This window comes from Benincasa hispida, chromosome 1, assembly GCF_009727055.1.
Source record: "Benincasa hispida cultivar B227 chromosome 1, ASM972705v1, whole genome shotgun sequence".
Classification (NCBI taxonomy): domain Eukaryota; kingdom Viridiplantae; phylum Streptophyta; class Magnoliopsida; order Cucurbitales; family Cucurbitaceae; genus Benincasa; species Benincasa hispida.
Window position 1 is genome coordinate 87003975 of NC_052349.1, and position 61490 is coordinate 87065464.

A 61490-nucleotide genomic window follows, 5' to 3' on the forward strand; every position below is an offset into this window, starting at 1 on the left:
TCATCAAATACATAATACTTCCAACAACATTACAATAGGGAATATTAGCCATCTCTTACCTTTCTTGTTCAGTAACAAGACACTGAGACGAAGAAAGCCTAAAATGAAATGCTTACAACCAAACATATTATACTTCTCAAGCAGTTTATGCACATAACTCTACTGCGAAATGGTTAACAAACCTTTCTCCCTATCTCTTTTCACATCCATGCCTAGGATCCTTTTCAGTTTACCTAAATCTTTCATCTCAAATTCACTACTCAATTGTTTCTTGAGATCACATATTTCATAATAATCCTTAGACACCAGAATCATATCATCTACATACAGAAGTAGATAAGTATATGTACCTTTCTGAGATAGTTTCCAGTACACGCAGGCATCATATGAGGTCCTACGAAACCTCTGCTTAAGAATAAAGGTGTCAAACCTGATATACCATTGTCTCGGCAATTGCTTCAGTCCATAGATGGACCTGTGAAGACGACAACCCATGTCTTCCTTTCCTTTTACCTCATAACCCTTAGGTTGAGCCATGTAGATCACTTCCTCCAATTCTCCATGAAGGAAAGCTGTGGTGACGTCCATCTGTTCAACAAACATATCAAAGTGAACAACAATAGATAAAATTAACCGAATGGACGAATGCCTCACCATTGGAGAGAAAATCTCATGAAAGTCAACTCCCTTCTTTTGAGTGTAGCCCTTGGTTACTAGTCTAGCCTTATACCTAGGCTTGTTGTCACCACCTGTACCTAGCTTGTTTTTATAAATCCACTTTGATTGAATGTCTTTATGATTAGGAGGCTTTGGAACCAGTGACCATGTCTGATTCTTCTGCAACGAGAACAACTCTGCCTCCATAGCATCCTTCCATTGTTTCTTCAAATTAGATACAATAGTCTCCTCAAAAGTAAGAGGCTCTGCTTCAATACTGTCAACTGCACAAGTAAGAGCATAAGCAACTAAATCAGCATAATCATACCTCGTAGGAGCCTGCCTCACCCGTTGAGGCCTGTCACGAGTAAGCTGATAGTTCTGTAAGTCACTGCTACTTGAACTTTCTTCACCAAAAGCTCCCTCATCAATCAAAGTCCTTTATAGTTGAGGTTGTCTACCATCAGAACTGGATGACTAATCATTGGAATCACCTGAACTAACTGATGGTCATGCTTTAGAATCAATTCTAACCTCTGCCTCAACCTGATCAACTGTCTGCTGTTTCTGCTACTCTTTGACATGAAATGGCATCTCTGTTTCATTAAAGGTCACAACTCTACTGATAATGCATTTATTTCTGCCCTCTTCCAAGCACCAAACTTTATATCCTTTAACACTCTGAGGATAGCCAATAAACATACATTTCAGTGCCCTCTTATTCAGCTTTCCTTCCTTAACATAAGCATAAGCTGAATATCCAAACACTCTGAGATGATCCAAGCTTGGAGCTTTTCCTGTCCATATCTCCTGAGGAGTCTTTAGGTCTAAAGCGGAAGATGGACTCCTATTAATAAGATAACAGGCTGTTTGGGCAGCTTCCCCTTAAAATTTCAAGGGTAATGAAGCATTTGTCAAGAGATATCTTGTACGCTCCATAATTGTTTTGTTGAACCTCTCAGCTAAACCATTCTGTTGTGGAGTGCACGTAACAGTGAAATGGCTCGTAATTCCCTCAGATTTGCAAAATTTATCAAATTTGTGATTCACAAATTCCAAACCATTGTCTGTCCTCAGATACTTTACCTTTCTGCCTGTCTGGTTCTCAACCTGCTTTTTCCATTCAAGAAATTTCCCAAAAGCTTCATCTTTCTGTTTTAGTGGATACATCCACACCTTTCTTGAAAAGTCATCAATGATTGACATAAAGTATCTTGAACCTCACATAGAAGGTACCTTTGTAGAACCCCACAAATCTTAATGAATATAATCCAAAATTCCTTTGGTAGAATGCTTTCCTTTTCCCAAACTTCACTCTCGTAGACTTTCCCATTATGCAATGTTTACAAAATGGGAGTTCAATGTCTTTAACTTCTCCAAGCAAACCTTGTTCTGAAAGAGTTTGAAGACCTCTTTCACTCACATGAGCTAGTCTGTTATACCATAACATAGACTTATATGTTCTGTTATACCATAACATAGACTTATATGTTCTGTTATACCATAACATAGACTTATATGTTTCTTCTCCAGATGCAACAGCAGCATTACTTGAAACTGCAGTACCCTCCAACACATAAAGACCATTCCTCAAGGTCCCCTTCAGTTTAACCAAAGAACCCTTGATAACCTTCAGAACTCTATTCTCAGATTTATAGGAATAACCTACTCTATCTAATTCGCCCAGAAAAACTAGATTTCGTTTGAGTTCTGGAACATACCTTATATTTGTAAGAATTATGATCATATCATCATGTGTTGCAATGAGAACTGACCCGATTCCTTTTACATCACAAGCACCATTATCACCAAGCAAAACTGTTCTCCTATCATTTTCCTGAAAGTCAATCAATAAATCTCGATTAAGAGTCATGTGAAACGTGCACCCTAAATCCATGATCCAAGCATTCTGAATGTCCCTGCTGGACACCATCAAAACCTCTACTGAATCATACCCATCAGTAACATTTGCCGCACTAGAATCCCCTGCATGCTTACTACTTGATGCTTTCTTGCTCTTATTCAAAGAGCAATTTTTTCTAAAGTGTCCATTCTCAGATTTTTTTTTCTTTATGACATAGGAAACACTTTTTGGCTTTTCCCTTTGATTTCGACTTGGATCTCGACTCTTTTCCTTTTCCGTTATTTTTCTCACTTCTGCCTCTTGCCATGAGTAACTCTCCATTTCCTTTTTAATCTCGAGGTTTCTCGTTCTCAAGGCATCCAACACTATATCCATGGACAGTGAATCCCGTCCATATTTAATAGCTGCCTTAACTTCTCGATACGATTCTGACAAAGAATTCAGAAGAATAATTGCTTGATTTTCATCCGGCATCTTCACATCGATGTTATTGGGATCAACTATAAGCTTCTAGAATTCATCTGGGTTCTCTTCCAAGCCTTTACTTGAGTCCATCTTATATCCAAAGAATTTCTCTTTTAGATATAATTTATTTGGCAAGGTAGTCAAATAAATACTTTCCAATTTCTTCCATAACTCCGCTGTAGTAGTAGCCTCATCTACTAGCCTAAACACTCCATCTGACAGATATAGAATTATCGTTGAATAGGCCATCTCATCCATAACCTTTTTTCAGCTTCTGTAATTATTGGTGAAAGGTTATTTTCGTCTAAGATTTTGGCTACTTTTTGTTGTGCCAGAATAGCCCTAATCTTTTTCCCCCATAACCCGAAATCACCTTTCTCATAAAATTTAACAACTTCGAACCGTGTAGACATCGAAGCCATCTGTCAAATTAATTCCAACAAAATATCCTGAACAAACAATATGCCAGCACACACTACCACACACCCTTCTTGGATCAACTAGAGCTTTGATACCACTTGTGAGAGTTTTTGAACCTAACTTAGATGACCAAATAGAACGCAAACAATCAGCATAAATAAATCAAAAACATTAAAGAATACCAAGATATATAGTGGTTCGACCAGTTTGGTCTACATCTACTTTGAGAACCAACTTGAATTATTTTATTAATGAGCAATAAAGGAATTTACAAATTACAGATAATCAACAAATTCACCAATCTATAATTCTAAGATCCATTGATACCGAGAGATCCGCACACACCGTCGCCTCTGAAAACTGAGAACAATGCGCTGCAAAACAGCCTAAAATAGTGTGCTACATGCCTCTGACCAGTGAACCACGCACAGACCCGCGCGTCTCTCTCACTGCTGCCGGAAGCAACCTCCACGGCGAAACCGAATCGCCGCCTGTGCAAGAATCTGCCGCTGCTCCTCCACGCAAGAACTGGTGTTGACGAAAAACCACGCCCATGCCGCGAACTTCCCAGACCGAACCGCTGCTTGTCGACCTCGCCGGATGGAGATAACCCATGGCCACACCGTGAAGTTCTTCAGCTTTTCCCTCTCTCCCAAGTGGCTGCTTCAGTCTTCTTCCAAGGGTCACAATTTTGGCTTCAACGGTTGTCCCTATTTTTCAGCAAAACAAAAAACACACGGTTTTGGCCTTAAATGGAAAAGAAAGGGATAATTACAAAATTGCCACTGCTTATAATTACAAGAATGCCATTAGGCTTTTAAATTCACCAAAAACCTAATAAAACTCACTTAAATACCTTGTTATTTTCTACAAACATGTATGAAAGTTAAATTTGTAATTTCTTCAATTGATTGGTTATTTTGATTTTGGTCTAGTAACAACTCAATTGCATTAAATTTGACAAATGTTTCGATTTTTGTATTTATTTGATTTTATTTGTATTTTTTAGAGTTACTGAGAGTCCATTTAGATTTACTTGAGAAAAAAAATGTTTTTCAAAAAACTCATTTTTATTTAAATACTTTTAATAAAACTCATTAAAATACACTTGAAAATCTATTAAAAGTAGTATCGTCAAACACTCCAATTTCTTCTAGAATAACTTATTTTTTAAATTAAACACTTGAATATGTATTCTAAATACACCCTAAGTTCTTGGCTTATAATAGCAACTTGTTTCTTCATTTGTAGCATCTCGTTCCAAATTGACCAATTCTCTTCTTTCTTTCTTTCTTTTCATCTTGAGTTTAGTTGAAAGCAAGTATCCAAGAATTTTGTCATATCTGAGTAGTTCGAGGTTGCAATTCTCCCTGAGTTAGTTATTATAACTTGCCAAGACGACCGTTGTAGTCACTTTGCAGCCTATGCAAAATGAATAATGTTGGAAGGTACCAATACACAGCGAAAGAAACCATCATCCATAAGTACTCTAATTCATTAATTTTTGCAGAAAAGAAAACATGCTTCAACAGAAATAAATGAGTTTCATGACATACTTTTGAAGAACTTCCTCTAAGCTCGAATTCAGTTGCAAATCTCCTCTGAATCTTGTCGTAGACCACCCCAAGATCTTCCCTATTATCCTCTTGATGCTCTAGATTAAGTAGTGAGACTCAAAATAAGCTTGAATTAAGGGAATTTGTAGAATACTCACAGCAGTAACCCAGCAGAAGAACAACTTCTTCTCTCATGAATTTTTCAGAAAAATTGATCAGTTGCCTTCACTTCAAAACACTCTAATCTCTTCAATATATTGCAGACTTTCATGCAAAGAGATTTGCTGCATAAGATGTAACTCATGCTTGGAGTTTAATGAAGCTTGAAGTGGGTTGTTGGTGAGCTACTTGGAAGAAGACAATGGAAAATGTTTGATTTCCATTTTGTGTTTTCTTTCTTCTTTTTCAATTTTATCAAAATTGATTTCTATTTAATAAAATTGAAAATATTATTAATTTTAAAAAATTAATTTCATAAATTAATTTTCTAAATAAAATTAATAAATAATTATTTAAATAATTCTAATTAATTTAATGTCAAATATTAATTAATTTTTTTACATAATTCCATCTTCAAATATTTAAATCATATTTAAATATTATTTATCCATATTCATTTAATTCGAAGAACACTTCAAATTAATTTATCATGCTATTCTAGAGCTAATCCATTTACGAGCTAGTAGGGGGACTTCGCGGACCTACTGATCATGGGCTCCAACGATCTGAGATTAATCGATATCTGAGATTAATCGATTAAACTCATTAGACCAATCTAACCCCCATTTGTTAACTAATAAGTGATTCTATTAAAACCCATAGTTGAACTCTCCTCACTGTAGATATATTATATCCACTCGATATAACCATGATTAGTAAGTTAAGCCTTCATAGGTTGCTCATAATAACGGTTGGGTCGAATCTCTGTTTTACCCCCGAAATTACCTCTTGTTCCATAAGTCCCACTGATTCCCTAATGAACAATTGATTTGTGATCCAATCAACAAATCGAATCCCTCTCGAGCCAATGAGAGGATGAGGCATTTTGTTCAAGCTCCAGAATCAACACTTGAAGGGAACAACCTATCTACTAACCCTAATCGGGTAGGAGTGGATTCCATCTTTTACCTTATGTCCCCATCTATTCATATGATCTTATCCCCAAAATGGCAAGTTTATTGAGTAAAGGCAGTTGGTCTACTCTCACTGTTTGCAGATCAATGGATAATTTCGAACAAACAGGAGTTCATAGTTAGCTCAAGATTAAGGTCAAGTTACCTAAGTCATCGTTAAATAGTCAATCTTAAACAATAAACAATGTTATAAAGTAAGAGTGACTGGTTTCGTGGTCCAATCTTGCACAAAACTCCTTTGCATAAGACACCCCCACTCCTCATGTCCCAACATGCACGAATTAGGATCACTTCGTATGTAGCACTTTACAACTCTTTGTAACAACTATATAGTAGACTGCATCCAATAATGTTACCAGAATAAGACACCCAACCTTATTCATATAGTATAGATCATTTTGACTATTTACTCGAATCTGATCAACTTGTATGTCTCCACATAAAGTGCAAGTACTCATATAATAGTCAAGAGACTTAGGTTTATTGGATCTCTAAAAAAACAATATATTCAATAACAACTTTATTGAATTTTCAGAATAAATTCTATTGTTTACTAACCACGAGTTTTAGGACATAAGACCCAACAAATAATTGTCTTCAAGACTGCGTTTATCAGAAGCGTATCTTGGCTAACTATTGATGTCTCCACAATATCTTGAGGTACTTAGTTATATCAATCATAAGCCTTGTTATATTATTTGGCTTACTTAGTTTGAACTTTATTATTATATACAGTTTGTGTACTATATTTAGTTGATGTGTAATTAATTTACTAGTGTATCAGTTTATATATCATTTCCCCAACAGACCTTGCACTTGGAAATATCTAATAGATCTCTAATGCTTCGTTTAGTAACATTTTTTTTTTTAGTTTTTAGAAATTAAGCTTGTAAACACCCGTTTTACTTTTAAACTTCTTGGTTTATTATTTACTTTTTACTAATATTTTTAAAAATAAAGCCAAGTTTGAAAACTAAAAGAATTTTTTTTTTCTTTTCTTTTGGAATTTGGCTAAGATTTCTACTCTTTTACTTAAAAAATATGCAAACCATTATAAAAAATTGAGAGGAAATGTGCTTAATTTTCAAAACACTAAAACCAAAAACTAATTAAACGGTTACCAAATATGATCTAAACTATTACCAATAGTTGTTTTTTTTAGAAATTAAGATAATAAGAATCTTCATATACCCAAAATGATAGATGCTTAGAATTACAGATATCGAAGATCTTTAGATAACCATGTTTGATTTGTAGGAATATTTTTACAAATATCTTAGAATAATTCGGTAATAGTGTTTGTTTTTTCCATGTGCTAGCACACATATTAAATTATAATATATGAAACAGTTTGAGACTGAATATTGCCCTCTAAAAATCGAGTAGTTAACTCTTTTAACTATCGTGAAAATTTAGCCAATTTTATTAAGAGAACCACACGTGATGATTTTGGAACTAATACTAAAATGAGAAAAACGAGTAAATCAATCAAATAGGGAGAAATTAAATCAAAGAGACATTCTAGAGTATTTACTTCGTTAATGGACTCATAAACTCAATTGATTAACCCTTAAACTGATTAGCACCAATTATCTAGATCCAGAAGTCTAATGTCTATGTCTCCTCTCTCGAGCTCAACACCTTTTCTCACACTCAATTACTAATTTAAATTTCTTTGTAATTAGCCAACTAAGCATGACACTAAAACTCTTCATCACAATCTCTATTGTTCTTCTATAACTCTTGTGCATAATCAAATAATAGATTTGAATGGAAGATCTAGTTGAAAGTTCTATCTCTTAAGCAAGGCAATAAATCTAAATCAATTAAACGATGATCAAGAGCTCAACAACAATAAGAACAAAAATACCAAAGATGTAATTGACACTAATCAAATTTAAGCAATTAATTCAACAATGATCCATAACTACAACAAAAGCCCTAGAATTAAGGTATTCAACCAACCATAGTTACCATAGACAAAATTTAAAGTAACACAATCAATATGCACATGCTTCAACAAGAAGATTTGTAATTTTTGGGGGAATAGATGATCTGCAAATCAAGAGAGAAACTATACACTAATGTGGTACTTATCAAACACTCTGATGCTTAAGTTAAAGAGATTCAAAATGTAGTTAGCTATAAGTTTTCTTTTCTTTGTTTAGAATAGACTTACCTCCAATGGACCTATAATGATGTATTTACTAGAGATCAACTTAATTAAGATTCTTGTTTCTTCTCGAATCTAGGTTAGAGAGTCGAATTAAATTCTGAGATTCTTTAGACTATGAGAATCTATATTGCATGCTCCAACTACCATCGGGATGGCCTCGAGGGCCTTTGGCCCAAACCTTCCCCTCCCAAAGCTATCTTTGGGCAAATGGTATGACATACTCCATTTAGCCTAAGACTGGCCTTAACCTCAACTTTGGTTGAGGTTGAGGCCAAGGCCAAATATTTAGGCCTCTTTCTTGTAGGTTTGGTTGGATTAGGGAGTGTAGTTCATGTCAGGAAAAACCTTTCAGTCCTATTACAAGAATAAGTAGAAAAATAATGGAGAAATTAAAAGAAATCAATAAAACAAAGAACACATAAATTAATGTGGAAAAACACCAAATAGGATAAAAAAAACTATGAACTATAACAATTATTACAATTACACAGAAACATCTTCCCTAGCCCAGTTACAAGATCTCTCTCAAAGTATTATACCACTTGCACAACTTAGCTAGTATACCAAGCTTAAAGTGTTTCAAATTTGGATGATTTGAAACCAAAGACATAGATTCCTTTTATAATATTTGAAGCTCATCACTTTCTTAAACTTTCAAATATGGGACAACTACACTTCTAATATTCTTGTCAAAACCCAACAATTCAAGCTCAAATTTCATCTATTTTTTAATTGGGTGGCCTTTAGATTGGTTCAATCTCAAATTTGCCACCTTTTAAGTCCAAAACTACCTATAACATGTATAAATTTTAAAGTAATAATAATTTATCACATTATTCTAGTCTTTCTAGAACACTATTCATCTCGAGACATTCTAATTTCTATACCAAAAGAAAAAAGAACACAAATATCAATGTCCATATTTTATTTAATAAAATAAGATACTACATATTACAATAATAAATTTTAAAGATAAGATAAATAATAATTTTCATTGGAAAGGGAAACAAATTTTGAGATAATATAATTCATCCGTGTAAGAAAGAAATCAAAGGCACGGAAACTGTGCAAGACAAATCCCCCCACCACCCCCCCAAAAAAAAGAGTTTTTTCTATTATTTATAATTATAATTTGTTTATTATTTATTTTTTGTTATATTAAAAGTCATGAATTTTGGGAAGAAAACAAATAAAATTTGGAAGAGAAATTGCTTTTGGGAAACTTGTTTCTCGTGCTTGCAAGCTAAAGCGACCCCACTCGCTCACCACATTTGAACGCAATCCCATTGCTCAATCTCTCAATCTCCAACTACTTTTTTTTTTTTTTTTTTTTTTTTTTTTTTTTTTTTTTCCCTTTCCTCATTATTCACTAACCAACTTTGACACTTTTTCATCACGATTATCTTCATTTTCAATTCCTAAAATTACATAATTTTAACCTTTTTAATTCTATCGACTCAAATTTAACTTAAAAATTAAGACATTAATTACCATTTTAAAAGTAGATGATTGAAAATATCATACCTTACCAAGTAACAGAGGAAGGATGAGGAATAATTGCCTCTTTTTCTTTTTAAATTGATTAATTTTCTCCTTTAATTTATATGAAAAAACAGTTTGAAAAGACATTTAGGACATCAATCTCGAAAAAAATTCAGAGCATCTCTTCCTTTTCGCCTTACTTTGAGGGCTTACGGGTCCGTGGGTATAAAATAGAATAAAAAATTTAACATTTAACATTTTTATTTTGTCATATAAATTTCTACAATGAATGGAATATAAATTACATGAGTTCAAATGTTAAATTTAGAGCAAACAATAAAAATTATCCCTAAAATATGGTGGTGACGGTAATTACACACTGTAACTCTTAATTGTAAAATTGGACCCTTAAACTTTTACATGTATTAAAATTGGACCTCAAACTTACAATAATTGAAGAATTCGACTTTCAAATAATAAAAATTGAACTCTTAAACTTATACAATTGTTACATTTTTTTTTTTTTTTTACAATTATGTTAGCTTGAGGATCCAATTTTAACACTTATATAATTTCAGGGCTCGATTTTTATAATGAAAAATTTAAAAGTATAATCGCAACTACCACCATACTTTAAAGGTAGAGAGATGGTTTTTCAATTTACCCTAAAATTTATATTTCTTCCTGTGAAAAACTTTGGCTCCATCTTTGGCATTATTGAAATGATTTCTTTTTTTTTTTCTTTTTCTTTTTTTTCAAAGTCAATAATACAAACTTTATATTGGTTATGTTATCCTCATCTTGGCTGTTAATTAATAACTTTGAATTTGTATAATATTAATATAAATAAAAATTAAAAATTTATAATAATTGTAATTATTTTAAAATATATAGCATCCATAAAAATAAATTTAAAGAAAAAAAGATAAATAAGATAAAATTTCTTTTAAAAAGTATTTATAGGGGTGGAAAAATTCGAATCACATTAGGGGTGTTCAAAAAACCCGTAACCCGACCAACCCGGACTACTCGACCCGACCCGAATATATATAAGTAACGGAAAAAATAGTCAAATTAAAAAAAAAAAGAACCGGTGACCCAACCTGACCCAACCCGAAAATTTTGGGTTGGGTTGACCCTAAAAAAAAGAACTAATAGGGTTCATTATTAGCCAACCCAAATTTTTTGGTTGGTCCACAAAAATCTTCTAACCCGACTCAACTCGAATTATGTACATCCCTAAATCACATACCTTATGATCACTAATATATGTGTAGTAGTGTAGATGGTAAGGTATATTAATAATCAAGGTTCATCTAATTATCATTTCTTTCTAATACTTTATTATTAAATAAACAGCTTTATTGTTTTTTATAATTATTTTGAAAAAAAATACGGATGTGATTTGGTGGTATGGTGGTGGGAATTTTTTGGAATTAAAGATTCTGTGAAAATGAGATTCCAATGTCGGTTGGTCAAATTAAAAGTGGTTGAAGTTTCGTGGGGTTTTGAGAATTGAAATTTCAATCAAACTTGAACGTTAGGTTGTCAAATACGGCTCGTTTTGGACCCTTTAAGTCAAACAGCCGCCGCCCTTTCTAAAAACAAAAATGCCTTCTTCATGTGATCTATTTTTCTTTTCTATATACATATAGGATTGGTTTTTTTAAATAAAGTATTAATTAGTGTCTACATTTTTAAACTCAACATTTTAACTTTTAAGGTTTAGAAAGAGTGTATTTAGACTACGTCTTTTAATTTTTCGTAGCTAACAAAAGTTGACGTGACACTTTTCTTTAGTACAATAATTATAGGATAAGAGATTGAAACTTCAACCTTTAGAACAGAAGTCATGCTAATATCACTAAGTCAAGTTCACTTTGGTTCGATGTGATAATTTTTTACACGTTATATATATATATTTTTTGTTATTTCTCTCTTCTTTTTATCCTTTTTGATTTTTCTGACACTCCACTTTGCCCTCCTCCTTTTCCCGAAATGTGGAGCTTTTTTTGTTTAGATATCCAGGGAGAAAGGTGAGTGGCAGTGTAGGGAAAAGGAGACCAAAGAACTTAAAAAAAAAAAAAGAAAAAAAGAAAAAAAAGAAAAATTATATATTTTTAACAAAAATAGTTTGCCATGTTCAACTTTCTATTTGCTAATTAACATAAAAATGACAACAAAGACCAAATAAACCATTATTTCAAACCTCATAAATTAAAATATTAAATTCGAAAACTTGGAAACTTGATAGATCTCTTTGGTTGGCAATTCTATTTTTCTTTTTTTTAATGTTTTCAAATTTACTGAGTTCAATAAATATATTTTAGAAGGTAATTTGATTTTTGTTTTTAAAAAATTATTTTCCAGATTTTGTATTCTGAATAGAATAAATTCTGGAAGAAAAACATTTTTCTATTTTCAATATATCCAGATTTTGAAATTTTGAAATTTAAAATGTAGAATTACGTTAAAGAAAATATATAAATAAATAGGAGTATAGTATTTCAGATTATAAAATCAATTAATTTTTAAAATTAAAATATGTATTATATAATGTATTATAAATTACATATATGATATTGCGGAACAATAATTAAAAAAAATTTAAACATATGACATGTTCATAAATGAATTAATAATAATTTATATTTAATGGACTTCGGGCAGATTTGACAAACTAAACTTAAAAAATTAGGCCCATAGACCATTACTTTTGCAAAAATGGAAATAAACTAGCCCAAGTCACATTTTACCTTTTACTGATATAGCAATAATACACTTGATATGCTCTATGCACACACTACCAATATACACTTGATACACTTTATATATTACTAATACACACTTTATACACTACTGATAGATACTTGATACACTTAATATACCATTCATATACAGTTAAAAATGATTAGTTATTTAAGTATTTTAAATTCAAGGGAATTTAAGTAAATAAAGGCTTGTGGGAATTTTGTAATTAAATGATGTATCACCTTAAGTTGAAAAGAGGAGGGGTTGTCGCATAGAGAGGAGAGATAGAAACTCACAAAGGAAGCTTACTAGCAATGACAACCGGCGATCAGTGAGCGACATCGCTAGCAATCGATGGACGAGCAGTGATATGACAAAGGCAGCAGCTCCACAGATCATGCCGCATATCGCAAGTCGTTGTCTCATAATCATCCACACGTAGATTTGATGGTTGATCTGTCTTTAGACGTCACTGCCTTCGCCCACAGTCATTGCATCCCATTCAGCCTCTCCTTGCTTTGTCGCATGACCGACCATCGCTGTCGCTATTCTGCCGCCGTTTAGAGTGTCGCTACAAGTTAGTTGCGGATTTTGGTCAATTTTGGTAGGTGTTCTAGTTGGGTGACATATTTGCAAAATCTCAAAGGTAAAAAACATGGTTATAAAATACTATTCTTAAATTGTTACCCATTACAATTTTCCTATATTCAACCTAACATTTAGTAGTTAACTACAACTAATTTTATGATTTATAAATATATTATCAAAAACATAAAAAAAAAATGTTAAAAAAAATTGTTACCAAACAAATCTATAGAAAATATGAAATACAATTATGTTTTTATTGAATTCATTGTTCCAAATTTTTCTTTTTGGATTCAATAAAAAAAAACATTAAATGTTATTAAACAAAAACTTCATGGATCAAAATTACATTTTCCATAAATTTAGTTGAATAAATACATTGCATAAAAAGTAGATTTTACTAGCACGCAAAGTTTATTGCAACAAAATTTCAATTTTGTTACATTTTGTGTATTGACAATATTTATTTAAGCTCAGCTAATGTCATTAAGATTGTCTCTACATTTGATCTTATTAGTTTAAGGTTGTCTTATGGAAATGTTGTCTTTGTAAAATACTTTCCTTATGTGGAATATTCTATCTACAGTATTTTTGTAGATATTTTTCTTTTCCGTGCGCAAGTTCTTTTTGGAAGTTAGTGGTGGTCTTATTTGCATCCATTGTGTGTATATAAAGACGCTTAGTCTTTGTTTGAGTGTTGGTCATTCTAACAAAAGATTTTAAGTGTCGTTTGTCTTATGAAACTCTTATTACAAGTATGTTCTCTGTCAATCTTCTTGAGCCATGAAGATTATGTTGCTGTGAGGTTGGAGATCTACTCTAAGCCGTTTATGTGTTTCATCAATAGTTTTCTTGAGAAGGGATTCTCAAGCTTAGGGAGAGCCTAAGCTAATCAAGTGAAGTGATCTTTACTTGAAGGGAAAAGATAAGCTGCAAGTGAGAGGGAGTTGACATAAAAGGATCTTAAGTTTTGTTGAGAGGGAGTCTCTGTCTTAGAGGGAGCCTGAGACGTTTGTCATTAATATTATTACTTAAGGGAAGTCTAAGTATCTGAGAGGGAGAGTTTTTCATCTAGGGAGAGCCTAGTTATATGGTTGAGTAGTTGAGCTTTATAGAGGTCATTGTATTAGAGTTTTCAAGTAATTGCTTAACATTTATATTGGTGAAGTTATCTTTCCATGGGCACACTACCCCACAGATGTAGGTGTTAATCACTGAACTAGGTTTAAAATCTATGGTATTATTTTCTTTTTCATATTTGTATTTGTTAATTGTTTATGAATTGTCGTGATATAGTTCGTAACACCCTTTATTGTGGAGTAGACACTTCTATATTATTTTCAATTGGTACCAGAGCAGGTCACTATTATCTTTGGTGTTGTGATCCTGGTAGAGATGTCCATGGGCGGGGCGGGGCGGGGATGCCATTTCCCATCCCCGTCCCGCTCCTCATTTCATTCCCTATCCGTGAAATTCTCCACGAGGATCGGGGCAGGGATTCCCGCGGGGAATTTTTTCATGTTACTTTTTTTGTCTTGTAAAATGTCAATTAGTCTAAATTACTAATGTGAGCAAATTTTAATTAAATAATTAAATTTATCACTAAATTGTTTATTATAGTTAGTTTTATATGACAATTTGAATTTAAAGAATAAATTACTCAAATTTTGGTCTAAAAAAGCTAATTAATTTTTTTAGTAGAAAGAAATAAATGTAAATCAAATTATTCACATGTATATTCAAATTTAAACATTCATTTAAACATATTCATTTATCTTTCCTAATAAATAATCAAATTTGAAATTTAAATGTAATATTTATATAATAATAATAATAACATAACATTAGATAACTATACTAAATAAATATGTAAAAGCAAATCAGGGCGGGGACGGGGAACGGGGCGGGGCTGGGGAATCCCATTCCCCACCTAATCAGGGAATCCCTGCCCCATTCGGGACAGGACCCCATGGGGCCCCATCCCCATGGGGAAATTGAACATCTCTAGATCCTGGTGTATCTGTATGGAAGAAATCAAAGAAGGTGGCTCTACCTCACGTCCATCAGTCTTGGATCGAACAAACTATGCGTATTAGAAGACAAGGATGACAACCTTTTTTAAGTTTGTTGAAAATAGTTATTGGAAGTCTATCCTTGTTGGTTGGACTCACTCTTGAAATCACTAATGCAACAGATGAGAAGAAACTCAAACCAGAAATAGAGTGGTCTGAGGTTGGGGATGAAGCCTTTCTAGGTAACTCTAGAGCATTAAATGCCATTTTCAATGGTGTTCACAAAAATATCTTCAGGCTAATAAACATCTGTGTCTCTACAAAGGAATCCTGGAATGTTCTTGTTGTTGCTCATGAAGGGATATCAAAAGTTAAAATGTCAAGACTTCAGCTATTAGCCACAAAGTTTGAAAATCTTAAGATGCAAGAAGATGAAACCATAGCTGAGTTCAATGTGAGTTTTCTTGATCTTGCAAACGAATCCTTTGCTCTTTGAGAGAAAATCTCATAGAAGAAACTTGTGAGAAAGATTCTCAAGTCTCTTCCTAAGAAGTGTGACACGAAAGTGATTGCGGTTGAAAAAGCTCAAGATATTTCTTCTATGAGAGTTAATGATCTTTTTGGTTCTCTTCTCACATTTGAAATGTCTCTAGATGACAAGTCTGATAAAAAAAAGTCATAACATTGCCTTGCAATTTGCTGTAGAAGATAAAGAACAAGGTAAGAATCAGATGAAAATCTTATTGACACAATTTCTCTCCTATCCAAAAGATTCTCTCGTGTGTTAAAAAAATTGGATAGAAGACCAAGCTCTTTCCCTCATTGGAATACCAAGTCATGAGGTGATTCAGGGTTCGGTTCTCAGAAGGTTCAGAGGACAAAGAAGGATGTTGATAAAAGAGGATTCTTTGCTAAAGAAAATCTGTTCGATGTGAAAGTGTGAAGGTTTTAGCCACTTCCAAGCTGAATGTACGACCTTCTTAAAGCGACAAAACGAAGGGTATATATTGATCCTGTCTGATGAGGATTGCGAATCTGATGGAGATGTCAGAGTTTTTGTTAGTTGCATTTCCTCTGATAACACAAAAGAAAAACTCCAAGAATATGATTTTTCAAATTTTGGTGATGAAAATGAAATCCCTGATTCATCTGTAGCATCAGCCTATCATGATCTTTATAAATAATGACATAAAAACAATAAGTCGTTGGAATTTCAAAAGACTAGAATTGAATCATTGATTGTTGATAATGCTAGACTCATGCCAGTTATTTTAGATCTAAAGAGGGAATTGACTAAAGTTAAGACTAATAAAGAGGTACATGTAAATTAGTCAAAATGCTAAATTCAGGTATTGAGAATATGCATGAAAGGTAGAGATGCGACAAACCTTGACATGGAATAAATATATGGGAAAATAGATAAAATGTGGAGATGAATTCATTGCAATACTTGAGAGTGACTACAAGGGCAACCCTAGTTAATACAAACTAATGTGATCATGCAACACTCATACAATAGTAAACCACCTCTCAGTGCGAATGCTACAGCTTCTAATCTAGAACACATGCAATGTATGTGTAGAGGTGTCTATAGGGCCAACACATAAGCCTCTAATTCTTGTCTATGTGATGATACACAAACAAGGTGACCACATATCATCATTCCTATTCCTAGGGTGCATGCGATGCAGTGTTGACAAACAAAGCTTATCTCTAAGTCCCTACCTCTTGTATTATGTGTTCTAATCTGACTCTCCAGAGCCTAGATTCTGACATGACCTTTCCAAGCCTAGATCCTGTCCTTAGACTACCCTCCCGAGTATCCCTAATGGATGAATGAAGCATACATAATACAAAACAATTGCATGAACTTGGTTGACGCAAGATTGTTACTATCCCTAGTGAACAACGCAAACCTTGCTTAATGCGTCCAACCACTTACCCTCCGGGGCAGTTGCTTGTTGCTGACTTCACTCATAAACAAGCAATGCGTTAGCCTATAGACAGGCGTTGCAGTAGCTTCACACCAAGAACTGTCTCTTATACACATCTAGATGTGTATAAGAGACAGCACTTACCCTCTTGGGCAGTTGATTGTTGCTGACTTCACTCATAAACAAGCAATGCGTTAGCCTATAGACAGGCGTTGCAGCAGCTTCACACTAAGCAAATAAGGTTTTCTCCCATACTCACACAACGCACACCTCTCGGTGGTTTGCTACATGCTTCATATCCCTAATCCACATGACTAAGTATGCAATACCCAAGCAATCCCACTAAGTGCTGCAATGAAAGTAAAGATGCTAAGCAAGAAGATGGAGATGGAGTCGAAGGAATAGAGAAATGCATTGAAAACAGATTGTATTAATTCCTTAATTCAAAATGTCATACAATACAATATAGGAAAAGAAAGGAAAAGAAATGACTGGCTGGAAGCAAAGCTTTGCTTCCAGCAGATGTGCGTCAAGGTTGCCGGTAGTGCCATGGATGGGCGAAGGAGCTGACTCTCTCGAGATCTAACTCCGGTCGAAGGCTCTAGTCGTCACTTAGAATGGATGAAGAAGGTGTAGAACTCTCAGTGTTTTCTCACGCAATTTGTCTGGATCGCAAGGATCCTCCCTAGGCGAATCTCAGGGAAAACCTTAGATAAAATGAATTTCAGCTCATCGACTTCTATTTATAGAGCTTAGATCGCCGACAACATTAATTGAACTACTCTAAGTCTGACGTTCGGCGCGTTCGTCCTTTCTGAACCTCTGCCACTAACGGCGTGGTAAGTGAAATGTCAACATCAGCTTTGGATTTTCTTGAGGTAGATGCGTTGATGCGTTCATTCCACCTACCTTGCGTTGATCCCATTAGTTTGCGTTGTCGCGCAGCCACAATCATTCAATGATCGCATTCGCTTAATATCGTAACTCTACATGATGACCGCAATCGCTTGACGAGCGCAACTCCCATGCGATGGATGCATACGACTGATTACCACAATATCCATGCATTGATCAATGCATTTACCTTTGCGATGGAGTGTTTCTCCGCGTGCGGTCGTCTATGCGGTGGTTCAGTTTCCGCGTTTGCAATCATTTCTTGCATTCGCTACAAAGATAGAACATTGAACGCATAATTAATGCAAAATAACGGGTTAACTGAGATTCGACATGTTGATCGACACAAACTCATATTCTCGTGAATTCCTATCATGATCAACACATATTCTGCCTAACAACCTTCATAATTCTAAGTAAAAGACCCAAGATGACATGTGGATAAGTAAAAGGCCTAAGATGTCATACATTTCTGCATGTCATTAGTTATTTCAATAAATGTTATTGATTGTGTTGTATTCTGTTTTGTCTTAATAATCCTAAATCCAATAAACCAACATCCTAGGTTATCTTATGAATCTTGAACAGTATGTAGAGACATACAAGGATCAATGTTCAAGATACAACCTAAAGGGTCTATAGTATAGGGATAAGGTTGGGTACCTTATCCTGGTGACACTATAAATGAGGCCCACTTTGTATTTGATACAAACTCAATGATCTAACGCATTCGTGTAGGTAACATGCGAGTGGAGGTATCCTATGCAATGAGTTTGCATAAGACAGGACCGTAAAATAATAACCACTAGATGTAACACCATTAACTAATTAGGTTTCTATTTCAATAGGATAACCTAGGCAACTTAGTCTTAATCCTTAGTGTATTATGAACTCCTGTTCACGAGATATTGTCCTTTTATTTGTATGGGTGAAAGTGGTCAGTTTGCCGACTCAATAAACCTACCATCTTGGGGACAAGACCGTGGAGAGTTGGGAACATAATAAGGCAAGATGGTTTTCACTTCTTCCCGACTTTAGGATAAGTAGATGAGTATTCCCTTAAGTGATGTCTCTGGGTCTTAAACAAAGGGTCCTACCCTCTCACTAGCCCGATGAGAGTTTCTGTTTAATGGTTGGACCATAAAGAGATTATTCATTAGAAGAGCACTGGTACTTAAGGATACAAAGATAACCCAATGGTAAAATGGCAATTTGATCCAATTGGTATTATGAACATTCGTGAAGGACTAACTTATTATTATTGGTCTATATCCATAGAGACAAAAATATATCTTAGTGAGAAGAGTGCAGCTGTGGGTCCTTAGTGGAGTGTACTCACAGTTAACGAAATTGATTAATTTGGTTAAAGAGTTTAGCCAACTAATCTCATGTCGTTGGAGCTTCTAATCTGTAGGTCTACTAGGTCTCCTTGTTACCTCACTAAAGGATATTAATGAGTAATGATTTGAATTGTTCAAATCAATTGAGAAAATTGTATATTGATGTGATTAATATATAATTAACTATAGATGTGATCTATAATTCAAATTATGTTAGAGAAAAGTATTTGAATGAGATTCAAATATTTAATTCATGTGAATTAGATTCATGAAGAAATAACTAATTATAATGTTAGAGAGGTGGAAGCATATAAAAATGTGATGTTTATATGTTAATTAATTAATTAATTATATATTAAATTAAATTTAATATGTGGTTATTTAATTAATGTGTTAATTAATTAAATAAGAAGTTATTTAATTAATTAGCATCAAGGGTGAAAAAGGAAATACTTGGAGAAGGGGTAAATCCTTCTCCATATAAATTTATCCTATTAGCTCATTTAGGGTAAGCATTCTTTTGTACCAAAAAAAAAAAAAAAAACATACCTAGCCTCCAAGAAAATTCCTCTCTACACTCTCTCTATAATCTATCTATCTCTTCCTTTCCCAAGTGTTGGAGACCACTCATCCAACTCTTAGAATCCTAGAGAATAACGAGGTTATTCTTGTGGTGTTGTCGGTGATCGTTGAGAAGACATTCGTGTGAAGAACCAGAGGAATTTCAAGAACTCTAGGAATCTAAGTAAGAATCATTCATCCTTTTTTTTTTTTTTTTTGCTTCCCCTTTATAATGCATGCTTAGTATGATGTTGATCATATTCCATTCTGTTTTAGTATGCTTGTTGACTTTTGTTTCTTTTTAAATGGAAAAACTTAATGCAAGGCGTCGTCACGCTTCCACTCGGGATTCGATCCCATCAATTGATATCAGAGCCAATGTTTGCATTTCTGTTTTTCATATTTTGGAAACAAAAATTAGTGTAGCAATGTGAGTTTTAATCTGCATTTTGAATGTGAGATTTGCAATAGTGAATGTTTACATTTTTTGGCACTTAGCTTTACGATTTAATCCGATTAAAATGTAAGTCTGTTATATTTTGGGCATTTAAGTTCTACTATCGAGTCTGTACGTCCATGTCGATTGAGCAAGAGTTGTTGGAGAGATTAGTGAAAAACGGAGGTTTTCGGTCCAAGTTCGAAGCAAAACGCAGCAAAAGGGAGGTTTTTAGACTGCGGCGTCACGACGCAGGGAGGCCAAGCGAGATGGACAATATTAGTAGCGTTGCAATGCTACCTCCCAGCGTTGCAACGCTCTGAACCTCACAGACACACGCAAGAAGTCCGACGGTCATGAGTTCGAGCCTCCTCTCTAGTGTTTGCTGCAAATTTTCTTATTTTCTGTAATTTTAATAATTTTTATTAATTAAATTAAATTAGTTATATTAGTTTAATTAATTTTTAAGGTGCCAAAATTTGGTCCAAAATTTGTTGTTTAATTTATTATACATTTGATGTATGTATAAATTAATAGATGAATTCATAATGTATGTCATATAGATTTAGAAACTCACCTTAGGATAAACATTTTCATGAATCATATTTAATATAAGTGTTATATTATTTATAATTGCATGATTTTATTAGCATTACTATGCATCATAATGCAAGTGTTATATTATTTTGATGTATGATTAATTAAGCATGTTCATGCATTATACAAGGTTATAAATGTTATAATGTATGGTGGAATGATAAATATGTATGTTTAATTTTTATGGACGACGAATACAAATGAATATAGGAGGCACTTTTTGTGGTGGTGACTATTTGGATCGAGATTGTTCGTGACAGATTGGGAGAAAGGAAATATGTGAAGAGGGATACTTCAAGGGTAAGTTTTCTTTCACCTTAATTCTCTCATTTCCTTTTTTGTTAGCATGCTGTAAAATTTATGATTATGCATAATATTTCTATTTTGTTTTTGTAAAATTCATGTTCTGTAAAAATTGGGATTTGGGATCTATCCCCGTTTTCGCTCAAGGACCTTTACCAGTTCTTACAGTTTAAGCTACAAAAGATAACCTTGGATGTTAGTTTATTGGTTTGTGGGTTAATGCTACTAAATGATAAATAAAATATCTCATATTTTCTTAAATAAATAAAATTGTTTGTATGTTACTATTACAAACTACAGAACCCACGAAATTTAGGACATCAACTTCAACAGTGGAAAGGTTGCGAAACCACCTATTCATTATATGAGTTTAACAGAAACACTGATCATCATTTCTGATGGTGATGTTGAGGATCCATTGTTCTATAAACAAGCAATGGAAGATGTAGATAAAGATGAATGAATTAAAGTTATGGAACTGAAATGTAGTCTATGTACTTCAATTTAGTTTGGGATCTTGTAGATCAACCTGATATGGTCAAACCTATAGGTTACAAGTGGAACTACAAGAGGAAAAAAGGGGTTAATGGTAATGTACAAATTTTTAAGGCTAGATTGGTGGCAAAGGGTTATACCCAAGTTGAGGAAGTTGACTATGAGAGACCTATTGCCACGTTAAAGTCTATCCGAATACTTCTGTTCGTTGCCGCATATTATGACTATGAAATTTGGAAAATGGACGTCAAGATTGCCTTTCTGAATGGAAATCTTGAGGAAACCATCTACATGCAACAACTAGAGAGAGTCATTTTCCAAGGTCAAGAGCAAAAAGTTTGGAAGCTTAATCGGTCCATTTTAGACTGAAAAAGGCTTCTCAATCTTGGAATATAAGATTTTATACTGCGATCAAATTTTATGGCTTTGATCAGAATGTTGATGAACCTTGTGTTTACAAAAAAAACCATCAACAGTTCAATAGCTTTCTTATTGTTGAACGTGGATGATATCCTATTCATTGGAAATAATGTAGGTCTAGTGATTGATGTTAAACAGAGATTAGCGACCCAATTCCAAATGAAAGATTTAGGAGAGGTACAATTTGTTCTAGGGATCCAAATCTTCAAGGATCGTAAGAATAAAATGTTGGCCTTATTTCAAGCATCGTACATTAACAAGATGCTTGTCAAATATTCGATGCAGAATTTTAAGAGAGGTTTATTACCTTTCAGGTATGGAATTATCTTGTCTAAGGAACAGTGTCCTAAGACACCTTAAGAGGTTGAGAAGATGAGACGAATCATCTATGCATCTGTTATTAACAGCCTGATGTATGCAATGTTATGTACTAAACCTGACATTTGTTATGCATTGGGGATAGTCAGTTGATATCAGTCTAAACAAGTATTAGATCACTGGATAGCAGTTAAAACCATTCTTAAGTATCTTTGAAGAACGAGGGACTATATGTTTGTGTATGGGTTTAAGGATTTGATCCTTACAAGATACACTAACTCTGATATTCAAACTGATAGAGATTTTAAAAAATCCACTTTAGGATCAGTATTCACTCTTAACGAAGAAGCAGTATTCTGAAGGAGCACAAAGCAAAGTTGCATAGTTGGCTCTACCATAAAGGCAAACTATGTAGCGGCTTGTGAAGCTGCCATGGAGTTGTGTGGCTTAGAAAGTTTCTGACATATCTGGAAGTTGTTCCAGATATATCAATGTCCATCACTCTTTATTGTGATAATAGTGGTATTGCAGCGAATTCCAAGGGGCCTAGAAGCCACAAACATGGAAAACATATAGAGTGTAAGTATCATCTCATATGAGAGATTGTGCATCGAGGGGACGTGATCGTCACAAAGATCGCTTTGGAGCATAATATTTTTTTTTATCCATTTACAAAAGCTCTCACGGCTAAAGTGTTTGAAGGTCATCTGGAGAGTCTAGGTCTACGAGACATGTCGCATTTAGTTTAGGGCAAGTGGGAGATTTTACTGGGTGCATATTGTATGCCCTAGTTTATTGTTTTTGTGTATTGTATTGGTTTTTACTTTGTATTGGTACACCCCACTAACTTTAGAACAAGTGGGAAATTGTTAGGGTTGATCTCTAAATCTTGTGGTCTTGTAATTCGTAAATTGTATTTGCACAAACAATTTACAAATTAGTGCTATTTATTTGACATTTAATTGTATTAACCCAAAACCAATGAACTAAGATCTAGGGTTATTTAATGAATCTTAAACATATATGTGGAGATATATAGATGGATCATGTTTAAGTAATAACCTGAACGGTCTATAGTAGATAGATAAGGCTGGGTACCTTATCCTGGTCAAACTATGGATACAACCTGCTTTGTAATTGTTACAACTGTTGTAAAGTGTTACGAATTTTTTGAACCTAATAATTTGTAAATTGAAGATTAGCATGCATTTAAGAGAAGAACAGAGGGAAGAGCTAAACCTTACCTTTGTAGATTCCCAAATTCTTCACGATTCCCTCTGCGTCTTCTCTGGAATGTCTCTTCAATGATCGAGAGACATCACCGTAAGTGAAATCTTGTTATTCTCTAGGATCCCAAGAATTGGATGTGTGGTCTCCAAAACTTGGAAGAGGAATAAGAAATAGTAGAGAAAAGAAGAGAGATTTTGAAAGAAGTAGTAAGATACTACGATTCAGAATTTCCAATTCAACTATGTAACATGGGCCATGAAAACCTATTTATAGAGAGAAATGGTGACCCCCTTCTCCTAGTCTTTCCTAATTCTACTCTAGTTCTAATTTAATTAAATAACTTTTATTTAATTAATTAGTCCAATAATTAGATAACTATATATATTTAATCCAATTTGATATATATAATTAATTAATTAATAAATAAATAAACATCACATGTTTATTTATCTCTACTTCTAAAATATTAATTAATTAATTAATTAACCATTAGTTAATCAATTAAATGACTATATTAAATCATATTTAATATAACTTAATCAACATATAATTATCACATATTTATATTTATACATCTCTTTAATATTTGAATCTTATTCAAATACTTTTCTCTCTTAATTATAGATCACGTCTATAATTAACTATATTATATTAATCTCATTAATATGCAATTGATTTGAACAATTCAAACCATTTGTCTTATATATCCTTTAGTGAGCTAACAAGGGGGCCTTATGAATCTACAGATTAGAAGTTCCAATAATATAAGATTAATTAATTATACTCTTTAATTAAACTAATCAATAATCATTATCTACCGACCATTCTATTAAAGACCGATAGTTATACTATTCGCATTGTAGATTTATTTATGTGTCCACAAATATAACCAATTAACAGTGAGTCAACCCTTCATAAATTGCTCATAACTATAGCTAAGTCAAAATATCGTTTTAACCCTGTAGTTACATCTAACTCCTTAAATACCACCGATCCCTCTAATGAACAAACAGTTTATAGTCCAACTATAATCTAACACTTCTCAGGCCAATGAGAGGTGCCTATGTTCAAGCCTCGGAATCAGTTATTAAGGGAGTAATTTATCTATTTTCCCTAAGGTCGAGAAATGAGTGAATTCCATCTTATGTAGTTGTGTTCCCAACTCCTTACTAAGTCCCAAAATGGTAGGTCTGTTGAGTTGGCTAACAAGGTCACTCTCACCCATATAAATCAAAGGATTGCCCTCATAGACAGGAGTTCACAACTCACTCAAAATTAAGGTTTAGTCACCTACGGTCTTTCTAGTGAAATGTAAGTCTCTTCTAGCAACGGTGTTATATAGAGAGACTATTCATTTCGCGGTCCGGTCTTATACAAACTTTATGTATAGAATATCCCCGTTCGCATATCTTCACATGAACTATCGAGATAAAATTATTTGTAACACTTTACAACAATTGTAACATCTATAACACATACTGTATTCCTAGTGTCACCAAGATAAGGCACCCAACCTTATTCATCTACTACAGACCATTTAGGTTATTACTTAAACATGATCCACCTGTATGTCTCTACATACATGTTTAAGTTCCATAAAATAACCTTGGATCTTAGTTTATTGGATTGAATCAATGCAGTCTAAACATTAATAAAATACCTTTTACTTTATTAGATATATAATTCTACAAGATACACTCGAGTTAGGACATTAACTTCAACAATAACACCATTGTTAGAAGAGACTTACATTTCAACAAGATGACTATATGTGACTTAATCTTAATCTTGAGTGAGTTGTGAACTTCTGCCTATGAGGACAGTTCTTTAATTTGCATGGGTGAGAGTGACCAGATTTGCTGACTCAATATGCCTACAATTTCGAGGATTTGTTTGATTGGGGAGCTGGGAACAAAGCTATACAAAGAGAAATTTACTCATTCCCAATTGTTAAGGTAAGTAGATAAATTATTCCCTTAAGGGCTAATTTCAGGTGTTAAACAATGTGGCGCCACACCCTTTCCTAGCCTGAAAAGGGTTCGATTATAGTTGGACTATGACTAATTGTTCATTAGAGGGATCAGTGGTACTTAAGAAGTTAAAAGTAACTACAGGGGTAAAATAGTGATTTTGATCTGGCTATACTTACGATCCATTTGTGAAGGGTCAACGCAATATTGATTGGTTGTATCCAATATGTTGGGATTGGTGTCCTAAATCTCTTGTATTCTCGTAGTTTGTAAACATTATATAAACAAATTGTTATTAATAAAATAATTATTATTTTATGAGCATACACTCAATCCAATAAACTAAGATCCTAGGTTATTTTATGTAATTTAAAGAAGTATGTAGAGAGATACAGATCGATCCTGTTTAAATAATAACCTAAACAATCTGTAGTAGATGGATAAAGTTGGGTACCTTATCCTAGTGTCACTATGGATACGACCCACTTTGTAGATGTTACAAGTATGGAAAAGTGCTACAAATGATCTAATCCTGATCATTTATGTAGAGACATGTGAGTGGAGGTATCCTATACAGAGAGTTTGTATAAGACCAGACCACGAAATGCTTAGTCTTATTATATAACATCGTTAATAGTAGAGACTTACATTTAACCAGGATAACTATAGTAGACATGACCTGAATCTTGAGTGAGTTGTGAACTTCTGCTCATGAAGACAGATCTTTGATTTGTATGGGAGAGAGTGGCCAACTTGCCAATTCAATAAGTCTACTATTTTAGGGATTCATCTGATTGGGGAGTTGGGAACACAACTATACAAGATGAAATTTATTTCTTCCTTAATGTCGGGGTAAGATAAATTTCTCCCTTAAGGGCTGATTATGGGACTTTAACAATGTAGCCACACCCTCTCTTGGCCCGATAGGGACTTGTTCATAGTTGGACTATCACTTATTGTTCATTAGAGAAGTCAGTGGTAATTAAGGAGTTAGATGTAACTGTAAGGGCAAAATAGTAATTTTGGCCCAACTGTACTTACGAGCAATTTGTGAAGGGTCACCGCACTGTTGATTGGTTATATCGAATGGACACATAAATATAGCTGTAGTATGAAGAGTGCAATTGTCAGTCTTTGGTGGAATGACCGACAATTAATGAAAGTCGGGCAATTTAATTGAAAGTTTAATTAATTATCCAAGTACCATTGGAGCTTCGATCTACAGGTCCATAAGGTCCCTACGGTAGCTCACAAGGATTTAATTGAGAATTGATTTTTTGGATTAATTTGAATTGTTCAAATTAATTGAGGAAATTAGTTATATATGATATAATTAATAAATTAATTATAAATGATATAATTAATATAATGTATTTGATACATTATGATATAAAGTATTTTGAGAGAAATTTGAATATGATCCAAATACTAATTATATGAATGAGATTCATATAATTAAATTTAATATAAATATGATTTATGTTAAATATCATAAATAGTCGAGAAGAATTAAATATTTGAATATAATAACTGACAACAATTATCTCATAATTGTTTTGTTATAAATAAATATAATAACTAATTTATCATATTATATTTATAACCTATAGTTTTAATATCATATCATATGTAATATTTAAACCATAGTTCTTTTCTCCTTTTATGGCATTTAATATAAATCATATTTATATTAATTCCTCCAATCAATTAATGTATCAAATACATCAAATCAATTATATCACACATACAATTGAATTAATTGAATTATATCATATATAATAAATTCTCTCTTGTTAGTTTGGATACTTAACTAACCCAAAAACTGATTCTCAACATGAATCCATTGAGCTACCAAGGGGACCTTATGGTCCTGTAGCTTGAAGCTCCAATAGTACGTGAATAACTGACTAAACTCTTTAATCACGATATCCACCATCTGTTAACTATCGGGCACTCTACTAAAGACCGATAGTTGCACTCTTCGCACTGCAGATATATTTCTGTGTCTATTGGATATAACCAATCAATAGTACTCACAAATCGCTCGTAAGTATAGTTGGGCCAATTTATTGTTTTATTCCTCTAATGAACAATACATTATAGTCCTATTATGAGTATCACTTTTCGGGCCAAGAGAAGGTGTGGCGCCACATTGTTCAAGCCCCGAAATCATCCCTTAAGGGAGTAATCTATCTACTTACCCCTGTTTTGGGGAAGGAGTGAATTCCATCTTGTGTAGCTGAGTTCCCTGCTCCCCAATCAGACGAATCCCCAAAATGGTAGGTTTGAGTCGGCGATTTGGCCATTCGCACGAATGCAAATCAAAAGATCGCCCTCATAGGCAAGAGTTCCCAACTCACTCAGGATTAAGGTCATGTTACCTATGGTCATCCTAGTGAAATGAAAGCCTCTGTCATGAATGGCGTTATATAATGAGACTAAACATTTCATGGTTTGGTCTTATATAAACTCCTTTGTATAGAGCATTACTATTTGCATATCCAATCCTGAATGGTCAGGATCAGATCATTTATAGCACTTTAAAACTCTTGTAACATCTACAAAGAGGGCCATACTCGTAGTGTCATCAGGATAAAGTTTCCCTCCTTTATCCATATACTATAGATCATGTAGGTTATCACTTAAAGCAAGATCCACTTGTATGTCTCCATATACATGCTTAAGTTACAACGATACCCCATCTTAGTTTATTGGTTGGTGGTTAATGCAACTAAAATATCTCATATTTCATAAACAGAAGTGAGTAAAATATCTCATATTATAAATCACCAAATGTTTGTTCATATAGATGTTTACAAACTACAAAACCTTACAAGATTTAGGGTAGCAACCCCAACAATTAATACTATAGTTTATATGAGAGAATAATAATCTATAGGTTATATTATATGCAATATAATAAACTATAGGCTATATGTTATATGGGATATAACATAAGTGTGGATTTAGTTATATTAAATTAGTTGAATATAATTTAATTTAATTTGAATTTTGAATTCAAACTTATAACTCCTTGGGAGTTATTAAGGCAGTTAAAGAGAGAAGTGGTTGATTTTTTTAATTGAACGTAATATTCATTTTTATACACATAAGTGTTCTATGCATTTTTCTCCTAATTATCTTCTTCCCTTTGCAAAACAAATTCTCTTAAGATCTCATATTCTGCCTACACCAAAATTAAAAAGGAGATGATGTAGTGATGTCCCCATTGTTGTTGCTTTGTTCGTGGAGTTGCCAAGTTCGAGAGAAGCAGTGGAGATCTTGTTAGTGTTTGTGCTGTGGAGAGAAAGTGAGAAGACGGTTCTTCAAGGGTATGTGATACCCCTTTTCTTTCTCTAATTTCACAGTAGAAACATACTTAGGGAATAATATTTATCTTGTTGTTTCCGTCACTCTGAATAGTTCTATAAAAACAAAATTAGAGACACAAACGTGTTCAAATGCTTTTGCTTTGGGAATTCCATCATTCAACTTAGATGTTCCAGGTTCTGTGCCTTCTGCCATTTCTTTCAGCTACTGCTTATATTAAGGTAAGCATGTCCTTATCTGACTCACACTGAGGTTCCTGTTACTATTAATGGTTATGTTAGGGAGTTTCTTCAAGCTCCGTGTAGCAAAAAGACAATCAATGTGTTGGCTAATGAGTCCAGGGAGCTTGGGTGTTGCTTCAAAGGATTTTTGCCAGGAAGTCAAAAGTTAATGAACTGTTGATCTTTCTTCACAGGTCTTCTGTTGATCCTAATTAGGTGCCTAGCTTTAGTGCAACAAGAAGCTGTTTGTGATTAATGATGCTTCTGTTGTTGATTTTTTTTAAGTATGTCAAAATGGGGAGTATGGTGGAGTTGGTTGGCTGTGTTTTTTTTTTTTTTTTTTTTTTTTTGGCTGAAAGACGTGCCTCTACTTTTTTTCTTAACAATTGTTGATGTTGTTGTTATTTTTATTTCTTCTATTTTGTGATTGTTGCTATTTGTCATTCTTAAAAAAATATGACCAAGAGGGAGGGGGGAGTGGGGAAGGGGGAGGGAGGAGCTTGTTACACTTTGTATGTTGACAATATTTTCTTAAGTCCAGCTTATGTCATTAAGATTTTCACTGCATTTGATTCTGGGTTAAGGTTGTCCTATGGAAATGCTCTCTCTTGAAAATACTTTCCTTATGTGGAATATTCTTCCTACAGTATCTTTGTAGATCTTTTCCTTCTCCGTGTGCAAGTCTTTTTGGAAGTTAGGGTTGGTCTTCTTTGCATCAGTTGTGTGTATATAAAGACACTTAGTCTTTATTTGAGGGTTGGTTTTCTAACGAAAGATTTGGAGTATCATTTGTCTTGTGAAACTCTTATCACAAATGTATTTTTTGCCAATCTTCTTGAGCCATGAAGTTATGTAGCTATGAGGTTGGAGATTTACTCAAAGCCATTTATGTGTTTCATCAGTAATCTTCTTGAGAATGGATTCTCAAGCTTAGGGGGAGCCTAAGCTAATCGAGTGAAGTGATCTTTACTTGAAGGGGAAAGATAAGTTGCAAGTGAGAGGGATTTCACGACTTAAGGGGATCTTAAGTCTTGTCAAGAGGGAGTCTCTGTCTTAGGGGGAAGCTTGAGACGTTCGTCACTAATATCATTACTTAGCGGGAGCCTAAGTATCCAAGAAAGGGAATCTCTCATCTAGGGAAGCCTAGGTGTACGGTTGAGTGGTTGAGCTCTATAAAAGTCACTGTATTAGAGTTGTCAATACAGATAAGTACTATGTTGTAACTGTTTAACATTTATATTAGTGACATTATCTTTCCACGGGCATACCGCTCCAGACGTAGGTGTTAATCACTGAACTAGGTTAACAATCTCTGGTGTTATTTTTTTTTCATATTTCTGTTTGTTAATTGTTCTGTAAATTGTTGTGACATAGTTCGTAACATCCTTTATCGTGCAGTAGGTACTTCCATATTATTTTCAAATTTGATCGTGTTAAATCCTAAATTCAAACTATATAGTTAAACTTATGGCTTTATAAGTTTGAGCTGGATAGTTAGTTCAAAAGTTGGCCAATATTGTTAAATATGAAAAGGGATGTAGCTCAATTATTATTATTATTACTTCGATTAATATAGCTCAATTAATGAAAATTATGTGTCTTAAACAAAAGATTCAATATTGGAATATCCACCAAGTAAACAAAAAAAAAAAAAAAAATTAAGAAGTCAAGATAAATGTACTTAGTGTTATTATTGGCCCTCCACCTATCCACCTATCAATTGTTTGCACTCAATTTTCTTTACCATCACCTCTATTTTAAAGTGAGAATTGAGATATGTTCGATTTGACTACAGGATAAAGAAAAACTCAAAATGGTAAGTTATAGCATTAATTGTTTTTCTCTTGGTTTGGTTTCATTCATTGTGGTAGTATTTGAGAAAGAAGTGAAAGGTTAAATGAGTATCATTGGAGTATTAAATGCTTTTATGACTATGACTAAACTTAAAACGGGGAGATGAAAAGGATTGGGCGAAAGACAAAATTATGTTAAAAAAAATATTATTATATGTTTAGATGAATTAATAGATTATTTTATATGAAAAATCGAAAGAGAGGTGAAAATGTTGGATTAGAGAGATAAATTTATGAGAAAAATAGGAGTGAGAGAGATTAAATAAAGGGTAAATTAGGTATTATAGAAAAAGTTAAATTTAATACCGTCCAAAAAAAAAGTTTTTTTCCCACATTCCTATTTTTATATATATTATAGATTATTAACGAAAAAACTATTTTAAAACCAACAGATATATTTGGAAAATATTAAATGTTGGTACTTTACTCTTATAAATATTCCATGATCACGTGAACACTTAAAACTAAAATGAAATGGACAGCAAAAAAATGGATGATGCATTTTTTTTTCTCTGTTCGTTTTTCCAATTACTAAAAGTAAAATTTCAAAAGTATCATACTCCTTCGGTTCATAATATGAATTTATGTTCATAACTTTTTAATGTTGATAGATGCTACCTTATTTTTAAAATCGTACTAACATAACAAGTAAATGAAGATAATATTGAAAATTTTATAGTATAACTAAAAGTTTGCCCATCCTAGAATTTGAATAAAAAAATAGTATAGTTGCGACCAAAATTAAAACCTAGGATCAATATTCACATAGAGACCAACAACACACACTAGCTTTGAGTCTATAGAAGAAAACAAGTTTGTTGGCCAAACCATGTACTACGAAGCAAAATACTAAAAAATTTAGGGTTTTACTGGATATAACATTCAACTTTAGTATATTGATTAACTTTTAAAAGATTTAATTTTTTTAGAGAGATCAAGTTAAAAAATATTGTGGATTTTCAAATTATTGACAAAAATGAGATACATGGGAAAGTATTTTTAAAAATAGGTGGGAATGAAAAATATTGACAAAAATAAGGTAGTTTTGGTATGAAGAGAAATCGTGTACGGGGTACATGATTAGCATTTAATCCAGTCAGTACCATGTCGGCTCAGTTGGTTGACCGGTCGAGGGTCCACAATTTTTTTCTTTTCTTTTTTTAAAAAATAGATTGACTAATTATTTTTTCTAATCAGAGATGTACAACGATATTAAGACTTTAGGATCGGGTCCACAAATTCCTTCATTATTAAACTTAATTATATATTTAATCTACAATGAAAACATAATTATTCTACACTCATATTAAAAAAAATGTCATTGATGAATGATAATTTTTGGACCAATCACAAGTTGTCACGTCATTTACTAAATTAATGGCAAAATTACAAATCATTAAATTTGGGCTCAATTAGAAATTGACATATATCTTGAATTGAAGTTAAAACAAATTTCGATGATGCCACGTATTTTTATCCTGACCGTTGAATCAGATAAGATTAATTTGGCCTAATTTGATATTATTATTTAAGTCAAAGTCCAACTAAGCCCAAAAAATAGGTTAAATTTGACTCAAATGTCAAATCAGGCCTAAATCCGATTAATTGGGTCCAAAGGCCAGACCCATGGACTAACTAAGCCCAAGTCCAACTAATTGGGCCCAAAGGCCAAGCCCATAGATCAACTGAACTCAAACCCACCTGTGAACTCTATAAATAGAGAATTTCTCCTCATTTGGAGAGGTCAGCAATTCTATACCCCATAGAATTTATAGGGAATTCTCTACAATCAGAAGATTCCTTGCCTGAAGCTGACTATGCCTGAAGACTGAAGTCCTTTGAAGACACAAGCATTCTGAAGACCATTCTGAAGACTGAAGTCTTTTGAAGATATAAGCACTCTGACCACGCTTGAAGACTGAAGTCTTTTGAAGATACAAACATTCTGACCACGCTTGAAGACTGAAGTCCTTGAAGATACAAGTATTCTAAAGACTGAAGTCTTTTGAAGATACAAGCAATTCTACATTCAGAGAGTCCAGAGAGAATTCATCAACAAGCAGAAGACTCCCAAGACTTCTGAAGCTGCACTTCTAGAAGACAAAAGACCCTTAAAGACACAAACACTCTTCCAAGACTTCTACTTCAAGAACTTTCGGTGTTTTTCTTCTTCAAGTCAAGCATATGCATCCAACCGAGAGAGAATCAGATGATCAAGTACTAGAGATCAAACTACATTGCATCAAATCAACCTCAACATCAACACCAACTCAAGTTCAACTCCATGAAACAAGTTTCTCTAGAAGCCTCATGCGAACACTAATCCTCCAAGAAGATCAACAAGCCCAAAGGCCGATCGTTCAAGAAGATCAACTAAGCTTAAATATTATATTTATTTTGAAAGCATCAAAATACTATGTATTAGAGATTGTACTCACTTTCCACAAAATTAATACAAATACAAAGTTCAAGTTCCACGAAATAAATTTCTCTTGAAATCTCGTGCGAACAGTCATAATACTAAAGAAGATTTATAATTAGTTCTTTAATTTGAAAAAAGAAGTTAAATTTAAAGACGATTCCTTGTCCCTTACCCCACATGCGAGTTGTCTTCGTGTGCCTCTAAATTAGCTTCACTCTGTTGTCGTTGTTGGCTATGACGAATACGTCTTCGATCAGTGTCAGCAACATCGAGTCGTCTTGTTTGTTGAATAATACTTTCTATGTTGACCAATGTTTGGTGACACATTGAACCTAATTCTGGTAAATTGTGTTGTACTGAATATTGTTGTACATCTCCGATAAAATTATTCTGTACAATGAAAAAAAAAAAATATTAAACATATTCATATCATATATTTGGAAAATTTCCAATTTTAAATCTCTTACCATGCAGTAATAGTAAGCATCGTCAGGTGTGATAAATCGCCTCGTGATTGAATCGTACCAGGAAAAGTAGTCATCTGATACAGCTAACCTATTTATTATTTCTCCCTATGCATAACAATCATGTCATCTATGCCAGTAGGATATATATTCCGCGTGAATTCAACACCAGTCTTGGTCATGCTTGCCTATCAAATCAATTTGGTGTAGTGCTGGGAGTGTATAGGACAACGAAGGTATCGTTTGTCACAAACCGAATAGTCTCAACACACAATCTGGATGATGTCACTTTACTATATGGAAGCATATAAGAGGGTTAACAGTCAACCAGATGTCTTCACCATCACGATAGTAATCAGGTAGTGATGACCAAATATCTTGTGTGTATAGCGTCCAATTAATCTGACAAAAAAAAAAAAAAAGATAATTATACATAAAAAAATCTTTTAAATATTCATTTATATATACATTTGTTACCTGATTGTGCATCAGTCTGTCAAATATTTTTTAGTATATTAGCAGCATATTTGTTGACTGTTCAGAAATAGCTAATACACCATCTAAAATTATAAAAAATACAATTAATTTATAAATATATAAATGAAATAATACCTGACACTAAGTGGACGATGACCTGGGGCCTGTAACTGAACTTGTGGTGCTATAATTGAAAATCTATCATAAACCCATGCTTGTAGTAGTATCGGCCCCGCTATTTCCACTGCTTGTGCATTGGTAGCCCAACAAAGTTGTATATAAAGCCATGTAAGATAAGCACCACCCCACGCTTTGATTTATATTTCGTATTGAAATTACTGGCAACATGGCAAAGACAATATCGATGGTACGCTCTAGGTTCATTCCAACCAATTTTCTCATTATTAATTGCAGCAAGAATGTCCTTATGTCTATCAGAAATCAAGCACATACCATCTCTTTAGGTAACATATTCATGCAATGCTCACAAAAACCATGACCAACTGGACGAATTTTAACCTTCAACAATAGCAAAAGCAAGGGGAAATATATGCCCGTTTGCATCAATCGATAAAGCGGTCAATAATTTCCCCTTATACATTCTGTAGAGATGAGTTCCATCGATCTGGATTAATGATCAATAATATTTGAACCTTTCTCTTGCAGGACCGAAGGACCAGAAAACTCGACAAAAAATAGTCGTACTTGGCACATCAGACGGAAGGAAATACCATCTGATCGTGATCCTGGATTGTAATGAACAAGAGCATTCAACCAATACGGAAGCTCTGAATATGATTTCTCCCAATCACCAAATACAACAATCAACGTTTTTCTCTTGGCTTGCCACACCCGTCTATAATTAACATTATAGTGTTTTTTAATTGCTTCTTGGAGTAGGGACACAGGTACCCCAGGATCAGCTCTAACCAAATTTTGGATTTCGATACTCATAAAATTTGAATCAAGCTGTGAATGATCCTGTGTCAATTCTGAAGACAAGCATGAGTTCCCCTTCAAGTTTGGTGATTTTAAACATCCCATGAGTTTTACGCCGACATGTCCGTAACCTCCAATCAAAACCATCCTTCCACTATTCGCATCTGATATACCAAATATCTTGATTTGATTCCACTACAATAATCTCATAGTGTTATGTCACACAGTATTTTTTTTACAGCAAGTTGTAAATACCAACTCAAGATCATGTTCCCCACTCCTATCATTTCCAAATAATTTATCAATTTCAACATCAATATCACCATCTTCATCATTTTCAAGTTCAAGAATGACTAAAGTTTAGAACGCATCAACATATTTATTATGATTTTTTCAATTATTATACTTGACAAAAAAATATGTTAATATGTCAACCCAACAAATAGTCCAACAAAATCAGCCCAACAAAATCCAATTTCTAAGTTCAATATATAAGATCTAAATATTATACATTTAAATCAACCCAAATCTAAGATCCATAAACTATACATTTAAATTAGCCCAAATAAAAACAAAATAGTATATCCATGAATCATACATTTAATTCATCCCAAATACAAACAAAATGATATATATATGAAGCAATCTTCATTTTCGAACTTGATCCTCATTTTTATAAACAAATACATATATTGGAAAAAAATTAAAGAAAAAACTTTACCTAAGGTGGATGACAACAAAGATTGGAGACAGCGGGTGATAGATCGGCTCACGACGGTAGCAACAAGAGGAAAAGCCCATGGTCGGATGGAGGAAGAAAAGAGGCTACGGCAGTAATGGGGAGGAAGAAAAGAGAAAACACTCTCGGATGGAGGAAGAGGAAGAGGCTGCGGCATTTAAGGGACCACCGGTACACGACTTAGGGGTACACGATTACCTCGGTCAACGCTGCATGACTGCTACATTAGTAGTATGCACATGTCAGATCACAGACAGTTGTAAACCGGCTACACGATTTAGTTCTAATCGTGTACCGGGTACACGATTTAAACCTAATCGTGTATCGGGTACACGATTAAAAAACATATTTTTGTCAATATTATCCGTCCAACCCTATTTTTGTTAATGATTATTAAAATAACATTATTTAAAAAAAAATCCATGTATTGATAAAAAACTTGAAAGTTTAATAACCTATTATACAATTTTGAAAATTTGAGGATCAAATAAAAACAAATTTTAAAGTTGAGGAACAATTGGTAATTTAACGATTTTACTTTTTTATTTCTAAAGAAACCAATTATATCTTTGTTGTGTATTATTATTATTTGGAGAAGCAAAATATCATACAACTATAATGACACAACGAAATCAAATCCGTCTCAACAAAAAATCAAACTAATTAGAGAAATTATCCTACTAACAATGAGATTAAGACTTATTCGCCGTCCAACAAACTAACCATCTGTCCGAGATGTCTGATTTGATAAAATGGAATCTCACTTTGCAACCCATGGACAGAATATCTTCAACCACTGATTTTAGGAGAGTTAACATCTAATTCTTGTTATTATTTCATTAATTGTCCAAATAATATCACTTTAAATATAGTCATTAAAGCTCTAATATGTGAAGAGGTATTGGGGACTAAAAATTGATGAGTGAATGGACCTCAAGTATGACAAAAATGGTAGACTTAAATAACCATTTTTTTTTGCCAAAGTCAATTTAGTTTAATGTATTTAACATGTCTTTTCTTTCCGAAGATTAAAGATTCCATTCTTCATTCCTATAGTTGTTATACTAAAATAATAATAATTATTATTATTCCTTTTCTTCTTAAATTGAAGGTTTAATCCCTATCCACATAGTTGTTGTACTAAAAAAATTTTTAAAAAATTCTTTTTAAATTATATACTGACCAAAATACATTAAAGACAAGTAAATAGTTGCTAACTACAAAAATAGAATATAACATTAATATCATTAAGATGAGATTAATGGCGTAATAATACCCTAAAATTTCCAACCCCTTTTCTCTCTTTTCCATCTCTTACTTGAATTATCATTCCTCTCTATCTTCTTTTAGTTCAACAATATGCAATGTGGTACTTGAAAGTTAAACAAAAATGCTTCATGGTGCCCCACTGCCCCTCCCGTCAAGTTGAGGTCTGGAGTGGATGATCTACAATCATCATGAACACGTTCGTCGAGGGGAATGAAGACTATTTCTCATCATTATGAGATTAAGTTTCTTGAAGCCATATCTGTCTTTGAAAGATTCTCTAATGTTCTTGAGTTTGCTAATTGAAAGGTGATTATATTGTGGACAGCGACTACTTGGAGGCAATGAATATGGTAAACAGTGAAACAAGTGATCTCGTTGAGGCGACTTTTGATGTGGAAGGTGTCAAGTCCTTAGCTTCCAACAACGTGGAGATCTCCTTTATTCACTCCCCATCGAAGTAAAAATATTCGACTAATTCCTTGACTCATAAAGCTATGGTGGAGAATTTGTAAGATATTCTCTTTTACCTTGAGTTATTTCATACTTTCGTATCCAACGACTTAATTTTGCAGCTCTGCCTTTTGGTTTCCTAAAAAAAAAAATATATACACCGTGAGAAATTTGAACATCTTATCTTTTAATCAAGAGTACATGTCTTCTCTATCGGTTGAATTTTGTTTTTATTGGCCTTGAAGTGTAATTATTCTCAATCTCTTAGGCTCCATTGGTAACTATTTTGTTTTTTTTATTTGATTTAATGAAGGCTATAACATTTATGTGAAAATACAAAAATTATAAAAATTAATTCAATGAATATTTAAATTACTTTCCATTAAATTAGTTACAAATTATGTTATAACAATTTATATTTAAATTAGTGAGGGAAAATTATATATTTTTTAATATTATATTTATATTTATATGAAATATCAAAGGTATTGATTCTCATCTCTATTATCAATATTGGGCTTTTTCATTTTTTTAGTACAATTAGAAATAAGAGGATTCGAACCACGAATCTTGTGGTTTCTAACACATCTAGATGCCAAATGATATGCTCGATTTGACTTGGACCTTTTAATTTATAGAAATATCAACATATTAACACATACGTTAATCCTTGAGCAACTCAAGGTTACAATTTCCTTTTTATTAATAAAAATCAATACTATAATTAATCGTCTTAGCATAATTAAACTAGTTAAAACATACAATATATTTTCTACCATCCATTTCCACTCAAGGTTTTTTTTTTTTTTTTTTATCCTTCAAACTTATGACAAGTTTTATTTTAATTTAATAATTACGAGATAACGAACCATCCATCTTTATTTATGAACCATACTTGAATTGGCCAAACAATTTATTTCATTATTATAGTGGTTTCATGGTTTAAAACAAGGATCCAAAGGCAATGGAATTATTAACAATATGAATATTTATAATAGAAGCAAACACAATGGTTAACTTTAGCCGTTCAATAATTTTTCTCTAATTAATTAATATTTAGAAGTTTATTTATAATATTTCTTAATTGGTTACTGGAATATATATTATATTAATTTAATCAACCTTTGGAACTTCTAAATATCGATGTTTTTTAATTATTATCCCATTTTTGGATGGATGCAGATTCCTTCAACGGCTCTGATCAATTTTCCGGAAGGGAATTACCGTCTTGTCTCTAGAAGGTATCGGAGTGAGGCCCAGTACGAACGGTCGTTATTAATACACGTGGCGAATATCGGTATGTCATCTCAAAATCAATGGAAGCAAATCACGGGTTCAAACTCTTCCATATGACACAAATCGGACACGATTTAATTTTCCACCATTTTCATATTTATAACAATTTAGTCTTTTAAATTTTAATAGGTATCAATTTAGTTGCGATCATAAAAATCTTTTCAAAATTAAGTGTCAACTTTTAATAGATAAATACTTATTCGTTATAGTTTTTAAAAAATTTGTTTATCGATCGGCTTATCGATCTACTCGTGTAAGAATTTTTAGTAAATCTTAATATATTTTTCTTAATAAGGACTAAATCGTTACAAATTAAAAAGTGCATAATTTAAATTAATCTTGATTAAGGTTCAAGGATTAAATTGTTACAAATTTAAAAGTAAAAGGACTAAATTGTTGCTATGAAAGTTATGAGACCGAAAGTGTTTTTTAGCCTAGTAAACATTAGGCGATAAAATGATTAATTAGATCAAAATAGACATTTCAAAATTTTAGAGACCAAAATGAAATATTTCAAAGGCTTTTGGAACAACAAATTGAATTGTTTATGTCGGAAACTCACAGGGTAAAAAATTAATAATTCGTGAGATCTACCGTTGATTTAAAAACTTCTTGAATCAAACAAAAAATACTAATAACTCCACTTCATTGAAACTCTTACTCCAAACACCATTCAAATTTTATAAATAAAAATGAAACAAATTTAAAAGTGAAAGTGAATTATAGTATTATTGATTAAATAAGGGTCTAAATCTATCCAAAATGAATGCCCATGAATTTAAATACATATCCTAATATATATAAAGTTTTAATAGATGAATAAACAAAATACTATGATTGTTTTTTTTAGTTGACATAAACAAAAAGCTAATAACTTCACGAGCAGTGAAATTTTCAGAAAGAAAAATATTAATACATGAACAGAAATTTCTAGGTTGAAAAATGTTTTTGTCCCCGAATTTTTATTAAAAAAAAAAAAACTATCATCTTTAATTAGTAATAATTTAGTCTCAAAACTTTCTAACTATAACAATTTAGTCCTAAAATTTTAATTAATAATAATTTAATATGAGTACTTTACAATTTGAAACGATTTAGTTCTCATCATAAAAATTTTCATCAAAATCAAGTGTCAATTTTTATTACGTAGTGACTTATGTTGGGTCGAATTAAAACTTTTTCTCTAGTGTGGACTCAATTAAGCAAATCAATATACTTTTGGTTATCAAATAATTTGAACAATAATTTCATACATAATAATCCAATCCAAAAAAGAATAAGAAATTCAAATTAACACTTTAAGTACCCTATTTAAATTTAATAATAAAATTGGTAAAACATATGAAAATTTAAGAACTATCAATCAAATATTAGTAAGTAATTCCAAACATAAATTATAGCAATTAATTTCATTCAAATAGAATATATTAACAAATTAATTACTAAATTAAATAAGAGAGGTATAGAAAAATTAACACCGAAAATTATATAGTGGTTCGGCATAACCAGCCTACACTCACTTCTCAAGCTCCTTTTGGATACTTCACTTAAAGTTTAGTCGAATCGCTACAACGTACTTTTTTCGAACGGAAGAACGAATCCGATCATTTTTGCAGTTGAGGATCAAATCATTACAACCACTTTGTTTTCGATGAACAAGAGTCAATCCTTACAAAAGTTTGGAAAAATAAAGAACATACTTGACAAACTCTCTAAATAGAGTGGATTTACGAATTTAAACACTAAACAAATAAATCCTTACAAATACAATATATCTCTCTCAATAATGACAACAAAAAAAAAAAAAAAAAACTAGAGAGAGTAACCATAAAGGTTTAATGAATTAGGGAGGATTGTAAAAAGATGTGAAATTGTTGTAGAAATTTTGGGGAAAAAAATAGTTTAAATAAAGAGAGAAGTGGTGAAAACTAAATTTAATTTGGGTCATTGGATGTTGGTAAAAGAAAACTAAATGATCCAGATTTAAACTCAACTAGACACAAATAAAAAACATAATATAACAATATATATTTTTTTAAATCATTTATCTTTAAAATCCAATAAAAAACAAATGTCCATCATATGTCCAAAACTAGTACACAAACATAAAATAATATGAAATATGGTACCTTTCAGTTGGTTTAATTTGATGAATAGAATTTGCCACGTCATCAACCCAACATTTTTCGTTAAGTTTGTTTCGGCTATATGTTATTTGTTTGAACTCCGATTTGAGTGATTCAAATTTTGTTGGAATTTTTTTCGGAGCTCCGCAATGAACACTTCAAAACACTAAAATTGTTAGCAAATAAGAGCAGGTTTGTTACCATCAAAATATCAATTAATTAATTAATTAATAATTAATATGAGATTAAGGGTAAAAAAGCCAACAACTTAGTCTTTATATTTTTTAAATAAAATTGATTCCTTATCAGTTTATCTGCATTTGTAAAAAAAAAATTCATTAAATCATATTAATATTTTTCACGATAGGGATTGATTTGTTTTAAATTGTAAAGTGTAGGGACTAAATCGTTATTATTAAAATTGAGAGATTAAAAAATCTAATAATTCAAAAGTATAGGAATTAAATTGTTACTGACTACATACCGTATAAAAACTAAATTATTATTTTCATAAAAATTTAGAGATCAAAAGTGTTTTCTTTTCGTATTATAAGTAACATAATCCCAATGGAAAGTCAACAATAATACTATTTGAGGGATATATATTTTTAGAAAATTACTACATGGCCTGTTTGTTTCCTGGAACATTGATGGGTATTAATTATTGTATGTGTTTGTTTTGTGTAATTTAGTTTAAAAAATTCTGGATATTAATTATCTATGGTAAAAAATATCTTTGTAAAGGCAGGTTTTTAATTATTACCCTTTAAAAAAGGTGGGATTTCTTCTTCTTTTTTTTGGCACAAAATTAATGAACAAATATGCACATATATATTGATTATATTTACATATTCAAATAAAAATATTTAACTCCCGAATATTGATTATATTACACATTTATATACATTTATTATTCTAGATATTTAAATTCTAGACATAAATTTCAAATATTTAATAATTATGCCTATGAAACAATATCCAGAATCCAAAATAGGTTTGAGGAATAACTTTTTTTTTTGGAAATTTCCCCATGTGTTATTGTATTAAAGGGTCATTCTTCTTCTTCAAAGCTCAGAGAATGAAGACAATCCTATGTAAAAATTAATTAACAATATTATGTGAATTATGAATAATAAAAAAAACATGATTTAAATATAATTGTGTAGGCCTAATTTGAAATCATTTGAAAAATTAAAATTTAAGTCTATAATAGATGGTCGTTAAAAACACTAATGACAGATAGTGAATCTCTTATTCTCAAAATTGTTAATTTGAAATAATATGGTACGGTCTATTTGAGGGGTATTTTTGACCATTATGATTATCAACATGAGCACTTTTCAAATTGTGGCATTTTGCAGCAGACTGTTGATTGATGATATACTTCTTTCTAATATAGGGAAAATGGGCTAAGAAGCAAGCCCATAATAGCAGGCATCCCAAATTCTAGGGCCCAAAAGGTGACATGTTTCGGCCCACAGGAATAAATGATGAGTGATAACTTTATTAGAAATTTATAAAATTATAAGAAATAGCAAAATTTTAACTATATATTCTACAAATGTCAATTTTGAAGAAAATTTTCAACTTTAGCATGACTCAATTTTTTAACTTTTTTTTTTTTTTTTTTCCTTAAGGGATCCCTCAAATCTCTTATTCCGTTGAATTGTAAATGGTTTTTCATGAATGTATAATTCCTATTATTTGTAGATCTCTATAATCTCATATTGATAAGAACTTCCTAACCAATTATATCAGCTCAACTAATTTGATGAGTTACAAATTCAAACCAAAGATGGAAATAGATAGGCAAATCCAAGTTGGAAAAATATATATTTTTTTAACTAGTTGTATGCTTTTAATTGCACAATTAGTTGTTATAATAAGGTTTAATACTATTCATCATCAAATAAACAACTCATATAGAGAAAGCTTTGCCAGGTAAATTCATACATTTTCAATTGTTAGAATCCATCAACAAACAAATCTACAAATATAGATTGAAAAAAAAAAAAAAAAAAAAACTCCTACCTTATCACCAATTTTCTCTATATAAACAAATTGATTTAGCATATCAATAAACCAAACATATAATTTGTAGATTCAAAGATGTTTAAGTTTCAATGGCTTATTCTTTCCCTCATTGCAGCTTTAGCTTACTTGTCTTTTTGTATAGGAAATAATGTCTTGTATGATTCAAATACCATAATTATCAATGGTAAACATCGAATTATCTTCTCAGGTTCAATTTATTATCCACGTAGTATTGAAGAGATGTGGCCTGATCTTATTCAAAAGACTAACAATGGTGGACTTGATGCAATCAAGACATACATTTTTTGGGATCGTCATGAGCCTCAACGACGAAAATACGATTTCTTTGGACATCTAGATTGTATCAAATTCTTCCAACTTATACAAGATGCTGAACTTTACGTCATCATGAGGATTGGTCCTTATGTGTGTGCCGAATGGAACTACAGAGGATTTCCTTTGTGGTTGCACAATATGCCACAAATTCAACTACGAACTGACAACCAAATCTATAAAAATGAAATGCAAAGTTTTACCACAAAAATAGTGAATATGTGTAAATGAGCTAACCTCTTTGCATCACAAGGGGGGCCAATAATCTTAGCTCAAATCGAGAATGAGTATGGAAATGTGATGACACCTTATGGAGATGCAGGAAAATCATATATCAATTGGTGTGCTCAAATGGCCGAATCTCTTAATATTGGTGTTCCATGGATTATGTATCAACAGAGTGATGCCCCACAACCTATCATTAACACATGCAATGGATTTTATTGTGATAACTTTACTCCTAATAATCCTAAGAATCCAAAGACGTTTACTGAAAATTGGGTGGGATGGTTCCAAAAAATGGGGTGACAAAGATCCTTATAGAACTACGAAAGATGTGGCATTTTCTATGGCAAGATTTTTTTTTCAATCTGGTGGCGTATTTAATAATTATTACATGTATCATGGAGGTACCAACTTTGGAAGAACATCAGGAGGTCCATTCATCACTACATCTTATGATTACAATGCTCCATTTGATGAATATGGAAACTTGAATCAACCTAAATGGGGCCATCTCAAACAACTCCACACATCAATCAAGCTTGGAGAATGGCACATATTCAGACCAAAGTTATGGTAGCTTTGTAACTTTAACAAAATTCTCTAACTCAACAATAGGGGAGAGGTTCTGCTTTTTGAGCAATATAGATAGTAAAAATGATGCCATTATAGATTTACAGGCAGATGAAAAAAATTTTTGTACCAGCTTAGTCTGTGAGCATTCTTAATGATTGCAACAAAGAAGTTTACAACACTGCAAAGGTTAATTCTCAAACATCTATTTTTGTAAAAGAGCAAAATGAGAAGGGAAATGGACAATTTTCGTGGACTTGGGCTCCAGAGCCCATGAGAGACACACTACAAGGAAGTGGTAAATTTAAGGCAAACATTCTTTTGGAACAAAAAGGAACCACCATTGATTTTAGCGACTACTATGGTACATAACGAATTTTGACACCAATGCAACATTTTCTCTTCAAAATGTGACTCTCCAAGTGAATACAAAGGGTCATGTACTTCATGCTTTCGTAAATAGAATGTATATTAGGTCACAATGGGGGAGTAATGGCCAAAGTTTTGTGTTTGAGAAATCCAATCTATTAAAATCAAGAACCAACATCATAACTCTTTTAAGTGCCACAATTGGACTAAAGAATTATGATGCATTTTATGATACAATATCGACAAGAATTGATGGTGGTCCTATTTATCTAATTGGAGATGGAAATATCACAACAGATTTATCATCAAATTTATGGTCTTACAAAGATGGATTAAATGGAGAAATGAAGCAACTTTACAACCCAATCTTCTCATATAGAACATACTAGAGCACCTTAAATAAAAAAAATCCATTGGAAGGCGTATGACATGGTATAAAACCAACTTTAAAACCCCTTTAGGAACTGACCCAGTAACATTAGACATGCATGAAAAGGCCAGGCTTGGGTAAATGGACGAAGCATAGGTTGGTTTTGGCCTTCTTTCTTTGCTGGCAACAATAGTTACAGTGCAACATGTGATTATAGAGGTGCATATGACCCTAGCAAATGTGTTGGAAATTGTGGGAATCCTTTGCAAAGATGGTATCACATTTCAAGATCATTTCTTTTCGATGACACAAACACATTGGCTTTATTTGAAGAAATTGGTGGAAATCCTCAACAAGTGTCTATTCAAAATGTTACTATGAAGACGTTCTTCAAACTTCAACACTCAAAGCAGCGGACAAACTCCACGCGATCTACCAATGCCCAGCGAAAGCGTTGACTGCAGCAGCACAAACAACCGTGAACACGAGCGTCGTGGGGACAACACCACTAGAAAAGAGCCTCGAGTATTCTCAGAGTGAGAACCCAAAGCGTGGTCTTTGGTGAATTTGGTAGAGGAAGGAGGAAACACGAATCGTGTAGGCGATAAGCAAGTGGAAGGGAAAAAGACGTTATCGTGTAGCAGAATACTTATCGTTTAGGAGAAGCTACACGATCGTGTAGGTTTTACTGAACGATCGTTTAGGAAATGGTATACGATCATTTAACTAAATTGGCACACTATACGATCGTTTAGAGAAGCTATGCGATCGTGTAGGAAATAGTGTGCAATTGTTTAGGTGCGAGGAAGACGATCGTTTAGGTGAAGAGTGCTATCGTATAGGCTCTCGAAAAAACTTAAGCAATCGATTATCGTTTCACCAACACGCGTCTGCGATTTCTTTTTGGACGATTGATAAAAATGAAAACTATTTTCATTTTAATTCATCGGTTACAATAACCAATGTTGTCCCACTAACCCACGTCCGAACGTGAATTTTGGATTAATTATCATATAATTAACCAACTAATTAATTAATAAATATAATCATATTATATTTTTATCCTATAGTTTGATATCACATATCTACTATAGTATTTTTTTCCTTTACTTGATATAAATCATATTTACATCTAGTCTCCTCCAAAATAATGTATTCTCATACATTTAGGCCAATTAATATCATATATAATTTAACCAGTTCAATTATATCATATTAATCAACTTCTACTTGTAAAATTTGAACATTCAAATAACCCAAACATTGGTTCTCGATTTATCCAAGCTATCAAAAGGACTAAGACTGTGGGCTGAAGCTCCAACCGTCCGGTAAGAGCGACTAAACTCTTTAGCCGACGAGATCCACTATCGTCAACTTGTCAGGACATTCCACTAAAGATAAAGCCTGATCTTTTCCACAGATATATTTCTGTGTCATTCGGATATAAAAATCATTGAGTCGATGACCCATGTCAAGATTGCCTCTAAGTACAGTTAGGGAATAATTACCATTTTCCTTGTTAGTTCATCTACTACTTAATACGACTGATTCCTCTAATGAACAATCAATGTCCCAACTATGTGTGAAACCCTCTCAGGCTAGAGAGAGGTGTGTGGCGTAATGTTCAAAGCCCTGGAATCAAGCCCTTAAAGGAGGTATCCTATCAAACTTACCCCTGCTCGAGAAAGGAGTGAATTCATCTTGTGTAGCTGAGTTCCTAGCTCCTAAATCAATACGAATCCCAAAATATGGTTAAGGTTTGAATCGGACGATCTGGCCACATCAACCTACAAATCCAAAGGACGCCCTCAAAGGCAAGAGTTCCCATTCCACTTAGGATTGAGGGTATGTTACTATGTCATCACTAGTGAGATGAAGTCTCTGTCATGAACGGTTTCTATATAGAAATGTTAACACTTCATAGTCGTCTTATACCTTTTTGTATAGACGCCCCCAACTTGCAGTCTTGATTGTTATTTTATAAGGTGGAAATATAGAATGAGATGCGGTTGACATGGATTTCGTTTGAGACAACAAGTTTCTCAGTGAATCCAAGTATACATTCACTGAGTTTTTCCTGGTAAGATCCAGGGTCGACTCAGGGACTTGGGAAAACGGTATGCAGTGATATTTTAGGAAAGATTGCAGTAACCGTAATTAAATAGTTTTGGTTGTTGTTTGCGGTACATAAAAAAAACAAAATGCACAAGATTTTGAAAAGGAGTTGAATAAAACGGAAGATGTGATGAGTATGCAGTACGGTTGAGAGATTTCTGGCTAATACTTCCTAGGAATGCGTTCATGTTATTGCGACGCATGCAACACCATACAATAGTAAACCATACTCTCGATGGATGTATGGTTCTAAATGCCTTACGAACGAATGTGATCATATGCGCTAAAGTCTATAGGACTAACATAAATCCTCTATTTTCTTATTATCGATGAAAAAATGACAACACCACACAAATAAGGCGACCACATAAATATAAACTATCTCCTAGGTGCAATGCGATGCAGGTTTGGCAAACAGAGTTTTATCTCTAAGTTCCTAATCTCTCTTGTTTATGTAAATTAATTTTCATCTCTGTCAAGTCTAATTCTAACCTAAGCTCTCTCAAGTCTTATGTTTCCTTTTCTTTAGAACTCTCTCTCGAGTAGCTCTAAAGAGGTGTTGGGCACAACATAAACAAGATGATCAAATGTGATAAAGATACTAGGTATGTTAGCTAGTTCTTCTCCCAACACCATTTGATAAATGTTTAGCTACTCATGCCGTGCTATAAGAACTTTCCATTGTTAAATATAAAGTTAAAAACACAAAATAATAATGCAAGAAAGAGAATAAAGAGCCTGGTGCATCTTTGCTTCCAGGCTTTTAACACTGTTTTTTACTTTGTTCAAAGTATAAGTCCTCGCTCTCGCGAGAGTTGGCCGCTTTGCTTTTTACACCTCGTGTTTTCTTTAGTTGCCTCTGAGCGATCTTCCGGCGTTCTCTTCTCTTGCTCTGCCCTTAATAAAAAGAAATAATGGACAAGGCTGAACTATGAACAAAGAACAGAAGATGTTGACTGCTGACCCTGAACTGAAGTGATGCCTTTTGGTATTTATAAAGCTCGGGGTGAAACAGGTAAGCTTTCTCTTATGACATTGCACAGATGGGAATGACTTTAATTCTTTGACTGATGCAATCGATATTTATCACCGAAAGCTGAGGTTATATGTTATAGTTAGCGGCTTTGTCAATTTAATTTGGATTTCGACCGTCATTAGCTTTCTGTCCCATTGTGATTATTATGCTTTCATCCAGATGCGCTCACAAGTTGTGCGGCTCTTTTGGCGGCAATCCTTCTTGAGCAGATTTTGCGAACACAAATCACAGCGAAACATTGCGGTAATGCTGCGATGAGCCATTGATTTCTTGTGATACGCGCTTTCCGCCTTGCACAGTGATATTCCTGCATAAAAATACCAAAAATTAAAACTTTGTTTTTTACTATGGATGATGCTATGCGCAACTATTATATCATATTTTATCACTGCAAACCTTCAATTGTTTATACTTAGCACTGTAATAACGTGCATTTCTTATCCGTTATACAACCCCCAAATTTAAACAATGTTGGTCCTCAAGTATAAGTTAGGTTTCCTTGTAGAATCCACCGCAAATCTCTTTTTCTGATTTGTCAAGGATACTTCAATTCAAATCCTATACGCCAAAAGTTTCCTTATATTCTTATTGAAGTCTCTTTTAAAATATTTCTAATGACCTAGGGACGCAAGTTTTAACCTTAAAAAAAAGACTATACTAGATTCCCAGGACAATCGATGATTTATTTCAAAAAAAAAAAAACTTTTTTTTTTCACTGAGGTGTTAAATGATTTTTTAATCCTTGCAATATTTTTTATATTGTTATTTTTTTCTCTAACCTTGCGCTGATCAAGTGTCTGCCTTGTTTTGGCTTGCCCCCACGTGTGTCATGCAAATCCATATCGGGTAAGTGTCTTCACAACTTACTTATCACATGGATTTCCTCATTGGCGTTGACAGTGGAGTTGTTATTTTCTCATAATTTTTTCATAAAGTAAAAATAGCAAGGTCGAAAATAAATACCTTCACCCCAAAATTTTAAATTGCGGCAAATATACCCCATAGCCAAAAGATTGAAGAAGTCTGCGATGTTCTTAGGAAGTTGGGTAAAGGGTTCAGTTTGAAAAGAAAGCTAGCAGACCCATTAACTTGCTAAATATTTCATGAGGTGACTTTTCTAAGAATTAGGGAGTTGAATGCTAGTTATATGAAAAAAATAGAAGTATGTGTTTCAACATTGAAATCATAATTGGCAAAGAAAAAGCATGCGGTGACCTTACTAAATTTATCCATGTTAAATGATTGCGGTAATTCAAGAGGATGGCGGTGATAAAACTTTCAAAAATTAAAATGTTGATGCGATAGTGCAGAATTTGGAAATAAAGTATGGAAGAATACGACCCCAAATTTGCGCTGTCAGCCCGCTATTGTTTTTGACGGCATCCTGCTTTGCAACGATCTTTTTCTTTTGGATTGCGATGACGGTATAACGATATTGCTTCTCATGTGCATCTCCGCATTGTTACGCGACTGCATCGTTTGCAAAAAAAATCGAGAGGGTCAAATATTATTAAACAAACAACATATTTTACCAGCTGTCACACGATTCGCACTTTTTTTTTAGACAAAGAAAGTGCATGATAAATATAATAAATAACAACAAAGTAATTACGATAATAGATAATAATGAGTTATGATGAAAGTTCATGAGTATTGTGCAAGAGAAAGGATATTCACAAGTTGCGTCCTGATGAGGTTGAGTTATATAGTAAATCAGAGACTACTTATTTCCAGCTGGTTTTTTCACGTCCACAGTACTTTTCCCTCTTTCTTTGTCTCTGAGATCTTGATAGCTTAATCGATGCTTTTCTCATGAATGTTCATCTACATCCGCCCTTGCACACAATAATTGAGCGCGACAAAGTCAAAGGGAATGGTGTCCCAATAATGATGGGGCGCATTCTTCGTTCCACTTATAATCACAAATGAGGAAGTTCTGCCGACAAGATGATTTATCAATTGAGATTGCGGCATTTTTAGCTCTTCTTCAGATGTATTCGGGATCTATCGCGAAGTAGAAGAGTCTCTGTCGTGGGCGTGAGTGGTGCCATCATTCAATTATTTGAAGATTGATACGTATTATGTTTATACTCGCCCCAAGATCACATAGTGCTGGCCACTGTAGACACCTCCAATGGAGCATGGGATCGTGAAGATTCCTGGTCGCATTTTTGGTGAGACAATAACATTTTTCGTTGCGGCTACTAGTTGCAATCTTTTCTTCATGCACTTTTGTTCTCTTTCGTTTTACAGAGTTGGTGGTAGCTGAAACTATCTTCTAATTCATGTTTTTGGAGATTGAAGGATGGAACGCAAACTTCGGGGTTCATTTTCTTGGGCCCTTTCGAATTATAAAGTTCAACGAGGGGCAAGATCCTGTTGTCACCGGCATTTCAGGTTATTGTGAGGGTTCTTACTTACTTACGCAGTCATTTTTGTCGCTTACAGGAAGACCTCTAAGCTGTTCTTCCGTACCCCAGTGTTGCGAGGAAGCTCAGTGAGCTCGGAAAAAAAAAAAAAAAACAAAAAAAAAAAAAAAAAAAAAAAAAAAAAAAAAAAAAAAAACCCCTCACGGTTTATTTTTCAAAGTTCGCCAGCAATTTTATCCCTAGCTAAATTGAGATTCGAATGGATGTTTGCTTGATTCTGAAGCATGATTCGTTTCTCAATGTATGCTACAAGCTCTCTAAGGACGAAGATATTCCGGTGTTTGTAGGCTGCTAGCTTGACTAGCGTTTGGACCGTGTTTTGGCGGGAAAACATCCGGGTGGCCTCTCTCTTTTTGCGCCACTAGTTGAAAGTTTTATTTTGTTGATTTTTCCATGCACAAATTTATGGGTGGTTTCTCATCGAGTTGTATGTATCGGAATAGGGTATTCTTACGTAGCATAACTGCTACTGGGTTAGCTGGGACTTCTTCTTCGAATGAGCGTCTCCGCAAATGAACAGACTTGCATGTCATTGGCAATTGCGTTAGCCTGCCCTTTCTTCGTTTCACGGTGCTATTATTGCGATGGCTTATATCAACTCATCAATCGTAGTCAATATTGATTCTACAGGGATGCGATGGCCCCATTGTTTAATACTGTCTTTAATTCTTATCTCTGAATCGCTATTCCACAACCTCGTAATTTTGGAATGCGATAAGTATACTCTTTTCCTCCTCATATGTTTGTCCAAGGCAGATCAAGTTGCCTGCGCCTGATTGGAGCGGTTTGCGAAGCAGGGTTCAGTCCTTGGTAAGAAATCTCCATCTGCAGTATCTGGATAGCCATTATGTAGACAGTTCTAATTACCAGCCGCTTAACTCGCCCAGGCATCGCTGAGACATTCCGTCATCTTCTTGTTCAAGTTTGTTAACTAATTTTCTTCTCCCTCGCATTGCTTGGTAGGTGGGAAGTGTTCTTCATGAGATTTTTTGACGACTTGCTCCACGAGTTATTCATCTTCCGAGAGAAGTTTGCCATTTCCTGCTTGATCATATAATAAAAATGGAAAACAGAGTTAAGTCAAACCTTTTTCGTAGAGAATTCGGGAACACAAAAGTGTTTGTAGATTCATGAAGCTCCAGAGGTGAGGCGTGCGGGTCTTTCGCACGCAATCTCCAATTGCTCCCAGAAGCTGGATCGATCTAAAACATTACAGCTTCAATTTCAAACTTCGATCATTTAACGTTTGGCCTATGATTCTCCTTAGAGAGAAATCATAGAGGTTGGGTGCCAACGCAATGGTCCCGATGGAGTCATTGCGTCATCGCTAGAAGGATGGGGTTGGGCCATTATATTGTTCGTGTTTGTCCCCTTGCTTCCGGTTGTTTCGCCATCTTGGGGTTCTCCTCTTGTTGTTTGGTGGGTTGTCTCTCAATCTGCGTCAAAATGTTCTCTCAATCTCTGTCGTAGTCTGCCAGAGATATAAGAGTAATAAGAAATCAGAAAAAACCGTTAGCCTACAGCTGTTTGTCGAATCTCCGACACGAGCCAAAAACTGATGCATTATTTTTTATGAGAGGTCGAAATATGAATGAGATGCAATGGATGGGATTTGCGTTGAGCACAGTTTTCTCAGTGGAATCCAAGTATAAACCCACGAGTTTCCTGTAAGATCAGGGTGAACTCAGGGAACTTGGGAAACGGTATGCCGGTGTAATTTTAGGAAGACTCTGCGGTAACGGTAATCAATAAATTGTTTGGTTGTTGTTTGCGATAAAAGTAAAATTAACAAAGTGCGGTAGGAGAGTTTTCAAAAGAGTTTGATAAAACAAGAAAGATGCGATGAGTATGCGGTGAATGGGTTGAGAAGGGATTCGGCTAACACTTCTAGGATCGTTCATGTATATCGATCATGTCCAACACATACAATAGTAACACATCTCTTGATGCAAATGCTACAAGCTTCTAATGCTAGAAACGCATGACGATATATGCGCTAAGTCTATAGGACCTACACATAAGCTCTATTCTTTTTTATCGATGACAAAATGACACACACATAAATGGCGACCTACATAATATCAGATTTGTCTCTAGGGTGCATGGGAATGCAGGTTGGCAAACAGAGCTTATCTCTAAGTCCCTATCTCATTGTTTAATGTTAGACTAATCTTGCCTCTGACGTCTAGATTCTAACCTAAGCTCTCTAGTCTTAGGTTATTTCTTTAGACCTCTCTTGAAGTAGCTCTAAAGGTGTAGCACAAACATAAAACACGATGATTCGCATGCGATGAAAGATCCTAGGTCATGTTTCGCTTAGTTCTTCTCAACATTCGGATAAGTTAGCTACTCATGCGGTGCTAAAGAAGTGGGTGTAGAATAAGACACTTCCATTTGTAAATTAAAGTTTGAAATACAAAATAACAATACAAGAGGAATAAAGAGCCTGGTGCATCTCTTGCTCCCAGGCTTTAATCACTGTCTTCTCTATCTTGTTCAAAAGATAGTCTCTTCTCCACGAAGTGGCCCACTTCTGCTTTTCTATCCTCGAGTTTTTCTCGAGTTGCCTTGAACGTCTACCCAGCGTCCTTTCTTCTCTTGCTTCCGCTTAAAAATAAAACGAAAACATATGGACAAGGCTGAACTATGACAAAAGAACGAACTGCTGAACTTGCTGAACCCCTACTACAAGGATCGCCTTTGTATTTATAGAGTCTTGGGGTGAAAAGGTGGCTTTTCTCTCTATGACATCACGAAATGGGATGACTTTAATTCTTTGACTGATGCATTGAATATTTGTCACCGAAAAGCTGAGTGTACTTGTTATCGTTAGCGCTTATCAATTTAATTTCGGATTCGACCGTCATTAGCTTTCTGTCCCATTGTGATTAATATGCTTTTCATCTCAGAAAAATCGGGCGCCCACCAAAGTTGCGCCGTGTCTATGCGGAATCTTTTTAGGCAGATGTTTGCGAACTACAAATCACCTACAAAAATTTAATAAATTTTGGACGCAATCTAAACATATTTTAATCAATGCAAACCTTCATTGTTTAATAATTTAGCATCGTAATAACGCTGCATTTCTGCCCGATTATCAGTTCCCAAACAGCGAATGATCAGTATCAGACCATCGTGACAACAGTCACAACCTTGTGACCATTTCCACAAGTGTGCGATCCGTAGCGTTACCAGAGATAGGTTCCTCATTTATCCATATAACTTACAGACCATTTTGTTATCACTCAAGACACGATCCCACTTGTATGTCACCCATATACATGCTTGAGTTCACATACAGACAACCATGATTTTATGTATTATTGGTTTGTCGTAAAAGTGATTAAATAGTAAACTGAGCAAAAAAAACAAGATGTGAAGTAATAATATATTAACAACACAAAGTTATACAAATTGTTTACATACTAAGGACACGCAAACTTTAATAGGGCATAAATAAAAGGGAGCACAAGGCAAGCGAGTGTTGAAACAGCAGTACCTTTAATGCCTTTTCAAGCTCGATTAGCCTCAAAACTTAAAATGAAAGGTGTTTATAAAGAGCGAAATATACAAGTAGTAGGAGATGAAACCCAGACATGAGTTGAGGCCCTAAGATTCTTAGTTGCCTCCAAAGGAATATGGGAGAAACAAAGGACCAAAAGGGCAATTGATGTATGTAAATGCTGGGTCAACCATAGATCTGGGCCCATGGTAACATGGATGACTCTAGAACCTGAAGGAATGAAAATCATGCACAAAAGAACTTCAATCAATAAGTACTTAAATAACATTTAATTTGAGTTTTATAAGCATGTTGTTCATATGATATTCAGGGGGGTTTGAAAACACAATATTCCTTGAAGATTTCTTCTAAATTCCAGTTGAGATCCACCGAAGAGATAGAGTTTATCTTCAAAGGCTATACACAGACCAGAGATTTTCTTACTATCTCAAGCTTGAACATAATGTAGAAACAACTTATAAGTTGGAATTATGAAAACAAGTGAGAGGATGTAAGGTTTCAGGTTTTTACTTAAATAAGAACTCAGAAATTCTATGATCATTCATGCATGGACTCTATATAGTAGAACATGCAAAATCAATAAGTTTGCAATGGAGGGCACATATTGGTGGTCATTTATTTTACATTGGGATTTTGGTGATAATCATTCGTTAAATATGGTTAGCTGGATTTTTCACAAATGGGATCACACTAACTTAAAATGATTTCAAAAAATCATTTTTTTTATATTTTAAAATTAAGTTTTATAAAAATTAAATTTAAATAAATAGTTTAATTTGAATTTTAAATAAACTTTTTATTAATATATAATATTAATTTAATATTCTAAATATAAATTAATAAATTCATATAACCAATAAAATCATTTTATATTAAAATCATAATTTAAATATATAATTGTTTTCAATTTCCATTATATTTCAATTAAATAATAACGTTTATAATTGGTATCATATAACAATCAAAGTAAAATCCCGTTTGATCGATAAGCATTTCAAATTCATAACGGTCTATTTTCATTATATCAATAGTTCAATTTGTTATTCCAATTTAATGAGCCTAGTAGGAAAGGGACCTAAGGACCTACAGATCATGAAGCTCCAACGATCTGTAATTAATTCAATTAAAACTTTTAATCAAATGTAATTATCTAATTCGTTAACTATCAAGACACACCCACTATACTCGATAGTTGGCACACTCCCTGACTATAGATAATCATTTTTGTCTATATAAACCAATAATTAGTAGTCGATCCTTCATAGGATTGTTCGTAATTAACAATTGGGTCAAATTACCGTTACCTCCCTGTAAATAATCTTGTTACCTTATTTCCACCGAACCCTCCCAATTGAACAAATTTTGATTCATAATACTAACTTTAGATCCATGTCCTTCTCTATCATGAGAAGCTAGGGCCCCGATTGTTTCAAAGACCTAGAATCGGCACTTAAGAAACAACCTATTGCTAAACCCTAAAATGGGTATGAGTGAATCCATTTCCGTAAGCCTATGTCCCTAGTATCCATCTGTCTTATTCACAAATGGAAGACTTAATTGACTTATTGAGTTGGTCTTATTCAAAGGATAATCCCGAATGAAACAGGAAGTTCATAAGCCTAGCTCAGGATTAAGATCGAGTTATCCTAGATTACTTAAAGTAATGAAATAGTCAGTTTTAACAGTAAACGGTCCTTATAAAAAAAAGTCACTATTTCGTGGTCTAGTCTATATGCAAACTCATTACATTAGGATGGTCTCACTCCCATGTCTCTACATGAATGATATGTGGGTCACATCAATTTTTATTTACCTATACAATGGGTCACATCCAATAGTGTTCAGATGAGATACCTAATTTCAAACATATATTTATGAACCCATTTATGCTATATATTCAATTAACTTGAATCCTGTTTATGTCAACTAACATATAGTTAAAGTATCATACTATACCATGGATATGTTTTTTTTTTTATGGATTTTCATAAATAGAAAGAAAAATTCAAACAACTTATTGAATAGATACTCAATAAATATTTTTTGATAAATAGAATGTCTTAACAAAAAAATTTACGAACTAACGAGTTCTAGGACATTCCAACAAAACCACCCATAAATTTTATGTTTGAAACAGAAAGCCAGACGGTTGAAATCTATTGGAAGGAGCGTAGGGAAAATGAAAGTATGAACTCAGTGGCCTTTCCCTATTACAAGGAATGGAGAGAAAGAATAGTCCCGTAAAGTGGGGGATTGGAGTGGCCCTATCGATTTCATGATCATTAAAATGGACGACTTTGAACATGATGTTTTGGGGATGGAATTCTCTTGCTCGAGCACAAAGTAATACCCAATACCCCTCGTAAATGTTTAATGATTACATGTTCTACACGCCCTATCTCGTTGTGCATGTTAGGATCAAACAGTGAATGGGATAAAGATGATCTTGACCCTCCAAATTGGAGAAGGGAACCTTAGCCATAACTCAGTTGAAACCATGGAAGGAAATCCCCTCAAGACATTATGTTTTTCTTGGAAAAGTGTCGCGTTGTCGAATCGAACAGCCTTACACAAGTCCTGTCTCCAAAGATGAGGAAAAGGAAGTCAGACGTTGAGAGTTCCTACCAGGGAACAAACGTTCGGGTAAGATTAATGCCCAGAAGAGTTTTCGATTGCAAGGCCAAAGAGAAATTGCCTCATGAGGAAGATATGAAAGGACCATGGAAGTCATCAAAATCGGTGAAAAGCCTTTTATCGAGTTGCAATTACCGTCAATGGATGGAGATTTCATGCTTGGTCATTCCATGTAAAGTAGATTGAAGGCCTGACACCCAACCATAAAACTGATGATGGTTGTTAGTGTGTGACATGCCTGCCTGCCACTGACGAAGAGAAACGATCAGAGGAAAAATCAATGACGACTTGCTGGAAGAAGCATAAGTAGAAGACAAAGATAAGTTTGAAGAGTTCTAATGATAGGTGAAAAAGCCCCAAGATAGAGAAGTTCGTGGAGCATATTGATTCTAGCCTAGCTACAATTCTTTCTTCTGCTCAAATTATGCTTTTAAAATGTTTGAAAAACCTTTTCTCCAATCCCGTTTTCCTCTAAAATAGGGTGAGGTTTGAAAGGCAGTCTATTGCCACAACGATCCAAATCGAATTGGTTGACTTGTTCTTAGAGGAACAACGTGTCGCACAATCGCAAAGTGAAAAAGCTTCCGAAAGGGTGAAATTGTTTGGGGGACACCGTAGCACTGTCACTAAAGCGTCCTCTAATGCCCTAGTGCAACTAAAATACAGTGACGCTTAGGTCGGCGCTCCTATACATTAATCGAAATTTTGCTCCGATTTTTCCCGCTGAATAGCTTCGTTTTCATCTATTTGCTCTAGAAATTGAACCTTCTTCCTCCACAACCGTTGACAAAACACTAGACCCAAACTTACAGGCCTGAATATTGATATTTAATGCCCAAAACATTGGCATTACATGAAATCAAATCAAAGGAAAAAAATAGTAATTTTAATGAATGCCTAAAATTCCAAAAACATCTATCTTTGTAGACCACATTCTCAAACCATCCAAATGTAATAAAAGCAACCCACCTATCTAAATTCTGTAAAAATTTCATAACAACAATTGAAAGGAAAAATTGGCTTCGATCTAATTGAATGGATTGAAAAATCCCTCGTGCGAAAGCGATTTATCGCTTTGCCCATTCAATTGTGTAAAGGAATACAGATACATTACACCAAGTTTACCTGTATTAATTAATATGGATCTCATTTACATTAAGATACTGTATAGGTGTAATATTGAACCGATTCATATTATTTAATATTTGAATCCTCCAAATATTATTAATCTCATATCAAATATAGTTTTAAATTTCAATCTAATTTAAATAAACTTATATATTATAATGTATCTATAACATTACATTAAATTGTTCATAATAACAATAAATTTCTTAAGTATATTGAACACTTCAAATTTACAATATCTAAATTCTTTTTAATCACTTATGATGCTAGCAAGATGGACCTAATAAGACCTACGTTATAGGCTTCAATGATACAGAGATTAATAATTAAATTCTTTAATTAATAATCAAACTTCTTAACTACTATTGGAGCAATTCCACTAATAGACCCATAGTTTTGCACTCTTGTGAAACTGTAAGAAATATTTATGTGTCCATTGATTTTTAAATCCATTTCCTGTAAGTTTAATCCTTCACAGATTGCTTCTAACTACAAGTGAAGTCCAAATACCTTTTAACCCTTAATTACTTCTTGCTCCTTAAAACAACTGATCCTTTAATGCAATTGTTTACGGTCTAACTATAAACAAAGCCCTCTTGGGCTAAGTGACAAGATAAGGCCTCATTGTTCATGGTCTCGGAGTGCAGTACTAAGGAATAACCTATCTTTGCCCCTAAAGGAGGAAGGAAGTGAATTTCGTCTTTGCATGTTAAATGGTTCCCGAATTCCCATTAGATATCGTCACCAAATGTTAGGCTATCGAACTGGTCACTAGGGTCATTCTCACCCATATAAATCAAAGGATATTCCTTGTGATAGGAGTCCATAACTCACTCAAGATTTAGATGAATTACATAGTAATCATTTGAAATATTAATCTTTTTAGTTTAAACGGTGTCATAACGAGAAGACCTATTATCTTTCCGAGTAGTCCGATCTTTATAATAATCTCATTGAATTCTTCGCATAAAACAACGGTTTTATTAAAGATCAAATAATATTATTCATATAGAAAATTTATTTACAAATTAAGACTAACGATTAGGGACATAAATCCAACTACATACAATATTCAGAATACTTAATCCAAAATAAACAACGGTTATTTATTTAAGATCAAATAATATTTTATCATATGAAAATTATTTACAATTTATAGACTAACGGAAATTTTAAAGGGGGGAAAAAAACAATAATCCCAACACATACAATATTCAGAACTACTAAATCCAAAGTTAACCTACAATTGACCTTTAAAAATTGTAACATGTTTAAGGTTTGATAAAACTAACTCAAAATAATATACAACCAACCCAAATCAACTCAAAATATCATTAGCACCTTTATAAGATTTGGACATAAATATCTAATAATAAATTTAAAAATAATAATATGGAGAATATGGGATTTGGCACCCAAAATCAACTCAAATGCACACCAATGACTTGTAGCTGTGCAATGTGCAAGCCAAGAATGTGCAGGGCGCGCGAATCCGTGTGAAAGACTTTGACTCCAGCTCAACAAAACGTATTGGAGGAATGAATGAAGATAATTAAAATATTAATAAATAATAAAATAACGAAAAAAAATATTTTTATACAAAAATAATCCCACATCACGTTTCACCATGGCCCGTCTTTGGAAGGAACTCATGAGGAGAGAACCTTGAGTGGAAACAAGATCGTACCAAAATCATTTTTCATTGAATGTAATTTTACTGTAAAACAAGAACAAGAATATAAAATTTAAATAAATATAGTGTGCATTAAATAAAGGAAAACTTAGGCCTTTCAGAAAACCCTTAATCTTTTGAAGATATTCTTAGAACCCTCGAACAAGTCCCGAATGGACCTCCTTCTCCAAAAGGGAAACACCCAAATGGAGCCTCTTGTAATTCTCCTTAAGAATTAAGAATGACAGGAGGTGTGGGCTTTACCTTAGGGTTTTTGGAAGAGGGAAGGAGATAGAGATGAGGAGAGGGAGAAGAAAGAACTTTTCTCTCTTTTCATTTTTTCCAAAGAGAACAATTCCTCAGTGTTTTATGGAGGAATGATAATTAGCAATCATCCTCTCTCTGACTCCTCTCATCACGTATTGGTTGAGAGAATAGGGATAGGGATTTGTAACTCCCTTCCTTTAATATTAATTAGTATTAAATTTAATAAAATTAAATAATAATAATTATACATTAATACAACCTTATTATATGTAAACAAACTATATGTTTATATCCCATATAACACATAATCTATAAATTACATATTGGTATCAAAAATACAAATAAACCTATAGTTGTATTTTCCTCTCAACTATATATGACCATTAATAATAAATTATATTATATAAACTGAAGTATATGAATCTCATTCATAAATTGATATTTGGGATAATATCCAATAATATTTAATTCCTCTCAACTTATTTATAATATTTAAGTATAAACATATTAATATTAAATTTATTACATGAATCCTCATCTATATAATTAGTAATTTTGATCATGATTCAAATCCTTCTCATATTACCTTATATTAATAATGTTATCAAAATATAATTAATTATAATCAACATAACAATTAATTTAATTAATATATCATATATAATAATTTCTCTCAATTAATTTTGAATATTTCAAAATTTAAAATCAAAAAAGTAATCCTCAATTAAATCCCTGTTGAGCTACAGAGGAGACGCTTATGGACCTGGTAGATTGAAAGCTTCAAACAAATCATGTGGATAATTAAATTAAACTCTTTTAAATAAATACTCCAACATCCGTTAGCTGTCCGATTCATTCCACTAAAGATAACAGTTCACTCTTCGTACTACAGGATAAATTTCTGTGTCCATTGGATAATAACCATCAATAGTGTGGATGACCCTTCATAAATTGGCTTATAAATACAGTTTGGGCCAAAATGACCATTTTTGCCTATTACAACCTAACTTTTTAAGTACCATTGATCTGTCCCTAATGAACAATAAAGCATAGTCCCCAACATGACCAAGTCCCCTCTCGAGTCAGGATAAGGGGTGACCAACTATGTTCAAGCCTTGGAATCAGCCCTAAAGTGAGCATTTTATCTACTTGCCCCTGTATCAAGAAAGGAGTGAAACTTTATCTTGTGTAAGCTATGTTTCCCAGCCCCCAGTCAGATAAATCCCCAAAATGGTTAGGCTTATTGAGTTTTGGCAATCTGCCATTCTCACCATAAAAATCAAATACCACTTTTCAATATCAGCAGGAGTTCAAAACTCACTCAGCGATTCAGGTTAGTCACCTATGGTCATCCTAGTAAAATGTAAGTCTCTATTATCAATGCGTTAAAAAAGACTAATCATTTCGTGGTCCGATCCTTATACAAAACTTCTTTGTATATGATACCCTGCTCACATGTTTTCAACATAAATGATCAAGGAAATCGGATCATTTGTAGCTCTTTACAGACTAACTCGTACACTACAAAAAACGGGTTGTACCGTAAGTGTACAAGGATAAGAAATACCCAGCCTTAGCATCTACTCAGACCGTTTTAAGT

At 33.4% G+C, this 61490-nt stretch overlaps 1 pseudogene; it reads left to right on the forward strand.

Moving 5' to 3' along the window:
* Positions 1 to 43294: 43294 nt before the first annotated feature.
* Positions 43295 to 45544, forward strand: LOC120079872 (annotated as a pseudogene).
* Positions 45545 to 61490: the final 15946 nt, after the last annotated feature.